Here is a 71410-nt window from a genome sequence, read left to right as displayed (position 1 = left end):
TTTACTTACAGCCAGGGGCTGCCCTGGCCTGGCCATCAGGGAACTTGGGAACAATCTTGCCTCAGGCTGTCTCAAGGAAAGTCATGTTACAGCTCTGTGTATCTGTGGGCCACAGTCACGGTGTGGGCACATGCTCGCTATGGGCTTTCCATTCCTAGTGGCTTCCAGATGGGGAATGCAGACAAGATAGCTCTGACAAATGGGCATCAAGAAATGGTTGGTTATAGGGGACAGGGCCTCAGGCTATGCACAGGGAGGTAGGGAGTGTGACTGGGCAGACTGGGGTTCTAAGAGGACACGGGACCAATGCTGTGAACTAGAGGAGGTGGTTCCAGGAAGGAAGACGGAACCTAGATAAATGCCCAGCACCACAGCTGTGAGCAAAGACCACACCTTGGAACAATTGGAAAAAGGCACCAGAGCACAGCCCCGAGCTGGAGTGCAAGGCTTAGTGGGCAACGGCTGGACCGGATTTCAGCGTTCTGTGTGCCCCTCCTGCTGGGCCCTTCTGCAATGAATGTGTTACCTGCCCAACATTTGTGCTATGGTCCAGAGCCCAGAAACAGAAGTGCTTGTGTGTGTGTGCGTGCTGGACCTTCCTGGATCAAGGACTGTGTCTCCTCTCCCCTTTATGTCCTTTTGCTGCCCCTTCTAGGGGAGTCTCCCCTTTGTGGGGCCACAGTGTGAGGGCTGTGAGGCTAACATAGAGGGATTGGCTGCTGTAGCCTGGGACCTTATTAATGGAGCACTGAGTGTAGCCAGGGTGCCCTCCTTCCCTCTGCTGAGGTGCCCTGGGGACAGCTGATTAAGCAGGTTGGCACAATGTCTGCAATGATTTATGGGCTACCCAGAAGCTTCTGCCTGGAGAGCTGGGCTGCTGCATTATTCATGGAGGAGAGCCATAAATCTGCCCCTGGAGCTGGCTCCAGCTCTGCCCTGGAAGATGAGGAGAGAGGGAAGGGTGAGGGAGGAGGGGCAAGGTGCTCAGAGTGTGGGGCAGTTCTGGACAGGCACCTGACCCACCCCTGCTTGTTGGTCTGGTGTGGAATGCCTCCTGGAAGTCATCTTGTCCATTTCCTTGCATTTATCTGTCTTCCTTTGGTGACTCTTGTCCAGCAATCCTCCTCTTGTCTATCCTGGACACCTGCTGAAGCCCAGGGTTCCTGCCTAAGGCAATTTTTAACAGGACTTTAAAATATCAGATCACATTTCTTGAGAACAAATGATTTGCCTAAAGCCCTGCTATTGGGCAGTGGAGTTCTCCATTAGCAAAATCCAGACTGAGCCTCTGCTAATCTTCTGGCTGTGGTTACTTTGATCTCATTCACTAATATCTCTGTATGAGAACATGCAGAGCAAGACACAGCCATAGACATGAGAGGAACTATAAGTGCATTTAGCTTCTAGAACTTCAGTTTGCCTCAGAATTACCTGTAGGGGTTGTCAAAACACTGATTTCTGGGCCCTGCCTCCAGTGTTTCTAAATCAGGAGATCCCAAGTGAGGCATTTCTAACAAGTGTTGCTGATGCTGCTGGCCCCGGGATCACACCTTGAGAACCTTAGTGTAATTTAATCCAGCTTTGCTATGCTAACATCTCCTAATGAGGGCAGGAGCCATCAGTAAAATATGCAGTCATTAAATTCATTCATTAATTCACTCAATAAACACTGACCTACTTAAAACCATAGATGTGAAAAGCCAGTTCATAGTTCAGCGGGGAGGAGAAGGACATGTGAGCAGACTTTGGGCGTTTGCTAAGTTGAATCAAGCAGTTTAATATATTCAGCCTCTGTTGTAGGCTTATAAATGCCATCACTGCCCACTGCTGTGACCTAAAAATGGAGAAGCCAAAGTAGCACGCTGCTTTCTTTTCCAAGGCTGACTAGAGATTGCGCGAGCTGAGAGTTAGTCAAGTCTGAAGGTACTGCTGTCTTAAAAAAGGAGATGTCCTTGCAGATTGAGAGATGAGAAAGTCTTCATGGAGGAGGTGAGACCTGAAGGATGAATTTGGGAAGGAGGATAAACTGGTGAGCATGGCTATCCATGCTAGAAGAACAATCTCTTCAACTTCACAAATATGACTGTCCACTTGCTTTCTGAGCTTTAGGCTGTAAAACCTTTCTTCCAAACTTATTGGTCCCAGGTCTTCAGTTTCTCATAGTTTTTCATCATCATCTGATCCTGGGACTTGCAGACAACAAATATGCTCTTCTCAAAGACTTACAAGTGCAAACAGAGTAAAGAGTAAAGATAGTCTGGGCAATGTCCGAACCTGGTTTAGGGAAGAGAATAAATCAGGAAGAGGTTTTGTGACAGAGCAGAAATGGGTTGCAAGGAACTATAATAGAAGGTGCCTGATTGGAAAAGGGAAGAGAGCATGGGGTAAGGAACAGGTTATTTAGATGCTATAGCAGGAAGTCCTGTTGAGACCTGTGGAGACTGTACCCCACTCCCATCCTACCGCTTAGAAAGAAGCATTTTAAAGTATTTTAGTGTTTATTTTGGTATTTATATCTATATTTCTACTAAATGAATGCATTGTTTTCTCCTTATCTATTAACTTCAGACATTATTGACTTTTTATTATGAAAATACAAACTCAGTTATACACACTCTTTTCCATCTCCTATTCTCCTAATATCATTATATCTAGATTCTTAAAATTATCTTCAGAATTTTTATCATTATGGCTATAAATTTTGCTCACTGTTGACAATGGTATAGTCTAATTGCATCTCATATCTTGTACAACTTTTAGCTTTTCTTAGAGTTAATAATTGCCTCTGATTTTCATTTGTTTTATTTTCTTTGAACATCTGGCTAAGTAATTTCACACTCTTTCATAGCTCTGTAAAATGCCTCTCAGTGCAATTTTCTGATTGGTCAAGTCTCCCAAATAATTCACCACTTTCATTTTTCTCTCCCCTGGAGTCATAACTTTTTGTACTCTGAGATCTGCAGCTCTATCTAGACTCCCTTCTCTCTCTGGCCACTGTACAGCCTCATCCTACTCCTTCCTCTCTCTAACATCGTGGCATTGCTTTGGCCCTTCTCTTACATTTATTCTTGGTTGCTTAGACTCCATGTCATGTCTGCCTGCTTCTTGATTTACTTTCTTGCTTTGGTGGTGCATATCCTCCAATGGCTTCCTGAGAAATAGTACAATGATAGGAGATTCTGAATGTCTGAAATGCCTTTATTCTACCCACAAACTGCATTGAATATAGGTGGAGAATTGTAGGGTTAAAATAATTTCCCCTCTAAACTTCTAGCTTCTAGTATTGCTGTTGAAGAGCCCACATCACTCTTATTCTCAGCCCTTTGTTTGGGTTATCTCATCTTTTTACAAGCTTGTAGAGGGATGCCTGGGTGGCTCAGTGGTTGGGCACCTGCCTTCAGCCCAGGGTGTGATCCTGGAGTCCTGGGATTGAGTCCCACACAGGGCTCTCTGCATGAAGCCTGCTTCTCTCCCTGCCTAGGTCTCTGCCTCTCTCTGTGTGGATGTGTCTCTCATGAATAAATAAATAAAGTCTTAAAAAAATCTTTTAGATATTTACCCTGGTATTCTAAAGTTTCATGACATTGGGTCTTGGTGTGGGTTTTTTAAAAAATTGAATTTCAGTCTGGAGACCCATGATCTTTAATTCTGGTATGGAAGAACTATCTAGCTGGGAACAGTCAACCTAGGGAATTATAAGCAATAAAATGCTCAGTGGTTTAAGCCACTAAATTTTGGAGTGGTTGTTATGTAGCAAAAGATAACCAGAATAATGCGAAGAGAGAGCTCAGGGCTACACTGCATGATTCAGTCTAAAGATTTTTTTTTTTTTAGATTTTTTTTTTTTTATTCAATGTCCTATATTAGCTGGCTCCTTACTTCTATTCTCTCTGCATTTACATTCAGGAGCTTCTTTTTTTTTTTTTTTTTTAAGATTTTATTCATTTATTCCTGAGAGACAGAGAGAGAGAGAGAGAGAGAGAGAGAGAGGCAGAGACACAGGCAGAGGGAGAAACAGGCTCCATGCAGGGAGCCTGATGTGGGACTCGATCCCGGGATTCCAGGATCACGCCCTGAGCTGAAGACAGGTGCCAAACCACTGAGGTGCCCAGGGATCCCACATTCAGGAGCTTCTATGGTTTGGACATTTATTGGGCCCAGTTTAACTACTGATACTGACTCTAACATTAAAATTATAGCATTCAAGATCTCTACTGTGCTCAAGCCTAAAATTTGGCATCATGATGATGCATAATTTTTTGATTCAATATCCTGACTGTAGCTAAAAAACCTTTTCCTCAAGCTTACTCCTCTCCTTAACCTAGAATTTCTTTCTAATCCTTTTCTTCATACTCCGACTACATTTTTTGAGGAAATGGAATTAAAATTCCTTCTGTACAATGTCTTCCTAGAATTACTTCCACCATGCAGTTCCTCCAGCAGATGTAATACAGACCTCTATCAGACACTAGTTCTTGGCTGTGCATAATTTTAATGGAGACAGGGTTCACAGTCTCTGATGTGCTGTATGATTTTCCCTCTAAAAGTCTTAGAAAAACTTAGAAAGACATGAAAATGTCTAACATAACTGAAAACCAAGGCTTATGAACAACATATTCTCAGATTATAAGAGGAATTCTTATTGAACACAATACTGATAAAGCTGTATCACAAAAGCAGAAACAAATGGCACACTTGTGTTCCATTTAACACAAAGCAGAACATTTCTTTTCACCTCCTCTGGTTGCCCTAAGGCATTCTGATACCAAATGAATTTTAAAACTATGAAACTGTCCCAGGACTATGTGAGTGCTGCTTATTTTGCCTTCCTACTAACATCTCTACGTTCATTTGGAGACTGAAACTGCTGCAAAAACGGAGGGCAATATAGGGTGACCTCATGATAATGCTCTGCATTCAAAGAGGTGTACTACCCTCATGTGTAGCCCCACACCTGTGGGTGGGACAGAATAGCAAAGCATTCTGGGAATCATAGTTTCAAAGTTCCAGCAAGCCATGAAGTAGGGGTACAAAGAGACTCTGCCATAGTATGGCAGTACCATATTCAAAGAAAGCCTGGGAACCAGATCTTGGGAGTTGGGCTGAGGTCTCTATAAAATACAGAACCCTCAAAAGCCCTGCAGGTATAGCTATGAGAAGGGGATTCAACTGATTCCAAATAAACAGTGAAGGCACCAAGAGAAATCTACACATTTTGTTTGATGCTAAATGGAATCCTGATATGTCTCTTTTATTTTGAAAAATGAATTAAAAGGGAAAACACTTAACTTGATCTATTTTAAAAGGATGAACTATGGAACATGAGAAAGGAAACTTTATCTTGATGACTCAGATGTGCAAAGAGTAACAAGAATTCAATTTTAGAAAATTGTTTGGAACTCTCACTAAGATGCAAAACAAAATGTGGCCTCTGAGCAGCTAAAGAAAATCATAAGGAGAGAGAAGACCAAGATGAAATAAGATTAAATGAAAAGATGCCAAAGTGAGGTGAAAAGGGAAAGGAGAACACATGATGAGATCAGCACTGGGTGTTATACTATGTGTTGGCAAGTTGAATTTAAATAAAGTATTTTATTTTATTTTTATTTTTTTTTACATTTTTAAAATTTTATTTATTTATTTATGATAGTCACACACACACACACACACACACACACACACACACACAGAGAGGCAGAGACACAGGCAGAGGGAGAAGCAGGCTCCATCCACCGGGAGCCTGATGTGGGACTCGATCCCGGGTCTCCAGGATCACGCCCTGGGCCAAAGGCAGGCACCAAACCGCTGCGCCACCCAGGGATCCCCTAGATAAAGTATTTTAAAAGAAAAGAAGAAAAGAAAAGAAAAGAAAAGGGAACTAGGTAAGATATCGGAGTGTGTCAAGTTACCTACCTTTGAAATCAACTATGCTAAAACCTAGTGACCTAAATCACACCATGTTGTTTTTCATAATTCTGTGGGAAGGAATTAGAGAAGAGTGAGCTGATCAATTCTTCTTTTCCATCTGGTGTGGGGTCTGTCCCATGGTGTGGTAGATTTAGTTAGGAAGTGACTGGAGCTGGAATGTTCAAGACAACTTCACTTCTCACATCTGGCAGCAGGTGGCTAGAGAACTGTGGCTCTCTCTCTCTCTCTCTCTCTCTCTCTCTTTCTTTCTGCCTGAGTTTCTTTATATGACAGCTAGAACCCCAAAGTGAGAAAGTGAAAGCTGCCACCAACCCTCTTAAGACTGAGGATTGGAAGTCTACAATATCCCTTCTGGTGCATTCTGTTGGTTCAACCAGGTCACAAGACCAGCCCAGATTAATGGAGAGGGAGAGAGTCTCCACCTCTTGATGGGAGGGGATGCATGTGCACACAAGTTTAGGGGGAATAATTGATATTTTTGCAGTCAATCTACCCAGAAATTGCAGTTTCAAAGGAAGGCTGGAGAAGAAACTTAAAAACACTTTAATATCCACACCAAAGGAGAAGAGGAGTAGAACCGACACTACAGAAAATTGGAATGTGGGGCACAAATTTGAGTAGTTGTCCCAGAAGGTCTGAGTGGCTATAGAGATGAAAATAATGAACGAGAGAGGACAAAGAAGCAAGGTTCTAATGGAAGTTCCTTTCTATGCTTGTGGAATTTCCCACGTTAGGTGTCTTAGTGGCAGGACTGTCTCACACATAGAATCTGGAAAGGCCAGAATTCCATTTTCTCAGGCTGTTTGCTAAGGTACCAGCAGGTGACCTGTGCCAGGCAGTCAGGCATATGCATCTAGGACTTTGGAAAGGAAGCTTGTAGCACAAAGATGAAGAATTAAGAATTTACTCGGAGGGTGTCAGCCCTGGGTTCAGGACAGCAGAAACCACAGCACAAGCTGTTGTGTCCGGGTCCAGGGCTAGAGTGGGAATGCTGTGAGGAGCCCCCAGGGTTTAGCGGTAGCATCTTGGGATCCTCACTGGATATATTCTGTTTTGCAGCTTGGTTGTCCTTCTGGTTGCTGCTGAGCCTCTCTATGCTGCCCCTTTTCTGAACCTGGGTCTTGTTTTGTTTTGTTTTGTTTTTTCTTGTGTGTGTGTGTTTTATATTTTTGTAAGGTTCCCAATATCTGTTTAATAAATTCTTTCACTACTAATGCACCCAGAGTTAGTTTGGGTTGCTTGGAATTATGATCCCTGACTTGTATAAGGATATGAGCAAAGACTAACAGGTGTTGCTGTGGGAGGAAAACAGGATACCTGGAAGAGGCAATGATCACGCATAACAAATAATCTTTATCTTCTTACAAGTTAAAAGAGAATCCAAGTATGTGTCCAGAAGTGTTTTACTATATTTTAGGCAAGATAATAAAAAGAGATCTCATCTGGGTGTATCATGGAAATAATTATGTTTAATAAGAAAAAAGTATTATATAGGAATCAAGAAGTGAAAAAAATAGATTATCTGCAAGTTAGGATGACTTCAAACTTTTCATCTGCAACACTAACTGCCAAAAGAAACGATAACAGTGTTTTCATTTTTTTAGTTTTGTGGGTAAGAGTTTGTGATCCACATTTTTTCTTTAAAAAGAATTATTTGAAGATGCTTAGCTTGAAACTGAGTGATTCTCACACTTCATTCTTCTTTCTTCTTTCTCAAGATTGATTTAGCTATTCTAAGGCCTTTGCCTTCCAGACAAACTGCAGAATAAGCTTGTCTATATATACAAAAAAAATCTTGCTGGCATTTTGATAGGAATGGTAATCTATAAATCAGTTTGACTAGGGCTAAAATCTTTATTATGTTGAGCCACCTAATCCATGAATATGATGTGTCTTTACCTTTAGTTCTGTTTTCCTTGATTTATCTCATCAGCATTTTGTAAATTTTAGCATATACATCCTTAGGTGTTTTGGTATATATATACCTAGGTATTTAATTTTCTTTGGAGTACTGTAAGTGGCATCATATTTTACATTTCTGTTTCCATATGTTCATTGTTGGTATATTGACATGCAGTTGATTTGTGTAGGTTGACCCCATATCCTAAAACCTTACTAAACTCACATGTTATAGTTTTTTTATAGATCCCATGTGATTTTCTATATAGAAAATCATGTCATCTGATAATAAAGACAGTTTATTTTTAAACTATATGCTTTTATTCATTTTTCTCACCTTATTGCAGGGGCTAGGACTTCTAGAACTATGCTGAATAAAAGCAATGAGGGCAGACATTCGTGCCTGTTCCTCAGCCTAAGAAAAAACATTCAGTCTTTTACCATTAAGTCTGATGTTAGCTGTAGGTTTTTAAATAGATGCTCTTTATCAAGTTGAGGGAATTCTCCTCTATTCCTAACTTGCTGAGAGTTTTATCATGAGTGGACATTGTATTTTGTTAAAAGTTGTATCATGGTCTTAAATATAAAACAAAAGTTTTAAAAATAAAACTTCTAGGAAAAAAAGAAGTTTTAAAAATAAAACTTCTAGGAAAAAAAGAAGATCTTGGGATCTGGATGTAAGCAAAGAGTTCTTAAATTTGATGCCAAACTATGATCCGTACCCAAGAATAAATAAAATAAAGATAAATTGGACCTTATCAAAACTGAAAGCTTCTTTCCTGTGAGGGTTTCCATGAAGGGGGTAAGACAAGCCACAATATTTGCAAGTCACATATTCAACAATGACTGGTATCTGGAATATGTAAAGAACTCGCAAAACTTAACAGTAAAAAAAAAAAAATCCAATTGGAAAATGGGGAAAAGACATGAACAGATATTTCACATAAAGAGAACACAGATGGAAAAAAAAAAAGCACCTAAAAAGATGTTCAACATTATTAGCTTATTCATCATAGCCCCAAATTGGAAATGACCCAGATGTTCTTCAACAGGTGACTGGTTAAACCAACTGTGGTATAGCCATATCATGGAATACAACTCAGCAATAAAAAGGACCCAGCTATTGACACATGCAACAATTTGTATGAACTCCCAGAGAATTATGGTGAAGGTGAAAAAAGCCAATCTCAAAGGGTTACATGCTATATGATTCCATTTCTATAACTTTTTTGAAGTGACAAAATTATAAGACTAGAGAGCAGAATATTGGTTGCCAGGAGTCACAGATGGGACCTGGAAGTGAGGGAGTAGAAGCAGGAGTGGCTGTAAAAGAGCAACACAAGGGATCCTTGTCATGGAGGAACTGTTCTTTATTTACTGTGAAAGTGGATGCAAGAACCTGCATGTATGATAAAATTCTATGGAATTAAAACACACACACACACACACACACACACACACACACACAAATACAAGTAGAACCAGGAAAATCTGAATAAGATTGGGTGAATTGACTAAATGTTAATATTCTGATTATAACTATAGTTTTGCAAAAACATAACTTTGCAGTAAACCTGGTAAAGGATACATGAGGTCTCTTTGTGACTTACAACTACATGTCAATTTATAATTATCTTAAAAAGTATAATTAAAAAGATGAAACAGGAATTTACATTAGTCAGAAACCAGGCAAAGATGCCCACCATAACAACAATTATTAGCCAAAATTGTTCTAGAAGTTTTAGCTAATACAATTATTTAGGAGACTGAAAGAAGAAACTAAGACATAGGAAATGAAATTATTGTAATTTGCATATAATAAATTTTTCTACCTTGAAAACTCTAGGGAACAACAGAAGAGAGTTCATAAGGGAACCAGTCACAAAATGAACTCAGTTAACAAAGTCTTATAAAGTAGCAATAGCTAGTTAAGAAAACAAAAAAAGATTTCCCTGGCATGAACTATTGAAAACTGTGCAGGACCCATAGGGATAAAACCATAAAACGTTACTGAAAGGCATAGAAGAGGTCTTGAACAAATGGAAGGACATGCCCCTTGTTGGGAAGATTCAATGTGTAAAAATGCCATTTCACCACAATTTAATTTATACCTTTAATAAAATTCTGATAAACATCTCCATGGAAGTTTTTCAGAACTTAGAGAATAAAAAGTTCATTTGGAAAAATAAATGGGGAAGAAGTGCTTCATTATTACACAAAAGCATTAAGCATTCAATGCAAGAAACTAAAAGAAAGAAAGAAAGAAAGAAAGAAAGAAAGAAAGAAAGAAAGAAAGAAAGAAAGAAAGAAAAGAAACCAAAGGAAATAAGGAAGGGAAGAGTAACAAAACAATGAATTACACAAAGAAAAATAGTAGAATTGATAATCAGCAGCTCTTTCTTTGAAAAAAGTAATAAACACAATCTCCCTGACACTGTTCATCATAATAAATCCTGGAAGAAATAAAGTCTAAGAAAAAGTAAATCTGTAATTCTATTCTTATATTGGGAATAATGTAGGTATACATATTTTTTAAAATTAAAGTTTTCAATTGGATTCTCTCTCACTGGCAGATTGTTGTCATTTCTCTAGCTTTGTAAATATTTAATTAGCATAGTAGGTACACTTTAAGCTCTGAAGTGATGATGAATCCAGGGTTCAAATACAGATCCTCATATTTAGTACTTCTGTAATAATGGCAAACTTTGTTAATGTCTCTCAAGTGCAGGTAATTGCACTTTGCTGAGTTTTTGGAAGGAGTGAATAGAATCCACAATGCATGTGAAACCCTTAGCTCAGTGCTAAGTACAGTATAGGCACTTAATAGATAGTAAATTTTTATTTATTTTTATTTTTTTAAATAAATTTATTTTTTATTGGTGTTCAATTTACCAACATACAGAATAACACCCAGTGCTCATCCCGTCAAGTGCCCCCCTCAGTGCCCGTCACCCATTCACCCCCACCCCCCGCCCTCCTCCCCTTCCACCACCCCTAGTTCGTTTCCCAGAGTTAGGAGTCTTTATGTTCTGTCTCCCTTTCTGATATTTCCCACACATTTTTTCTCCCTTCCCTTCTATTCCCTTTCACTATTATTTATACTCCCCAAATGAATGAGAGCATATAATGTTTGTCCTTCTCCGATTGACTTACTTCACTCAGCATAATACCCTCCAGTTCCATCCACGTCGAAGCAAATGGTGGGTATTTGTCGTTTCTAATGGCTGAGGAATATTCCATTGTATACATAAACCACAGCTTCTTTATCCATTCATCTTTCGATGGACACCGAGGCTCCTTCCACAGTTTGGCTATTGTGGACATTGCTGCTATGAACATCGGAGTGCAGGTGTCCCGGTGTTTCACTGCATCTGAATCTTTGGGGTAAATCCCCAACAGTGCAATTGCTGGGTCGTAGGGCAGGTCTATTTTTAACTCTTTGAGGAACCTCCACACAATTTTCCAGAGTGGCTGCACCAGTTCACATTCCCACCAACAGTGTAAGGGGATCCCTGGGTGGCTCAGTGGTTTGGCGCCTGCCTTCAGCCCAGGGCCTGATCCTGGAGACCTGGGATCGAGTCCCACGTCGGGCTCCCTGCATGGAGCCTGCTTCTCCCTCTACCTGTGTCTCTGCTTCTGTGTGTGTGTGTGTGTTTATCATAAATAAATAAATCTTTAAAAAAAAAAAGATAGTAAATTTTTAGCGCCTAGGGAGGCAACATTTGAAGTCTTTCCTGGCTTCCGTTAGGTCTTTCATCTCCATTTTAGATTTGTATTGTCAAATTTTAAAGACGGTCCCATTGAGATTGCATTGACTTTATAGATTTATTCAAGGCAGATGAAATCTTTACAATACGCATCTTTTTACCCAGAGTTTCTTTTTACCAGGAACAGTCCCTGTCTCTTCTACTCATGTCTCCTTCTATATCCTCCTGTGAAAATATTCTACATTTCCTCAATAGATGCACATCACGAGCATCAAACCTCTAGGTGCTTTATAGTCTTTTGTTGATATTGTAAAAGGAATTTGCACCCCCCATTGGCTTTTCAAGCTGGATATTGTTGATTTATGGGAAAGTTATTGATTTTAGAGTATTTATTCTCAATGGACAGATACAAAAAAAGTTTTGCTTTTTCCTTGCCAACATTTATCTTTTTTTAGTTGTGATTTATTGACTTCCATGAAAGAGCCCTATGTGCATAAGATTGACTTGGATTCCATTACTTGCAACCAAAAGAGTTCTGGCTAATATGTCTTGGAAAAGACTGAATTAAAAAAAAATCCGTTTGATGTCAGCTGCGATCTCCATGTATCTTTTATCTATTCATTTAAGTGAAGAGATTTCCTAATGTTGTTCCACCCCTGCATTCCTTCAGTTAAATCTGCTTGGTTATGCATTACTCTTGAAATGTATTGCTGAATTCAATTTATTTACTTAAGTGAAGTTTTGATTTCTTTAATCAGTTTTGATATCAGAGTTTTGCTAGATTTATAAAATGATTTGAAATATTATCTATATTTTTCTCTGGTCTTAGAACAGTTTATATAGTGCAGTAATGATCTATTCCCTGAGAATCTGAAGTACGTTTTGGGCCGATCACCTTTTGGTGGGTGAATCTCTAAGGGTTATTTCAAGCTTATTTCTCTATTTTTTTTCTCTCTTTTTGGAATCAGTTTGGTATTCTATATTGCCTTCTTCCCAGCCTCCTTGCTATTTTCCTTCCCTCCCTGCTTAAATACCAGGAGCCACTGGGTGGATCTGGACAAGGTAGGGGTTCACAAGGACAGGGTAGGCAGTGCTCATGGCCCTAACTTGGGGTGTCAGGGTTTGAGCAGGTTGAGGAGGAAGCCTACACGGGGTGGTGGTGGTAGGGAGAGGAAATTGGTTATGGGGGTGGTAGGTGATCCAGTAAGTAGGTATATTAAGAATAATGAGAATCAGGTCCTCACTGTCTGAGAAGGGTATTACAATTAGGGAAAAGAAGAAAATTAGAATGAATCCTGTGGTACTGAAGTATGAGTGAACTCATGGTTTTCAATATAGAGCATAGATATAGCAATAAATGCATGTATTGTGTGTGTGTGTTTGGTTTTCTATTGCTGTGTAATAAAGGATGCTCAAACTTAGTGCCTTAAAACAACAGGACAAATTTATTATTTCATAATTTCTTTGCATCTAGGAGGAATCTAGGAGTGACTTAGCTAAATGCCTTGGTCTCAAGGTCTCACAAGGCTGCCATCAAACTGTCACCTAAGGTTGTAGCTCACCTGAAGGCTCTATTAGAGAAAGACCCACCTGCTTCCAGTCTCACTCGTGGGGTTGTTGGCAGGGCTCACTTCCTCACTGGTTCTTGGCTAGAGGCACCCTCAGTCCCTTGCTATGTGGACTTCCCCATAGGGCAGCTCATAGCATGGCGGCTGGCTTCCTTCAAAGTGAGAAGGAGAGAATATTTAAGATAGGAGTCACAGTCTTCTTCTAACCTGAGCTCAAATGTGACATAAACCTAAACTTGAATTTGAACTTCCGTCAGATTCTGTTAGAAGCGAGTCACTAATGTCCACTTCACTTTTGAGAGGAGATGATTACATTAGTACTTGAATACCAGAAGGTGGGTTGGATGGCAGTCTTGGGGGGCTGCCTACCACATATAGATGATAATGATAGATAGACAGGTAGGTAGGTAGGTAGGTAGATCATTGATAGATGATTGGCAGATAGATCAGGATAGACATTTTTCACTTCTGTGCTCTGAGAAACCCTAATAGCAATGATCTCACCTACTGTCCAGATTTTTGTTTTTCAAGTATCTTTCTCCATTAAAAGGACTTGTGAAGAAATGGTGGATTCCAGGACTGGGGCAGAAAAAGTACAAGATGAACCTGGAACATCCTGTTTTTCCAGAAAGTAAAGAAGTGCTCAAGGAATAATGAGTACAGATCAAGAGGACATAGAGATCAGACTGAAGAGACACTGCTAGCCAATCTGGGATAATTTGACAAAATGCAAGAGAATAGTAACAGATTTTTACTATAGAATGAAATAGGAATCCAGGAGTCCAAGCGATAAAATAAATGAGTATAAGTGGAAAGGAGAGAAAAACCTTTCCTTAAAAGTAGAATGTCAATCTGCTTGGTTAATTAATGTAGAAAGTATGATAGAATTTGAAAATCATCCTTTGGCAACTATTTTAGTAATAAGTGATTCAGCCAAGAACCATCAGTGGATATCACAAGGGTAGATGAGAAACTAGTTACATAGTCTCATACTTTCCCATAAAGTAATTATTGATTACAAAAGGCTCTGGAAGAAGAGTCACTTAACATAGAAGACACTCCCTTAACTCAGTAATCAAGGTCAAAATGCAATCATGTGACCCATGCAATGAAGAGCCATAGCCTGTGACGCCTTTGTTCAAAATTTGTAACATGAGCAGCACCTGGGTGGCTCAGTCAGTTAAGCCCCTGCCTTCAGCCCAAGTCAGGATCCCAGGGTCTGGAATTGAGCCCTGCATTGGGCTTTCTGCTCAGAGGGGAGACTGCTTCTCCCTCTCCCTGCTCATGCTCTCTCTCCCTATCTCTCTCTCTCTCTCTCAAATAAAATCCTGAAAAAAAAAAAAAAAAGTAACATGAGGAAATACCAGATAAACCCAAACTGAGGGCCATTCAACAAAATAGGTGGCTTGTACCCTTAAATGTATCCAGGTCAAGAGAGTGTTAAAGAACAAAAATTTGATGAGTACATTTGAATATCTAATTGGCTTTATTAAGTGATTCCTGGATTGGGCAGCAACTTGTCTAGTAGGTAGAAAGACGATCTGAAGAGGTTTACAAAATGGAAGGTTTTTATAGTCAGGAGGGTGGGACAAGGAAGTTAGTGTCAAAAGAGAAGAAAGGGTTGTTCCAGACCAGGGTCTAATTTGTTTGTTTGTTTTCGGTGGTGGAGTGGGGTTGGTGGTAGGGGGATGATAAGGTCTTTTTACTGCAGATGGCCTCACTAGTGCTGACCAGGAGACTTCAGATCAACTTAAAAATGTCCCATTCCCCAGCGTAAGGTGAAACTGTAAGTCTCGGTTTGCTGTCATGCGGGGCAAATGATTCCATGTTGAGCTTGTTTCCTTTTAATAAGAGTAAAGACTGAGGTCTCGTTCCAGATGGAAGGGTAATGACGGCTAAATGTAACACGTGGTTCCGGATGGAAGCTGCTTGCTAACGGAGATCACGGAGACGGTTGGCAAAGCTTGAACGTGGTCTGTGGATGGGGTCGTGGAAGTCTACTGATGTCCTGCTTGCACGGGTTGTATTGGGATCTTGTGGGGGGATGTTCTTACTTGAAGGAAATGCACCTGCAAGTATGGGGGCAGGGGGAGTGTAGGAGCCTCCTGCGGACAAATTATTCTCAAATGATTTAGGGGGAAAAGTTCTTGGCATTGTTCTGACAATCTTTCTTGAAGCCTGAAATTAGTTCTGCATAAAAAGAGGAAAAGAAAGACTCAACTGGATGAAGTATATGATCCCAACTGTATCAAAGAAAAAACTTGTCAATTAAAAAGAAAAGAGAATAAATCTGTTATCTTAGTATCAGTTTGTGTGTAGTATTTTCTCCTAATTTTAAAACCTCCCTTGTGGTGGTTGTATGCCTTTCTCCCCCACTGTACTGGGTGACTGTGGCCACGGTGTCTTTTCTCCTTGATTTGCCCTGTCAGAGGAAATGTGCTATGACTAAGAGTGTGGGTCCTGGAAATGGACTGATCTAGGACCCAACACCTCAGTTTTCCCATCTACGAAATGGGGATGTCTGTACTTCCTATCACATGGGGCCATTCTGAGATGAATGTGTGAATGGTAAAGGGTTCAGCATGATCCACAGCCATTGGCTAGATGCCCAATCAATTAGAATATTATTATGCTAATTATGGTCTTCTCAGAGATCCAGCTCTTCCATTTCTCAGACTATAGTTTTTATTATTTTTATCACCTTCTTATTCATTATCTTCAAATTCTTCCTCTAGCTTTTCGTAGCTTCACTTCTTTGCTCTTTTCCTTGCTTTTGACTTGAATACTTGTTTCATTTAATTTCTTCTGTTTAATGAGAAAAACAAAAACTATATGTATTCTGTTCTTGAGAGCTTTGTGTTTTCTCTTTGGTATAGCTCCTCATTGTTTCATAAACAATCATTAATTATGGTTTCAATGTTCTCTTTGACTCTTGGGCTCTTAAGACGAGTTTCCCAGCTCTCCAGAGTGGCTTCATTTTGTTTCTTTGTTTCTTTTTTGTTATTAACTTGTCCTTTTTTTGCATTGTGGTTTGAATTTGTGCATAGTACTATTTCTGCTTTTGAGGTTTTAATGAGATTTTCTCTGTGGCCTAAGATACGATCGAATTTGCAACTCTGGCCATTTGAAATGAATATGTATTTTCTGTTTCTAGAGAATACATTCTGATATAGATCTGTTAAATCAAACTTTTCATAATAGCTTTGAACTCTTCTGTATTCTCATGAAATTTCTGTCTACTTGGTCTCTCAGAAATGGTAAGGCATATTAATCCTTCTGTTATAACTATGTTATAACTATGGTTTTGTTCAATTGCTCCTCAATTTCTAGTCTTTTTGGCCTTACACATTTAATGCAAAATTTAGTGCACAAAGATTCAAGGTTCTTATATTCTCATTAGTTTCTTTCCCCACCTTTTAGGTAGTTAAGTGCTTTTTTTTTTTTTTTTTTTGCTGTGAATTCTGCATTGTCTGATAGGAATATTGCTTTCTTTTTGTTTGTCCTTGGGTAATGGACAACCTAGTAGGTTGTCCATCCTTTTCCCAGAAGATGGTCCACATCATGGGGAGTTCTGAAGACCCTGTCCCCAGATGCATTTGTTTGCTCCAGAGACAGGCATCTGATGCAGGCTGGGCCAAGCAGAATCCTCCCTGTGTCGGGAACTGGGATAAAGATTTTCACTCAGCTTTGTCACTCTTTGGATCTAAGGGGACACACACTTGGTTGCTGCCTGCACCGTGGCCACCTTCCTATAGGTAAACTGGAAAACAGAGGAAATGGATTACTACAAATGGTGAAAAGAAAGTAGACCCAGCCATGAGAGAGGAGGGAGTCCCCGGTGTGGTGCGCCCAGTGTTATTTTAGCCCTGAGCCTCTGGAGTCAGGATATTTAATCCTTTGTCTCATAGGATAATAATATTTTCTCCTCCTTATGCTTCCCTGTTTCTTTTTTTCATTTTGCCCTTTGCTCAGGTTTGCTTTGCAGCTTTCTTTATGTTTAGAGATTAGAAAGTCACACTCCCCATTTCTAGCCTCCTGGTTCCTTCAGTCATACACACACACACACTCACGTCCCATGTACATACGTATGCTTTACCAACCTCAAAAAGAGCATGGTATGTATTTCTTTTCCCTATATATGATGATGTCATGCTTTTAAAATTTCCTCCCTACTTTTTATCTCCCATTTTTCTTGATATAAAAAATTAAGATCAGTACTACTGATTTATTTCTTATATGTATGTATACTTTCTCCTATAGTAATTATTTTGGATACTTATGTACTTTATTTTACATTAATTATTTTTGGACATTTTGGACATTGTATTTAGACATCAATAATGCTGATATTGATTTTTTTATAAATTAAGCTTGAGTTCTACTAATTTTCCTATTTATTCCTTGCTCAGCTGGGATATTACTTTAGCACATTTTTCTGCATATTTGAGTGTGTGGTATACATTTAAATGCTTAAATGTTTGAAAAAATATCTGTTAATTGACCTCGCAAATAAATCATAGCTTTCTCGTCTTGAATACAGTTTTTTCCTCTTGGAACTTTGTTGATATTATTATATTTATCATATTTCATTTGTAAAGAAGAATACTGATCCCAGTTCAAACCTCTTTGCCCTGATATGTAAGCTTTTCCCCTTCAAATACTTATAGGAGTTAAACTTTTCCCTGACATCCTAAAATTTCACCGGGCAATATTTAACATGGTTCCTTGTACATCAGTAGTGCTTGGTCCTCCATGGGACCTTCTACCTCTAGGATTAAAGATACTGTTCATCTCTCGCATTTCCCACCTGATTTGTCTTCCCCTCTTTCTCCTTCTGCAGTAGTGATGGGGAAGCTATTTTGAAACATTGGCTTTGTTATTATTCCAGTACAGGGAGGCCGCAGATCAGGAGATGACTGGCACTGAAAGGATAGTTTATGACTCACAGTTCCCAAGGGGAAGGGGCATGCCACACTGCACGGGACACATGGGGAAACACAAGGGGTCAGTCAGGAGGCAGGGGGCGTGAGAGGAAAGCATGGGCAAGAGCCTTCATTGCAGTTTCTGTAAAAAGAAATGGGCAGAGGAGCAGGCTTAGGATTAACTAGTTTGGATAATTTCAGCAGACTCTGGGGCAAAAGGGTTGCCTCTGATAGACTGTCTTATAGTTGGCCCTGGGGTGGTTAGGGCAGGTGGATAAAGGAGGTGGTTGGGCAAGGGCTCACGACTGGTTGATTTGCTCATGAAAGGTGCTAGCAGGTGAGTCCTTTACCCTGTCTAGGCACAGGCTAGGCCTGGGAGAGGTAGTCTCTCTGGGGACAGCAGGGCCCCAGCTATCAAAGCATCAGGAAATACAGAAAACAGAAAGGCATGATGAATACAGATGTAGCTCCCAGAAGCCCCCAAATAACTGTATCTATAGTTATGTTTGCTTGATTGTTTTGTAATAATATAATAATGTCAGTATAACATTTTTCTTTCCAGTCATATTAGAGGGTTTTTTTTCTCCCAAAAAATCACTTTTTATTTCATTGTTCCTTTCTATTTTTGTTATTTATTTTTATTTTATTATTCTTGGCTTTCATCTTTATTATTTCCTTTTTTCTGCTTCTTTTTGGTTTACTCCATTATTCTATTTTCAACCTCTTAAGGTGCATCTTTAATCTATTTATTTTATATCTTCCTCGGTTTCTAATAAATGTATTTAGATTTAGACATTTCTCTCTAGGGGTAACTTCAGAAATTTTGATATGCCATGCTTTCATTATTGTTCCATTCTAAAATGTTCATAATTTTTTTATGATTTCCTCTGTAAGGCATAAATTATTTGGCAGTAGGGTTGTTTTGCTTGTTTGTTTCCAAATATATGGGCTTTTTGGGGGTGTCCTCTTTTGAAACATAGGCTTTGTTTGATTTATTTTGGGTTTTATTGTGCGGCAGCCAGAACATATGGTCTGTTTCATACTGAGTCTTTGGAATTTGATGAGACTAGCTTTAACATGCAGTTCAGATCAAATATTACAAACGACCCATGCATGCTTGAATGATATGTGTTTTCTATTTATTGGATGCCAAGTACTATATGGTTCTATTACATCAAATCTATAATTTTATTGTTCAAATACTTGTATGCAAGTATTTTATAATCTGAGCAATTTTTGACTGCATGATCCATGCATTTCTGAGAGAGTGGCCCATTCTGATTATGGATTTGTCAGCTTCTTCTTTCAGTACTGCCAATTACATGTTTTGAGTTTGTATTGTTAGTTGTATACAAGGCATTATTGTTATACCATTTTAACGGATACTTTTTAAAATCAGGAAATGTTTGTCATTTACATAAAATTAAAGTTTTCTTCAACTAATTAATATTTCACCAGTCTCTTTTTGGCTTGCATTGTGTGTGTGTGTGTGTGTGTTACATAAACTTATTGCCAACCCTTGTCTTAATTTTAGATGTTTCTTTCACAAATAGCATGTATATGAATTGAAGGGAAAAACATTGCATTTGACTTTTTTTTTTTTAAAGATTCAGTCATTTATTTGACAGAGAGAGAGGGACAGAGGGAGAGGTAGAGAGAGTCTCAAGCAGACTCTGTGCTGAGTGTGGAACCTGACATGGGGCTTGACCTCATGACCCTGAGATCACAACCTGAGCTGAAACCAAGAGTCAGACACCCAACGGACTGTACCACCTGGGCGTCTCCATAAAATTTCATCTTTTAATAAAGGTTTCACCCACTCAAATTCATTTATTATGATTATCAATATATTTGAAATTACTTCTGCAGTATCATTTTTTTTTAAGATTTTACTTATTTATTCATGGGAGACACACACACACAGAGGCAGAGACACAAGAGGAGGGAGAAGCAGGCTTCCCACAGGGAGCCTGATGTGGGACTCGATCCCGAATCCGGGTCTCCAGGGTCACGCCCTGGACTGAAGGCTGCACTAAACCGCTGAGCCACCCGGGCTTCCCTGCAGTATCATTTTTGTTTCTATTTACCACGCTTTACTTTGCTTCCTCATTTCCCCTCCATTCCTACTTTCTATTAAGTCAATTATTTTGTTCATTTTTTTTTCTGCATGTTTGGCAATTACACATTCCACTTCTATCCTTCTGGGGGATACTCTTGTTTGAGAGTTCATCTCTCCTGGGGGTGCTCTGTCCAATGCCTGCAGGGCGGTGTTGGGGTTGCCTTAGCTCCAGCTCCATGGTATTCAGAGTTGTGGACAAGGTATTCGGGTGAACAGCTTTGTCTTCATGTCTTTTCCATATGGATGGAGTAGTTCTGAACTTTCTAACTACACAGGGAACAGGACCAGGACTTGGTTTCCTTCTTGGGCTGCATCTCGATTTCTGGTCTGGGATAAACAGTGCCCAATGTGGGCAGAGTCAATCCAGCCTTCCCTGGTGGGCTAGCTATAAGCTTATGGCTCCCTGCTTTCACACAGGAGCCCAGGCCTGGCACAGCAACCCTGCCGCCAGTGACCCCTCTCATTCCAGTTCTTAGCTTCAGTTTCTGCTTTTCACTTTGGTTTCCTTCCCCATTATTTGCCTGTGAACATCTTCCGTTCTTTATCCTCTTTAACGTGGTCATATACATATAGACTAAATAAGCAAACATATTTGACATTCCTATATGTTGAGATGGAGATGGGAGGCTGGCCTCTTGACCTGAGAGTCCCATGTTAATTATTCACACATAAATTAGACTGAAGCTGAATGACAGTTCATGTTGGAACATTTTGGGTACGATTTCTTTCCTTGAAGATTCAGGAAGGAGGGGCCCTATCCTCTTCAAGCAGCCCGAAGGCCACATCTTGGTTTCTCTTGTGCCTTCCCAGTTTGTTCTGGGCTCTCTGGTGGGACCTGACCATCCTTACTGCCCTTGCTCCCAACCTCTCTGGCCTGGAAAGGGAAGCCCAACAACTTCTCCTAAAATACCCACAAGCAGTTTGAAGGTCAAAAGAGGCAACCCAGCAATGCAATGGCAGAAACAAAAGAGTGATGACACTGAGGGATAGGCGTAAGTCTAAGGAAGAGCTTTTCCCAGGGGTGGTTTCTGAATCGTCTGGACATCGAACAAATGTGGTCAGACATTTGCCTGAGGTAGTGTGGTGCTGGCTCTAGAGCTACTGGCTGGGAGGACCTCCAGGCTCAGGAGCCTCCTCTCTGTCTGTGGACTCTGGCATCAGGGTGCTCAGTACTTGGTGCTGTGGCTGACCGGGGTTCTAGGATAGAGCCTGGGCCCTGTGCATGGTTCCCTAACCCTCCTCTTGCCTTCTAGAGTGAAGCAAACTCACAGCCTGCTTATTGAGACTCGTAGGAACTTCTTTGCTTCTTGCCCACTCAGGAGAGCACACTAATCCTAAATATCATTTATTAAACACTTATATGGGCTTCATGACAGACAGATCCTGTGCTAAGGGTGATGTCCTCCTTTACCCCATTGTGCCTTGTATGAGTGCTATCATGGTGTGGGGACCAATGTTATCACCATTTTACAGATGGGGATGCTGAGACTTACAGAATTTAAGGCCCTGGCCCAAGTTCACACCCCTGGTGTGTAGCAGAGCTGGGGATGAGACCCAGGTTTGTCTCATCTCAAAGGCTGAGCTATTTCCTCTACACATGTCTGCTGAGGCTACAAGAAGAGGCGGTTGTAATATCAATGTTTGCTTCCAAGACAGCTTCCAAACTGCTAATCTTAGCTGAGGGAGGGGGGCTCCACTATTCACCAGTTCTCCAGAGAGTAGCACAGCATTTCCAAGGTCTTTTGGAAGGAACTCAGTGCATTGTGAAAGAAGGCTGATGAGATCTTTCGGGCAGCTTTCGGACATGGGAGGTGGTTCTGGGGAGCTGGGAGGCAGGAGACGTCAGGTGTAGAGTGACTAAAGGCTAGCCCTGACCACAGGGAAAGGGGGAAGTGGTAGAGGTTTGGGGGTCACTTATGCTCTGAAGCAGCCCTCTACTCACAGTAGTTAGGCAGCTGGCACTTTTAGTGAAGTCTCTCTACACCTTCCCCTCCTCCTTCTACAGGTGGGGGTCCAAGCCCCAGGTTCCAGCATCTCTCCCAGTTAATTCATTTATTTTAAAAGATTTTATTTATTTATTCATGAGAGAGAACGAGAGAGAGAGAGAGAGAGAGAGAGAGGCAGAGACACAGGCAGAGGGAGAAGCAGGCTCCATGCAGGGATCCCGACGTGGGACTCGATCCCGGGACTCCAGGATCACACCCTGGGCCAAAGGCAGGTGCTACACCGCTGAGCCACCCAGGGATCCCCTCTCTCCCAGTTTAAGTCCAGCTTCAGAACCACCTTATCTGGAGGGGTTCATCTAATTTATAGTTTAACTGCTTTCCCTCTAGCTGTCTCTCAGAAATGTGAGATAGGGGGAACTATATGGAGAATGGAGAAGACACCCCAAGGGAAGAGTAGTTAGTGCCCACACTCTCTACAGGGCTCAGAGTTACTTCCAGGAGACTCCTTCCCACGTCCTGCAGCCCGGTCCCTGCTGCCGCAGTTCCATGGTTCATGCCCAGGGAGGGCCCTGTCTACTGTCCACAGGCTTTGCCTGGAGAAGGGAGTCTGCACTCAGGTAACTGGGGCACCAGTGCCCTGGGCCCATCTGCCAAGATGCCCAACGCATCTATGCCCACCCTGCTGATGCTTGGCCCAGGGGTGATTGAGCTCCTTCTCTTGCAGGAAGCCTGGACGGCTCCAGGCTCCAGCCGCCAGGATCTGGGGTGTGTGAAATGAGACTTCCCTGACCCTGCCGTCCTGACCTCAGGGGGGTGATGATTCTGCAGCTGAAAGCTCTCTGGCTCAGGGCTCTTGGAATCCTTGTCTCCCCAAAGGCTCATTTCTCCTTACCCCACTTGGCCTCTCTAAAACAGGATGGTGTGGCTGATGGCAATGGGCTCCCTGTCCTTTCCCTCTGCTGAGCACTGTTGTGTACATCTAGAAGAATTTACCTGCCTCACCCTCCCAGAAAGAGAAGACTATCAGTTATACTGTAGTAACAAACCTCAAATTCCAGTGGTTTGGAGCAGTGAAGATTTATTTCTCACTCGTGCTCCATTGTCCACTAGTGGGTTGGTTGGGGTCCTGTCCATGACATCCTATGTGACACCCAGGCTGATGGAGCAGCTCTCTGGAATAGTGCCTGCTGCTGTGACAAAGGCTGAACTCTGGAGGGCTTGACACCGATGGTGAAGTGCTCCAGCCTGGAAGTGACACACATCACATGGTCCATCAACCACAAGGGGACAGAGAAATGTGTTCAGAAGGCAGAATGGTGGAAATATAAACCACAAGATTTGCAGTGTGGGTAAGCAAGGACTCATTTCTGGGAGAATGAGGAACTGGGGTTTCAGGTGGGTGGTAAGACGTCACCAGGGACCTGCAGACATCTATTCTCCCAATTGTCCCTTCATTCAACACTACTGACTTTGAAGCTAGACTGTCCTGGTTTAAGTTTGAATGCTGCCATGAGCTACATGTGGGACTTTAGGCAAATTGCTTAGCTGCTCTAAGCTTCAGTTTTCTCATCTGTAAAATGGGAGCGCTACCATCCAAGATGCCACAGCCAGTAAGTGCTGGACCGAGATTCCCAGCCACCTGGGTCTGGGTTGCAGCCAGTTTGTCTTTCAAAACCTTAAGTTGTCACTGGTTAAAAAGTCAATAAGCAAAAATACCCCCCGCCCCCCCCCCCCCCGGAGGGGGGTACCTGGGTGGCTCAGTCGGTTAAGCATTGGACTCTTGGTTTCAACTCAGGTTGTATTCTCATGGTTGTGGGACTGAGCCCTGTGTCAGGCTTCACACTGAGTGGGGAGCTTACCTAAGAGTCTCTCCCTCCCCCTCTGCTTACCCCCCACCTCACGTTCATGCACATGCATTCCCTCTCTCTCAGAAAAACAAAATACCACCCCCAGCTGCTTAATAATACCCACGTGGCACAAGATGGCAATGGAACCTCTCCCTACTTGCCCATTCTTCTCTGCCTTCTATCCCAGGCCCCAGATAGTCCTGGGCACTCTGGATCATCCCTCCAACCCCAGCTCCAGACAGTTGGAGGCTAGAACTTGTTCTCAGCTGCTCTCCAGTCATTTGCTGAGGCCTGAGCGCTGGTCTGCTTCAGACTTGTTCAGCCCACGTTCTCACCTGCCCCTGCCTCTCACTGCACAAGGAGTGACCTCAGCACAGCTGGCAGCCCTGACCCCCACGCTTCCTCAGCCAGTGGAGTGCACTTGGGAAGCTTCTGGGGAGTCCCCTCTGCAGAAAGGAGGGAAAGATTACAGAATCACTCTAAACAAGGCAAAGCAAAGCCATTTATCTTGGGACATTAGTCACTGAGCTGCTGACACAGGAAAACATGCTGTACTCTTGGCAATTGCCATTTACATTAATACAGGATGATTTGTGGAGTTGGAGGCTCGAGACCCCTGCAGACTACCCCACCCACCACAGTTTGTCCCAGGAAGTGCCAGAGGCTGGGGGAGAAGGGCTAGCCTTGGTCTGGGCAAAACAGGGGCCCAAAGTCACAGCCTCATTCCCTTCCAGGTGCATAGTAGCTGTGGGGCCACAGGAGGTGCCTCAGCCTCCCAGAGCCACACTCACTGACTCAAGGTCAGCGTCATAGTCTATGTGTTCTTTTTTTCCTTGGCTATGATTGCTTAGTATCTGGAAGGAAGGGCTTCCAATCCCCACACTTCCCCGTATTTCAAAGGAAGATGACACCAGCAGTGAATATTTGGAGACCATATACATAGAGTCCCTCCCTCTCCCTCTCCTTCCCCTTCCTCTCTCCTTCTCTCTCTCCCTCCCTCCTCCACCACGATTGTTCGATATAGGGATGAAAATTGCACTGCTGAGAGCTAATGCTCTCTTACCAGCTTAAGTACTATGGAATAGATAAATCAGGAGAAAGGAAACGTGGGAGGAGATGGGGGCCCAGCATTTTCTCCCAGTCTTCCTGTTCAAGACTTAGGATTTGGTCTGAAGCAATTCCCAGGTAACCCTCTCATCTATAGTCATGCGTAGAACAGGTACCTTCTCCAGCCCCAGGTCCTTCGGTCCTTGTTCAGTCCTCCTGGCTACCTTGTTCTTCACACACACACTCCACATGTAGAGTCAAGGGTGGAGCGCCCGACTTGGCCTAAACCAGTGAGAGAATCCTATCCTCCAAGGCCCAGTGATTGATTCAGTCACAGAGGTCTGACCCCATCACAGCCAATGGGCTTCAAGGAAACATTTGTTGTCTTTCCGAGAGAGTAAAGCAGCTGCCAGAAAGGGACGGGGAGTGAAGGCGTGCTTGTTTCTGGCATAGAATGTCTTCTCCTGGGCAGTATGGTATCAGGGAGTCTGGCACTGCTGCATGAAAGGGAGAGCTAGAAGGTGCTGGAGGGTCACCTCGTGAAGGTGAGGTTAGAGCAGAGACCCAGAAACTGAATCTCTGAATGTCCTTTAAAACTCTAGGTGGAGCTTCTCTGGTTCAACCTGTTGAGTTTGGGTTGAAAGTCAACACATTCCCTTTGCTGTTTCAGCCAGTCTGAAGTGGCCTTTGTGTCATATCCACTGACCAGTACAATAAGTGAGTGTGATCCGGGTGCAGAAGACCTTGACATCAGCCTCTGAGCCTTTGCACAGACTGTTCCGCCACTGAGAACATCATTGTGTTATAGGAGAGCTCTAATTCTCTTCCAGTACCTCGTAATGTAGTCTCCCCCCTTAGAAGTGTTCCATGACTCCAGAGCCCAGGCTGCACTCAGGACATGCTCTGTGCTGCGGGATAACTCCACTGCGCTGACTGGTTCTCTTCCCTCCCCCGCACCAGAAGACAGACCTGTCTTCCAGTTCCTGTGGCCCCGGGCACATAGGTGGTGGGCTATTCTGCTGGTGAGACGGATGGGTGGGGGATGGGGGAAGGCTGCAGGCCTCAGGGGGAAAGGAGTGTAAGAGTCCAGATCAGAAGTTGTGATGGGATGCCTGGGTGACTCAGAGGCTGACTGTCTGCCTTTGGCTCTGGGTGTGATTGATCTCAGGGTTCCTGGATCGGGTCCCACACCCGGCTCCCTGCAGGGAGCCTGCTTCTCCCTCTGCCTATGTCTCTGCCTCTCTCTCTCTGTGTCTCTCATGAATAAATGAATACAAATCTTAAAAAAAAAAATTGTGAAGGCCTGAACTGAGCAGTGGACATGAGATTTGGGGCAAGGAGAGAAATTGCTTTTTAAAACAAGAGGGAACCTGTAAGCTAGAGCCGAGAACTGTCCGCTTCCACGTGGGAGGTGGTGATGAGTGGAGTGGAAGTCCTAGGGCAGAATGACAGGAGAAGCTTCAAGGCAGGGTGGGGTGGGGTGGGGGCAGGGCAGTCTCCTGGCCACAGCAAGGGGTCCTGCTCCTCTGTGCTCCCCTGGCAGGACAGCCAGGCCAGCAGATATTCGACAGCCTCTGCTGACCTAAGTCATCCAAAATGGTGGGTGGAAAAAGTAAGTGACCCTGACTGACTTGGGAGGATGCTTTAATACTTTAAATGACAGAGGAATGCCTGAGGTCCTAGGTGTAACTCCAAACTGATGATGAACATTGGCCTAGGAGTGGGGAATCAGTAATGCCCTCCCTGCCTCTAATCACCCCCAACTGAGTAAAGCCATTTTGAGGATGCATGGAACTAGCCCCATTGGCACTGTCTTTTCTCTTTGGGCTATGGATGGCCTGGCCTTCCACCCTGGCTGCTGTCCAGGGGCTGATAAAGTGCAACCAGGGTGGAGTCCTGGGGTAGGGGTGGGGGGCAATTGACTTGAGGCCTCCATCCCAGCAGGGAGCAGACATAAAAAAGTAGGGAACCAGGGGCATGGGCAACAGGAGGAGGTGAGGAGGAGCTACTTCTAGAGGCGCCCGAGGGCACTTTGTGCCTGCCCACTCCCAGCTACCAGAGCAGGACCTACTGGACTTCCCTTGCCAGCAGGGGAAGGGGCTTCCAGTGTTCTCCTAAGCCAGTCTTCTGGCTCAGAGCCAGCGCAGGGGCAGACGTTGGAGTGGTCAGATGTAGCCTAGCGAGGAAGGGAGTCAGACTCTGGCCTGTCCCCACCCAGCAACAACTCCCTGAAACTTCCAGCCTAGAAGTTGGTGCCACCCATCCAAGGGGCAAATCCAGCCAGACTCGGTCTTTTGCCCACCTGGAGCCCTTAATAAGCAACTCCTCTGAGGTGTGTGGGTGATCCCTGGGCTCCCACAGAGCTGCCATACTGCAGCCCTCTGGCTGACATGCACTTTGTGGGCTCCTAAGCTCTGCTCTCAGTGGGCCTCACTTCCACTGTCTGCCTGTCTTGGCTTTGCTACTCTTCACTTAGGTCTGGGCCACTCACCTTCGCTCCCTATGCCCCATGCCAGCTTGGCCCTTCCCACTTGCAGGGACCCTGCTTCACTCCTGATAGAAAGGCCTGAGCTGGGGCACAGTTTCACCAGCCAGCCCTCTGAGCACTTTCCAGACCCCTGGTGGCTTCCCCCTGCCCCCCAATTAGCCCAGACAATGTTGGCCTAGAGCCCCCCAGTAGCTTCTGACTTGGATTGAGGAGGAACAGGGTGAAGTAAGGCAGCTGGGGAGTGGGTCTATCTCTCCCACCCCTTCCTGCCCCTGCTTGCCCCCTCCCTGACCTTCTGCCCAGCCACACTCATGCACGAGCCTTTAGAGAGACGTATTTCATTTCTCTTGGGTATATATCTAGGAGTGGAAAGGCTGAATCATAGAGACAGTGTGAGTTTAATTTTGGAACAAACTCACCAACAGTTTTCTAAAGTACTTGTGCCACTTACCATGCCCTCCAGCAGTGTGTGAGAGCACCAGCTGCTCCAATGATTTGCCCACACCTGGTATTGTTCATCTTCTTCATGAGGGCTGAGGCCAATCAGGTGGGTTGTAGCAGTGAGAGTAAAGGGACAGAGCTGGAGCTGAGAGTGAACCAAGAAGCAAGAGCTTGGGTTTGCAAAGGCCCCATGCTGTTTGCATTTCTTGCCATGGCTCATCAGCCCTATGAGCTTGGGAAAGTGCTTGAACCTTGCCATGCTCAGTTTTTCACTGGTAAAACAGAGATAGCACATCTACCTTTGTTGAGATTAAATGAGGTAACATATGGAAACATATTTTCACAGCGCCTAGCACTGGGATTGGTGTTCATCTATACAGTGTCTGTGTGAATCAGGTATAGGCGCCCCTTCATCTGGGTTGATTCAGTCCTGGGCCAGGGTGCTGGGAACTGCATTTTGATGTGACTGTTCCCTAGACAGGGAGGCTTTGGCAGTACACAAACTGCACAGTTATTTGCTATGAATCTGTTTGTTCCATAAATTCTCAACAAGAGCATGCTAAGCAAACGAAGTTGAAAGTGAAGCGGTGAATGTATTTGTCATTGGGGCCTGTGTACTCACCTCTCCCCTCAGCCCTTTCACTTATTCTGGTGACTTCCCTACCTTCCACCACCTGCACTTTGAGTCTCTGAGACTTTGAGCACCAATCTCCAGGTCAAAACCCACTCAGGGAAACGTCTTTGGAATTTGGTATCTGTATGGAGTCATGGAGGATCCTGCTTACATTCATAGTCTGCTTCTTGGAAATAGTTCAGTGTCACAGAAATGTGCTTGAGACAATAGCATTTATGGTAACTGGATTTGGTCTTTGTTTAGGGAGGGACAGATAGAGGCACAAAATATTTGGGTGCTTCAGGAAACATGGCCAGAGAAGAGAGGTCCTGAGGAGCTAGAGACAAAGTCGTAGGACTCCAGCACAGTCTGAAATGTAACTGGGTGTCTGAGGTGAGCGCAGCTTTTGGTCAGGAAGCACCTCTGCTTGCTTGGGCCCAAAAAGACAGTAGGCCAGGACACATTTACCTAAAATGAACTCAAGGGAGACAGGCTTAGCAAAAAACATGCAGCTCAGGAGACGAACAACTCAGTGGAACCAGGTCTTTTGATATATGTGTTTAGGTCCTCAAAAGGAGCATCTCTTTGCCTGAGGGACTTTTGGCCCCGTTCCTTTAATTATGAGAACAGGACACATGGAGAGGCTGGGGTGGGCCAGGAGGCAGAGGCCCTCAGACCCCTTTCCAGACCCCTGGTGGCTTCCCCCTGCCCCCCAGTTGGCCCAGACAACGTTGGCCTAGAGCCCCTCAGTAGCTTCTGACTTGGATTGAGGAGGAACAGGGTGAAGCAAGGCAGCTGGGGAGTGGGTCTCTCTCTCCCACCGCGTCCTGTCCTGCCCCTGCTCGCCCCCTCCCTGACTTGCCCCTTCCCAGACTCTCAGGGGGGCTGGACAGCCGTGAGAATGAGATGAGGAGAAGTTTGCCTCTGAGCCTCGTCTTCCGGCCTCAGCCCCAACACACAGTAGGAGTCCCTGGCTGAGCGACGCATCAGTCATTCCTGAGACTCTCGTGCGTCCCTGGAAAAGCAGCGTTCTCTTTCCAAAACTCAGTTTGCCATGACCTCAGGAGTTGAACTGTGTGTGTAGGGAGGGGTGCCTGCAGCCCAGGTGCTCCCCCCCCCCCGGGGCATTCGCCTGCGGGACAGGGGCACTGGGAGGGCGACCACAGCAGGCACCTTTCAGCCCGCTGCAGTGCAGGGAGAGCCTCCGAAATCAGCCCCGGAGGCTCTGCTCCTGCTCCCTCCAGCCTAAGAGGGCGAGGTCGGACGTCAGGGGGCTCCGCGGAGCCTCGGCCCGCCCCAAGCCGGCGCCCGCGGTCCCGGGCCGCACCGCCCGCCGCGCAGGGGGCCCCCGGGAAGCGCCAGTCCCGCGCGGGGAGGGAGGCGCACGCCAGGGAGCGCGGCGCATGGCCGGGGGCAGGGACCGGGACCCCCCCCACCCCCGGCCCCCCGCTCTCCCGCCTGCGCCTCTCCGCCAGCCCGGCCGCCTGTGAAGGTGACAGTCACCTTCGAGGCGCTCCCGCCGCTGCGGGGGGAGGCGGGCGACATAAATCCTGCGGCTGCGGCGCGGCGCTCGCGGCGGCGGGGGAGCCTCCCGCGGCCCGTAAATCACCCCCCGCGCCCCCCACCCCCCCCCCCCGGGCCCGGCCCCCGCCCGCCTCCATCCCCGTGCTTGACGGCGCTGACACCGCCAGGATTTAGGGGGCCGGCTGGGGCCGCCTCATTGAAATGCCCGTGCGCGCGTCCCGCCGCCTCCCCTGGGGACTCAGGCCACCCATAAATCCCCGAGATGCCCACCTGCTTATCCATCTGCATACATTTGCCCCTCGAATCGCCTGCGTTGGAACTCGCGGAATCGTGGGGCTTGCCGGGACCGGGAGTTCCTGTCGCCCCGACTCTTGCTGGAGAAGGGGAAACTGAGGCAGGGGAGAGACAGGGACCGACCGGCCTCCGACTCGGTAGGAGGCGGGGGCTGAGTGCGGGTCAGTGAGCAGAGGCAAGCTTCGGGCTCTGGCCGGGCTGGGGGGCCAGGAGCTGCAGGGGTGAGGACCTTGGAAGACGGTGCGGAGGGTCCAGCCCAGCCGCCGAGGCCAGGGGATGCCTCTCAGGAACATCCTGAGACCATCCTGCCCCACCCTGGGGCATCCCATCCCCTGGGATGGGAGCAGCAAAGGGAGCAAAGGCTGGCCCTTGAGGGAAGGACCATCCGGTGTGGTGTGGGCTCACCAGGAGGCCCCTCTACAGAAGACCGGGTGGTTGGGGGAGCAGGTGCTGCCCATGGTGGTGGCCCTTCCAGGATAGACTGAGGGCAGGGACAAGGAGTGTGCACACCAGACAGCACCTTGGACCACCCCCCCCCCCCCCCGCCCCCGCCCCCGGCCTGGCTCTTTCTTCCTCAAGGTGGTGCTAGCTATGACCAGGCCCCTGTGTGAACATGAATCATCTGTTGGGAAGGAACAAGGCCTGGCGGAAGCCTCTGGAACAGCCAAATCCTTTGAGTCTGCTCCCCTGCCCCACAGCCCCATCATCAATGCACCCCTGCGGCACCTGAGCATCACTCCTTGGTTCAGGGATGGCTTCTCTGGGCAACCTTTGGCAGGCGTCTCTGAGGGTGAGTGCCCACTGAGCCCCTCCCTCATGCTCTTTTTCACTCAGGGTAAGACCCTAGAGCTAAGGCTCAGATCTTTGTAGGCTCTCGGGGTGAGGTAGGGCCATGGTGGGCCCAGCAAGCCTGGCCCTCCTTGACCCTAGGCCCCATTCTGTCTTCCAAGGAGAAGCCCCATGGTGGAGGGACACCGTGACCCCAGCTGGGTCCAAGGCTAGCTGAAGACCAAGTCAGGGAGGTGCTCTGCCCAGGTAGGATGCCTCTGGTTCTGCACGTCTGCCCTGTCTCTCATCCCGCCCTTCTGTCCCTCACCTCTGTGGTGTGTGCTGCACAGGTTTCTGATTGACTCAAAAAATGCCTTCTCATCACGGGCTTCTGTTGCAACAGTGTGGGGAACAGCAGGCTTTGGGGGAAACCTGCTGCTCTTTCTGAAATCCAGAGTTCTGGATTGGGCTTTCCCATCTCATTGCCATAGCCAGGCCTGGGGGCTCCCTTCTTCCCTCTCCCAGGGTAGGACCTGGAGGCCCAGGTGTGGAGCCCTCCTCTCAAAGTCTCCTTTCACTGGCTCAGTCTCCATCTCCACTATCTCCCACTCCCCTCCCCAGTGCCACCACCAGAAAGCTGGAGAACAAATCCCAAACAGCACAGAGAGGGTTAGGGACTCTGTGGGGCTGAGCCCTGATACCAGTGTCTCTGCCTTGAGCCTTCTCTGATCTCTCCAGGGCTCTGTACTGAGCAGCCCAGATGAGGCCAGCTGCCCCGAGATGGGGCTGCATGTTCCTAACACCCCAGCTCAGGGAGCGGGTGGTGGTGGGGATGGGCCAGGAGTGGGGATTGAGACCAGGATGGTCAGAGGGGGGAGAGGGAAGAAACGTGGATGTCCCTGAGCACAGGAATAACTTTAGGGAGGAACAGGAGAAGAGCGGGAGCCCATCCCACATCAAGCCCTGGCTGGGCACAGGGGAGCCACTGCCAGGGGTGGGGGTGGGGGTAGCAGTTGGCAGCTGCCCCTGAGGGCATAATCCCGGTTCCTTTCTGCTCCCTCTCACCCAGCCCCAGCCCCTGACTTGCCTCTCCACAGCTATCTTGGGGCTGTTCTGTTTTCTTTTCTCTCTTGAACTACCAGTGGCCTCCCTGGGCTTGGGGAGATGCCTCTCTTCTCCAGCCCCCTGCCTTCAGAGCAAAAGACCCTCCTGAAGTGGATGGAGGGGCTGCCAGGAACCCAGGCCACTGAGAGAGCAAGCATCTTGGGGTGGGCGTGGAAGAGAGCAATGAAGTTGAGACATAACTCTGTCTCTGCAGCCTTTTAATAAGAAAGAGTAACAGTGAAGGATGGGACGTGGCCCTCTACTAGCTCTGGGATGGTGGGAATCACAGAGGTAGCCAAATGGCTCAGAAGGCCGCCGCAGAGCCACCCCGGCTAACATTTGCTGAGATTCTTAGAAAGCGCTGCACAGACTTAGTGGCGGCACAGCAGCAGGCCTGGGCAGAAGAGCCCCCCATCTGGAAGCCTTTAAGGTCTCCCTCCCCCTCTTCTCCAAATAGCTTGTTCCCAGAAAACAGGAGGAGAAGTTACCCAACAACAAGCTGGGGCTTCCTGTGGGGCTGGCGGCCCCCTCCCCTGCCTCTCCTAGCACATCAGGCCCTCACCTGCTCCCCAGGCTCTGCTGAGCCAGGCTAGTTCCATACTGTGGAGGTGGTTTCTGGCCCCTTGAACAAGATATGGGTGCACAGCTCACCTCCCCCAGGAAGCCCTCCAGAGCCACCTCTCTTCATTCCAGGAACACTTCCACCTCACTTGTGAACACACATACCTAGTCTTTGTGTGATCTCTCAATTCCATTCCAGGTCTGTTGGTCTCTTTGCAGTTGTTCTTTCTTTTCACCTGGTGTGGGTTGGAAGAGTAGGGCTTGGTGAGTTCTCCTTTTATTTTACATAATGGAAGATTGAGGCCCAGAGAAGCCAAGTGACTTGCATTTATACAGACAGATCCGGAAGCAGACTCTAGCTTCCCTCCTTTCCAATCCAGGGACCTGTTGCCCTCCCACCATGTCCACACAGTTGTGCCTCTCTCCCCCCCAACTGACAGCACAGGCCAGAGAGAGTTCCCAGGTTCTGGTTTGCCGGCTTGATGTAGGCTTTGGCACAGACAATATGTTGCTGAGGTGCAGAGGCTAGCAGAAACTGAAAGGCAGGAATGTTGGGGAGATGTGCAGGACTGGCTGCTGGTCCAGGGGAGGTATAGTCTTCAGAGGAAGGAATTGGGGTCTCTGAGTGGCCTCTGACCACTCCTCAGCAGGCCCTGGCTGCCTACCTTGTGCACTGACTGGTTGATCTAGCTCCTGACCTGCTCACTTGGCATCTGAGGGCTTCTGATCTGGGGCAACTAGGAATGACAAATCTCCAACAGCAAAGGTTGTTTAATTTTTAGACAACCAGAGTTCAGTTTAAGATGACATCCTAGTTCCTGTAAGATCTTACCATAAAGTCAGTGGCCTCTGGATCTCAGTTTCCTCATCTTTAAAATGGAGATAAGGGCACATAGGCTTCCTGAGGAAGCTGGAATTGGGCTTTGAAGGATAGGAAGGAGGAGCAAGGAGAACCTTCTAGAGCAAAGCATGGGCAGAGATTCAGGGAGCTGACAGGGCAGTGAGTGCTCTTGAGTACAGAGGAGGCCAGGCTCCGCCATTCTTGGCAGCTGTATGACCCAAGATGAGTTCCTTAACTTAGGATGATAATAGCATCTATAGGTAAGGCCATGTTTGTAAAGTGTGGTAATATTTGTAAAGTCCTTAACAGTCATGCTTGCCACATTGTAAGTGCCCCAGGAGAGGCTCATGTATTTATTCATAAATTTAACAATATGGTTTTCTTTGTACTATCTATTTTAATTCCTATAAGTGACACAAAATGGCATTTACTCAAGCTTGTGACTCCTGGATACTGGGCCTGAGGGCCAGGGCCTTTCAGGGAGAGAGCTCCTGGGTCGTGTTTACTCCCACCCTCCTCACTCAGGATGCTGCTGGTGTCTGGAAGGTCCTCTTGGACTCCCTGGATTCTTCCTAGTGTTGTGGGGGAGTACCTCTGGGCTCTGGGGAGGAGAGGAGCAGGGGTGAGGTGGGGGTGGGGGCTTTCTAGGGGTGGGGGCTAGTCTCCAGACTCCAGAGCTTTCTAGTTCCACTGTGTCCACGACCCTGGGATGGTGAACAGGGGTCTGAATAGGAGGCCAGTCTCTCAGGCCACACTAGCCTGCACCAGGGACCAGAGACCCGAGACCCCACGGTCCCTGACACTTGGGGCAGGTTGAAAAGTGGTGGGTTTGTGGGGAGGGGGCACGTGTGATGGAGGATTGCAGCTCCAAGTGAGAAATAAGCAGGAGCAGATGGAACCCAGAATTCCTGTTTTCATGCAAATGTCTGGGACAATAAAAGGGGGGGGCGGCTGGGCTGGGGGATAGGGTTGGGGGTAGGGGTAGAGGAGAACTAGACACAAACAGGGTGGGGGGGGTATAAAAGGAAGATGCCATGTCAACAGAATTAACTCTTATTCCAAGAGTTGCCATTGAATTATTTGGGGGAATGAAGGAGGCTTTCTGGGTCCCCTGCTCGAGGCTCTTGGCCAGCAAGCGAGGGCCCAGGCTGGTCTGAGACAAACAGGAGCAGTCCGGGCCTGTGCCTGCTGCGGACCACACAGTAAGTACCCCTCCTTGGATTTCTTGGTCTGTGATGCCCGAGATCAAAGCAGGGCCAGCCCTCCTGGCTGCTGGGCTCCCGGCAGCTCCTGCCTGCGCTCAGGGTCCAGGCTGTGCTGGCGGTGCTGGCTGGACAGGTCAGGCCAGCCTGGCATCCACGGGAGGCCCCCTGCCCCATGTGGCAGGGATGTGCTCCTTTTCCCACTCAGGGGCTGCCAAGATCTGCAACCCTGGGTGTGGCTCACATCTGCTGTTTGTGTGTGCCTCTGCTTATCAGGCTGGCTCAGTGATGACGCCCAAGGGTGGACACAGAGGTCACTAACACCAGGCCATGGGGAGCTGGGTGCTGGGGCCCACATGGCTCAGATAGATGGCAAGAGCCAAGGCTCGGAGCCTGCAGCCAGCCTATGGGGAGGACAGAAGGTCCGTCTTGCTGGAACAAGCTGTAACATTGGCCACATTGGCAGACTGGTCTTTCACGGGCTCTCAGCTGGGAGGGATTCAGAGCTGGTTAGGGGAGAGTCCTCGCACAGACCTTCCTCAGAGGGACCCCTTTCTGGGACGCCTTCCGTTCTTTTGCTCTTGTTCCCACCACGCGTGAGTTCCCTCAGGGAACTAGCCCCAGGGGTCATTCACTGCTGAGAGGAGGGCCACCTGGGATTGTGCTCCGAGGGTGCAGGGATGCAGGCGAGCCCCTGGCGATGGGCTACATAGATGTAGAAGGGTCCCATACTATCCAGGGATGCTCTTCTGGGCACCTTTGCTGTGATTCTCCTGGGAGGGCTTCGGGTTCAGGGAGCCTCAGCTCAGGGCAAATCACTTCTTGCCTGGCTTCTTCCACCCAGGTGTCTGTTAGCCAGAGCTGCCTCAGTTTCCCTTTGGCAGAAGTATGCAAGGGGATGCCAGGCGCAGGGCAGGCCAAGAGTAGGACGTGGGCAATGTGGAGGCTCTGAAAGAAAGGCAGGGCAGACAGAAGCTTCTGCAAGCACAGACCCGCAGGTCGGGGGGGGGGGGGGTGGAGGGGGGGGAGTGTCCTTGGGTTAGAGTGACAGTAGTGCTCCTGCCTGCGTGCCTACAGGGGGGCCCTGGCTCTCCCTGGTGCCCGCCCATGTGGAGAGGATTAGGGCCCGGAAAGACATGTTTTCCCCCCTTCTTTCTTGGAAGGAGGATCAAGGGGACCTGGTGACAGCCCAGAGATTCTAAGCGTGTGGACAGCCCCGCTTCCCTTCCCGTCCATGTCCCAGGCAGCCTGGGAGATGCACGCCAGCTGCTGGCAGCCCAGACCTCAAGTTCCCAGACAGCCCAGGAAAGGAGCCACTGGCAGGATCTGCCTTTCCATTCCTGGAGCCCTGAGAGGGGACCAGGGGGAGGTTCTTAGAAATAAGGCAGCAGGTATTATGCAAAATGGTTATTGGGTTTAATGGACCTAAGAATAGTTGGCCAGGAGCTGCAAAGTTGTAGGGACCCCTCCCCATCCTGACTTCCCCGTGAAGCCAGGGGCCAGTGCTGGTTCCGGGGAAGGAGTTCCGGGACCTGCTGGCCCTGGAAGGTGGGGCTGGGATTGGGGATGAGACAGAGGGTGGCCCTGGGATCCGGCTTTTGTCTGTGTGTGGTGGATATGTGTTTGTGCTGGGGGAGGGCGTAATTCCTAAACCTGGATCCATGCGCGCGCGCGCACACACACGGTGTCCAGTATACTGCTGGCATATAGTAGGTACTCAATAAGTATTTGATAAATTGATGGATGACTTAGTGAGTGAACATCTGTGATAACTCTAGCCCAGGGGGCTCTTCTTCCTCTGTACTCAGAGCCTTATTTTTTGAGGCTCTTCCATTCTTTATTCCTGCCTGGTGATATATACTAATTATCGGGGGTGCTTACTCCCCTCTTTAATTCTTAGCATGGAAGAAAATTGTGGTTCCTGGGATAAGAGGCCTGATCTCACTCCCACAAATTTCCTGTATCCTGGTCTTGGGATTCAGTCAGTCCCTGCCAGTGGTTTACTGGGACATGTGTGAGACCTTGCAGAGTTCAGGGTTGGATGGAGAGTGGCAGTTACTGTTCCAGTCTGAGCTGTGCCCTGTGAGCCATCAGGTGGGTGGGAAGCATGCTTCAGTTGGCTAGGCTGGGTCCAGGGCTCGGGGAGCAAGTGGAATTAGGGCCGAGGCAGGGATTGCTACCCTGGAAATATGTGTGAGGCCAGGCACCCCACACCTCCTAAGACCCCACTCTCCCCTGCTTCATGCGATGTGTATGCACATGTGCTCAACGAAGTCAAGAGTGGCATTTAAAATATTTAACTCTGGTCTGCATAGGGATGGGGCAGTCAGAGCGGACTCCAGGCAGAAGCAGCTGTGTTGCCCTTGTGCTTCTCCCCTCCTCTCCCCTGCCTGGACCTCTACCCCTCTTTCTCCCTCTTTCTTCTTCTTTTTCTTGGGCACTGCAGATTGAATGGTACCAGTGCCTTATTGAAATGGCCCTCCTACTGCCATGCCTAACGCTAAGGGGCTAGAAATTTCCAGGCTGGTCCAGGTCCCGACTGAGGGACTGCTATATCTCCCCACCCCCTCTGAGGCCTCAGCAACCTCCCCATAGGTTGACGTGCAGGACCTGGGCACGTGAGGGTGGAGGGGATGGCATCCTAGTCATGGGCTAGCTGTGGGGTCTGGAGGACTCTGAACTTGGTGTTCATGCTTTGATTTCAACAGGAACCTTCTCTGGAAGTGACTCAGTATGACCAGAGCTACTCTGTCACATGCCCAACGGGATGACCAAGGATCCCTATTCCTGAGCCATGTGCCCTAGGGTTGCTGAGTAGCAGAATGGGCAGGGAAGTGGCTGGGACCCGATCTGTGACAGGGCCTGGCACCTTTGGCTGAACTTCACTCTGTGTGTCTGGGTGTGCACACATGTGCGTGTGTTCCTATATGGACACGAGTCAGCCCAAATGGGCAAGAGTATGTCTATGTGTGCACGTGTACCCAGGAGCGAGTGTGGGGGTAATGTGCTGCACGTGGGCTTGTGCACGTACGTGTACGCGTGTGGGGATTATGTGCCTGTGTGTGCACGCTCATGAACGGAAGGCTTGGCTGGGAAACCCAAGTCTCCCCCTCCCAGGCCTCAACCCCTGATTCCCTGGGGCCCTGATAGAGGAGAACAGAGAGTCCCCAAACCCTGCGATCTGGGGCGGTGGCTTCTGTTGGATTCCCTCCCCCCCTTTCTTGACACAAATAGCCTGTGGAACAAAGGGAGCTGGGGATTTGGATTATTTATACAGTCAACATTAAGCAACTTGTGGTCTATTTAAATTCTTCTTTATTAGGCCGGGAAATTCCACGGCAAACACTCAGGCTGTAAAGGAACCCTCCAACACGGCAGCTCCCAGCTCCAGCCATTGCGTTGGGTTCCTCCTCTCCTCTCCTGCTCCCACACCTCTGACCCCTGGTTCTTCAGCTTCTGGAGGTCGTGCCCCAGCCCCCTTCCCCACCACATGGCCCCTGGGTCCCCCTCATTTCCTCCCATCCCTTCTACTTCCACTTCTCAAACTCCACTGAAGACCCCCTGGCTCACTCCTCCCAAGCTTTCTTTAACTTGTACAAGACTGACACCGCAGAGTCAATTCCATAGGTAACAGGAAAACAGGGCTTGTGGAGGGTTGGGGAGGGGCAAGTTGTGGCCAGTCTGGTGATTCCATCAGGGTGTTCTGGAGGCTCAGAAGACTTCTGCCTCCCCAGGGTGCCTCTTTAGACAGTCTGAGTAGCTAAAGAAAGGGTCTTAACCACAAGAGGAGCTGCCAGCAAATCAAGCCAGTGACAGCCTGAGACAGGCAGCAGAGGATTTGTCTAGGCCAGAGTGAGGGAGCTGTGAGGTGTGAGGGTCTGCAAGGCCTGGCTTCTTGCCTGACGCAGAGGGCTCTCCATCTTCCCAGGCATGGCCTGCCATCTGTGTGTGGCAGAGGGCTCACCCGGAGCGGATATAGCTGAGGGCAGAAGGAAAGTTTGGGGAAAGGATGGGGGTGGGGTGGGGGTGTGAGATCCAGTAGAGCACCTGAGGTCCTAGAGAATCCCAGTGGGCAGCCCGTGTGTCCTGTTCCTGGGCAGTGCCCCTCCCTAGCCCTCTGCTCTCAGAGACTGTCCTGTCCCTGCCGTGACCTCCACATCTCCTCTTCCCTTGTTTCTCTCCAATGAGACTGTGAGCCCCCTGAGGGCAGAGAGTGCAAACATTACCTCATAACCCCATGCCTGGGACACAGGTAACAGCAGGAGCTTGGTAAGAGCAGCTCAAGGAAATGGCACTCTCAGGGGTTCTGGCCCAGCCCAGTCCTTCACCTCTCTGCCCATAACCTCACCCCAGGAACCCCCCCTTTTCATGCCTTTCCCAGGGGACAGAACCTGTGCCCAGTTTGAGAAGGAGCCCACTGAGGGCCAAAAGGCTCGTCTCAGAACTTCTCCTGAGGCTACGCTGTGCTGGGAGAAGGGACTCGGGCCCCAGGGGCTTGGGAAGAGCTGTCACCTGGGAAGAGGACTCCAGAGGTAAAGGTGACCACCCCAGGCTTCAGCCTCTGGAGACTAGGCCAAGGTTTCAGCTATTGTTTTAGGGGATGTGAGGGCTATGAGTGAGCCGTGCGTCCACCTCCAGGCAGACAGGGCTGGGGAGAAGCTGCCCTCTCAGACTGCAGTCTCCAAAGTCTCCAAACGGCAGCCAGCCGGAGAGGGTGGGGAGACGGACCTAGAGTTTGCTGCCAATTATCACCTCGCTGTCCGCCCTGCCCTCTGGGCCTGTCCCTGCTGCCACCTCTGGGCCTGTGTTTCTGATTAGTGGCCCCAGCTGTGCAGCATTAGTTGCATTTTTCCAGGATGAATCTTGGTTGGGACTTCCTGCCACGGGTCTGAACCAGCTGCCTGCCTTTGCTGCCTGCTTCTCATCCCAGTCCCCTGGGCTGCCCCAAATGCCCGCACTTCTAGGGGGCTCTTCCTCAAACTCTCAGGGGTTTGTCCCCTGGGCCTGGAGGAGACATCTCTCACCCTGCCTGGGGCAGCTCAGGGCACAGCCATGGCTCCACAAGCAGAATCCATTCAGCTTTTCTGATGGGTGGCTTCAGAGTGATTGCAGGGGTCTCAGACCTGAGCACCCGTGCAGATGCTACTGGGCAAGGGGATAGCAGGTCGAGGCTAGGGAAGTGTTTGGGCAGTTCTGAGGAAATTGTTCAGGGAAGTCTCCAAAGGCAGCATTACCATCTGGCTTTCTGGGGTTTGTCCTTTGTCTAGTCATAGTCCTGATTTTAATGGAGACGCAGTCTCCAAGTGAAAACCCGAACGGTATCGGTTCTTCTTTCTCTGGTTTCCCCATGCACTTTAGGCGAGCCGCTCAGGGAAGACACCACCTGAGAGGTGGTGAGCTCCCTGTCCTGCAGGTGTGTAAGTGTGAGCTGGAGAATAAAATCTTTTCGATTTCTTGTAATCCTCACTATATTCCTGGAGGAGGACAGGGGCAGGGGGCATCCTTTTCAGTGGAGGAAGCTAAGGCCTGGGAGTGAGTATGTGAGTGACTGAGTGAGTGAGTGAGTGAGTGAGTGCTAGATTGTGGGCTAGAACCCACATGTGAGGCCTGCTTAGTTCAGTGTGAGTTTGATCAATGTGCTTCCTCTCTGAACCCAACCAGACTTTGAGAGCCAGCCCAGAGCCTAGCCTTTTCCTTCTCACCCACTTTGCAGCTTCCTGGTCCATACTCCAAACAATCTGACAGCCCTATTCCAGGCAAACTTAATTCTTACTGTCCCTCCTTGCCCCAACAGCCTGACCTCAGCCGTAGTCTTTGGGCTCTACTAGGCTTTGTGTTCTAGGACAGGTCTCTGGTAAGCAAAGCCTCAAGAGGATTCCTGAGGCTGTCATCAGCTTGAATAGGAAGTTGATGGAGGGTAGCCTGCTTCTGGGTTCCCCATGCCCAGGACAGGCTTGGCACACGGTTAACCCAGGCTGAAAAGTGGTCCAAGAAGCTGGAAGGCATCAAGCTGAGAGTAGCATGGAGAAGTGACCACGGTTGGCATTGGGGACCCCAGGGAGTTGGGGAGACCTGCTAGTTCTGGGAAGGAAGCAGAGGCTGGAGGCAAGTGGCATGCGCTCTCCTTAGGGAGAGGAGGCTTGTGTCCTGGAAGCATCTGGCTCTTGGAAATGCTGACCAGAGAAGAGCTGGTAGCAGCGCTGGGTGCCAGACATTCTGGGTGGGATAACGTTCTGTTGTGGCCTCAGGGTCAGGGCTGTCCAGAGAGGACCAGATGCTGCTGAGAGCTGGGGGCTGCCTTGGGCTGTCTTTCACCGGGGCTACTGCAGGGGTGCAGGGCTCACAGCCGTGGCCCACTCCAGGAGCCCCAGCCAGCAGGTCTCTCTAATGGTCCCAGAGCATCTCCTGGCCCAGTGTGGTAGGTGGGGTCCAGCAGGGGCCAGAGACTCTGCCCTGGGGAAGCCTTCCTCCCAAAGGGGGACATGCTGCCCTTGCCCTTAGGCCCTTATTCAGCTAATGACAAGTTGACACATCATAACCTGCAGGTCTCCTTTGCCCTGGAACTAATGGTTTTATTCCTTCAATTCTTTAGTTATTTTAGGCAAAATATGATCTGTCTCTTTAATTATCTGCAAGGAATTGCCAACAACTACATTTGGCCAGATTGAGACTATGAATGAAACTTGTGTTTGTCTCTCAGGATCTTGGTTGGTTTTAGCCTTCGCCAATCTCTGGATGGTTGGTGACAGAGTGCTGTGTGTACAGATCAGCTAATGGGAACACAGTGTTGGTCTGCCCGGGCCATGTCAACAAGATCTTGGAGCCGGGTGGACCTGTGTCAAACTTTTGCATGAGAAAGAAATTCCCCTGTTGGAAGACAACTCCTTCAGCCTCCATCACATACCTGTGCAGGCAGGTTGCTCACCATCTGCTGGTTGGTTTTAGGTTCTGTCATATGTTCTAGGGCTGAGTGCCAGGCCAGGGGATCACTGAAGGCTCTCTTCCGGAAGCAGCTCCCACGGGGTCTCCTGGAGCCCCCTGGTGGTCACTTTGAGGGCGTGCTGCTCTCCCCAGGGTTCTCTGGCAGCCCTCAAGTGGACAAAGGGAGCTTCTTCCCTTTGCAAGGGCTTCCTTGTGCTCACCATCTGGCTGACAGAGGCCCCTGAGTTAGTTTTCTTGCAGCCCACCGGGCATAAGATCAGCACAAGGCACAAGGTCTAGGACAAGGCCCATCCTCTCTCCCTGCTGTGACCCGCTTTGGGCACCTTTTTGTGAACATCCTCACCCCACCCTGTGGTGAAAGGCTGCCACCTTTTAACAGAGGGCTAGGAAGGAGAAGGAACTGCAGACAGGAAAAGCCAAGAAGCAAGGCCATGTCATCCTTACCTGCCATCAGGCCAGGGCCCCTGGCACCATCTAACCAGACAGCTCAGTCTAGGAACCAGCCTGCTCTGGGCTGAAATGTCCTGGTCATTGTTGGTCCAAAGAAGAGGAAGTCTTTATCGCACCTGAGAGACCAGGAGAAGGGGTATAAGTCCCATAGTGTCCTGGCTTGGAACTTGGCTGCCTGCCTGCAGCGCAGTGATGGATGGGGTCTCTGAAGGAGGATCCTTCATCTTCGCCCCCACCAGCCACACCACTGTAGCCGCATCCATCTTCTCTCCAACTTAAGCCTTTCAAAGCCATGCCTTGGTAGGAGAGCAGGAGGATCCTCTACCATCTAGTAAAGGCTAGACTGAGACTTTAAATCAGAATCACTTCAGAGCTGGGGAGAATGGAAGGGAAGCAAGGGGCCAGTGGGGCTCCAGCCAGCCATTGGGCCAATCCCTTGTGACTAGGGCCATCTAGCCCAGCATCTGGAGCTGTCCTAGCACCCTCGCGCCCAGGAGCACAGGCATGCCTCAAGACTGCCCAACGCTCTGTGCCACCATAGACTACAGGCAGTGAAGGCTTGTCTCCTGGCGCTTGCAGGGACTAACTCCATGTTCCCTCAGTTTGGGCTTTTCTTCATGTAATAGCACCACAGTAGGGAGTCTGTAGACCTGTCAGGTTGCTTTAGACAGCCTCCCCCGGCCAGAGCTGAAACCCAGGCCTGGAAGGCTTTTGTGCAGCCCATGGGGTTTCCTCTCCAGCCCTCGGGCAAAAAACCATTCCAACAAAAACCTCCATAGCTTCCCAAGAACTTGCCATAATTTATAGCCACCAGGCAGCTCAAATCTATGCAGAGAAAAGTAACATTCTTCCTCGAGAGGAAACGCAGCCAGCTAAGTTGGAGGTGGTGGTGGTGGTGGGGGGGCAGATTCTGAGAAAAGATACACCCATTTACAAAATCCACAGCAGCGTAGAGACCTCAGAAAAGCCAGAAGTGAGCCCATGTCATCCTCCCAGGCCTTGGGGCTAAGGGTGACGTTATCTCCAAGGACTGGGAGTGAGGTGGGGGCTTAGGACAAAGAGGGCTTCTAGCTTTTAGGTACTCAAAAGGTGGTTTTCCCCAGAACAAAGGGACACTTTTTCCTCAAAGGCAAATTCAAGCCGCTTCCTTTAGAGAAGCCCAGAAAGATTTGCAAGTTTTTAATGAGTCTCTCCAGCATTTATGCCATTATCCAGCTTAACTTTTACAGTAAGCGGGGGAGATGAAGGGTTAGCACCCCCATGTTATGAAGGAAGAAACTAAGGTTCTGGGAGCCTAAGTTCCTTCTCCTGGGGTGAGGTGACACGGGAGGCCCGAGGCAGAGCTAGGTGCAGAGCTGGGTCCAGAGCCTGGTGCAACCCTGGGGGCCCACACAGGGGGTGTGTGTGGGGGGGAGGGGGGGAGAGGGGAGCCCGAACCTGAGGAAGGCTGGCCAGGAGAGGGGACCTGAAGGGGCTGCATGGGGGGTGGGGCGGTGCGTGCCAGACTGTTCCTTCCCCCTCCCTCTCTTCCTCCTTCCACAGAGCTGACCTTTAAATTATGGCATCAGCTGCAGTGCCAGACACGCTGCGATTTCCCTGTACTCCATCTGCCTAGCCTTCTCCTGGCGCAGTTTCTCCTCTTGCTGCTCTCCCCTCCCTCCTTCCACTCCCTCCTTCTCTCTCCCCCCAACCCACAGCTGCCGCCTCAGGTGTCCCCATTCGCAGGCCAGGCGGCCCTGCTGCAGGTGGGCCTCGCCAGCATTGCCAGGCCCCCTCCGCCCCCTCCCCCGCGGCGCTGGGACTCCGCCGACCCAAAAATCCCCTCTGCCTTCCCTCCTGGGGCTCGGCAGCCTTTCCCACCAGCCCCTCGGTGCTGGTGCTGGCGGCGCAGGGGGGCTCTTTCTGCTCCCTCCGCAGCTACCCCCAGCCGCCCCCCTCCCGGAAGCCTCGGGCTGGGATGTGCCCTCCGTTTAATGTTCATTTACATTTGGCCCCGGGCCTGGGCCTACACAGTATTTTTGGCCTACCACTGTAGGATATAGCAGACATTAAGTCTTATCAGTTTAATTTTCTTCCAGATAATAGGACAGCCTTTGATTTTTTTTTTTCAAACTATGGAAAAAGTGTCAAAGAAAAGTGGAACATTAATCAAGGGACTTTGATGAAAGGAAAGAAAGTGTTTTCCTAAGAGCCCAACATGTGGTGCAGCTGCTGGTGGATATTTAAATGACGTTTTTCATATGTTGCTGTAAAAAAAAAATCTCTTTGAGTCGATTCTGGAAATATATTCCAATTTGCTACAATGCCAGGGGTTTTAAAATTATTTAGAAATAAAATGTGTTTATGATTTCTGCTCTACTTTGTATATTTGTCTGCTGCAGGCCCCTTTCCTTTGAGGAGTGCCTCTCCTGTCTCTCCCAGAAGCTGCCGGGCTCTTTAGGACAGAAACACTCCGGTTGGGGGCCCTCAAAGATGGGAACCAGGTTTTCTTCCTCTGTGGCCTTTGGCCCAGTTCATCACTCTGTCCCAGAGGTTTAACTACAACAGGAGGGATTTAGGCGAGGAAGAAAAAGAAGGTGGTGGGGGATATCATTATGACTAGGCATATCTGGGGAGACCTTTATAAAAGCATGATTTCTCCTGCCAATGAGAAAGAAATTAACTCATTCAACTCCTAGGGTCCCTTACAAGCCTGAACATCTGAGTGAAGGAAATCCAGAAGCTGTGTGTTCTCTCCCGAAGGGAGCCCCAGTGCCACTTGGGCTGGGGGATACCTGAGTGTTAGTCTCATTTTTGGAGCCCACTGGGCTGGAAAGCCCCCTCCCACCCTGCTGGAATCCCTTCCTCAGAAGATCCTTCAGAGCTTTCCTAACACCCGCCCTCTGGAAGACCAGCTTCTTCACCCTGCCGGCCTCAGAAATTTGCCAATCCTAAACTCCGGGGAGGGAGAGTGCTTTCTGAGATGCCCCTTTCAAGCATGTATGCTGAGGCCTCAGCCATGGGCTCTCTGACCACGAGGGCAAGGCTGGGCAACAACAGTGAGAGATTAGTTTCCAGATAGGGAGAGGGCCCACCGACCCTCCCCAGGGCCAGAGAAGCAAATAGCCTGCAGGCTCATGGTCCTTCCCGGTGGCCAGGCTGCCCCTGGGGGAGATGGCCCTGGGTCCTGTCCTCACTGACCAGTGGGGGGCACACTCTCCCTAGTTTTCCTCTCTCCACTGGAGTTTGGACTTGAGAGAATGTGAGCTTCCTGGTGGGTATATGGGAGAAATGGGTGGAGGCCTGCTCCTTCCCAATCTGCCAGGGCCATCTCTAGCCTCCCAACCACTCCCTTCTCCTGCACTGGCCTTTGGCTTCCCCCAGGTCCTCATAGGTAAAATCATTTATGGGTACGTGTGGTTTGGGTGAGGGGAGACACCTGCTCCTGCACAGGACTGAGATGAGCATGGCTGAATTTCTCTGGCTGTGAGGTCAAGTCCAAACTGCAGCCTCCCCTCCTTTCAGAACTGCCTCCCCCCTCCCTCTTAATCTTTTGCCCCCCCCCCCCCCCCACTTCTTACCTCTCCCTACTTGGTTCCACACTGTGCCATGAGTGTCCATCCCAGTTCTACCTCTGCTCTGGGCCCCAGGGAAAAGCCTTCTTGTAGGCCCAGCCAAGTCTGCAGCTTGTCCAAGGGTCGTCGTCGTCCTGCTCCAGAGACCATGCAGCCAGAAGCTGGGAAGGAGCAAGCCCAGGTGTTGCCCAGGCAGTTACCAGTCTATGTTGTTCTTGCTTTGCCTCCTTGCACGGTGAGCCCCTGGGCAGGGTGGTGGGGGCCCTTCCTTTGTTTCTCCATGACCCTGCTTGGTACAGGCTGAGGCTCAGGGCAGATGCTCCTGGGGGGTTTTGCAGCAGCCCCTTAGAGAAAGCCTGTAGTGCTCATGGAGTTGCTCTAATGGAGCTGTCTCAACAATCCCATTCTCTTGCCCGTCACTGATGCAAGAATGCTGACAGAAGACTGCGGGGACTCACAGGGAATGATTCCTCCCCTCCTTAGACAGAGAAACAGGAAGACAGGTCCTTTGCCTTCCTCTGAGTGTATTCATACCTAGATAGGAGACCAAGAATTCCTGCAGCATCCAGTGGCAAAGCCGAGACACAGGAGGTCAAGTACATTGCAGAAACATGGAGCAAGAGCCCCGATGAACCTTCTTAGAATAAGAAATCATCAATTTCTCTCAGTGTTTCATCTGGTTGGAGATGGATGTTATGTTATTCACAGCTATAGAGCAGCCACCTGGCAGGGTGAGAATTGGGGTGGTGCCCAGAGAAACCCCATGGCTGCTGCTGAACTGGGACTGCCTGATACCAGAGCCTTTTCTTCTCTCCCTTTTTCCTTTCCAGATAGAAGTTTGAGTTTTGTCTCAGACCACCCGAGGCTCAATGGGGGATGGCCAGACCTGTCTCATTGGGCCATTCTGAGTACTATCTCAAATAATGCACATCCAAAAGGCTCATCAGATGGTCCTTCCCTTCCCCATCCCCCTGCTGTCTTGCTTGCAAAGACAGTCTTTGTATGTCTTCCCTGCTGCATGCTGAAGGAAAAGGGACCTGAGGCCTCAAGTAGAAGAATCCTTGAGCCTGCCTTCAACCCCAAGCCAATCAGATCCAAAGGACTTTCAACCGGAAGGGGCAACCCGGAGCCCCACCGTGATCAGAGCACCGTCTTTTATGATTTAATATCATTGGGATATGGACTATATCTCACCGTGGACCTGAGAAAACAAAACTTGCCCATCCAGAGGTGCTGCATGATGTTAGGGAAGCCCCAGAGGCCCGTGCTGTGCTAGGGATGGGTCTCAGCAGCCCAGGTCATACCCTAGTAGTAGTCCCTGAGGGTACTAGCAACGGAGGGCCTGGGCCTGGTAACAACACGTCAAGCAGGGTATGAGGGGCAGAGCCTTGCCTCACCTGTCCAGTGCTCTTGATCTTCAAGTGTGAAGTAAAACTCAGTGTTACCTGGATCTCCAAGGACTTGGCTAAACCTTGTGCCCTGAAAGCAAGAATCAACAAATGAAACATGGTGGCAAGGCTCCAAGTTTCACCATGAACTGGCAGGTAGAAACAAGCTTGAACTGCAGCCAGAAGGGTTTGGGTGAGTACAAGGTAGACGTCCTGAAAAAATGGATAGACCACTGTAGAAACGGGCAACCAGTAACATTTTCTCTGATTCTCTTTTAGGCATGAGTGTCTTTAACGGTAGGAGGGCTATTCAGGAGACAGGTTTGGAATTGATGCTTTCCTAGCCCAGATGCTAGAGTTAAGTGACCTCCAGCCCCTCCTGCCCCTCTCCAACCCTGGAGAGGGGTGCATGCCCTCAGTCTCAGTTCTGAAACACCAAGGATGAAGGGTGTATGGCCTGTCTCTTGTTTCCTGAGACTTTCAGGAAACCCAAATGCAAAGCAATTAGAGTGGGGTGCTTTATATTTCTCCAAACGAAAATATTTTCCAATACTTTCCTTTTTGGGGTTACTTGCTAGCATTTTGCTATCTCCCAGTCATGTTGGAAGTTTGGTCATCAAATTTCATCAACACACACAGAAGGACAAAGGGAGCTACAATTCTGTGTATGTGCCTCAACCTCTGGCAAGGAAGGTGGAGGGGAAGACAGTGGTGAGCTCTCTACTCAGAGCTGGACTCTGGGAGTAGGAGAGCACAGCTCAGGGAAGAACTCTTGTAGACGTCTAGACATTCAGGTGGAAGAGGAGCAGACAGTGCTCACCTCAGCCCCATGGCCAGGGCTGTGTTCTCATGGCCCACCTAAATCATCTCCAGCTGAATTTTATGGGAAGCAACGTGTTTCCTGCCCTTGGGAAACCCTGGCCTGATGAGGGAGTCATCAAAGAACTTCCAGGTGATCCTTGGACTCAGGAAATTTCATGTGCACTGGCTCAGATATAAAGCGGAGATATGAGTGTAAGATAATAGTTCTAATACTTGCACAACTAGGAATCTTTGGTGTCTGAGATTCAGTGTCTGAGCATTGTGGCAGAGCAAAGAAAAAAAAAAAAAAGAAGTCCTTTACCCAGAGAGCTGGAGCAACAGGGAATTCCTGGACCTGCATCTTTAAGCCCTGGCATCCTAGAAATGAGTTACTGAGGTTTTATTGATGGGCTGGGGTGGGCAGGAATGTCCCATCACCTCTGCTCTCAGTAACACCACAAATAAATCTCTGTCTATTCTAGAGCCTTCTTTTGCTAAAAGGCATAGCCCTCTGATGTCCTTGTCTTCCTTCTAAGACATCCCTGGCAGTAAACTCCTTTAAGGTGACATCTTTGTTTGGATTCCCTAGAAAATAGAGGCTGAGGCAAGCCTTAAGATGCTAATGCTTTATTTCAGAGATTCAAATCCAGGGCAGCAAGGATAAAGCAAAGTAAAAGGCAAGCAGTAAAGAAGAAATGATGTAAAATGATACGTTATTGCACTGGCCATTGCTTCTTAACAAGTTGCAAAAAGACACAGCTTATCAAGATGTAGATGCTTCCCATTAGCCAGGCAAGACATCTCTGGACAGGCTATACAGAAAAAGCGTACCTTAGAACAGTGCGTCAGAAGGGGAAGGGGGAGATAATTTTATCTGAGGTTCTCTTCCATATTCTCTCTTTCAAAATCCATCTCATGGGGAGATGACTAACCTGAACTTCCTGACTGTATCACTTGGCTCCTTCAGCAGCTACTTACAAAGTCAGATCCTGCATTGTGCATATTGATGCTTCTTCCAAGTCTGAAAGTACAGTAGGTGCAAATCAGCTGGTCAACCTCAGATGGCAGGCCCAAGCAGGCATGTAAAGAGTCAGCTGACTGTGGTGGCAGCTGAGGAGGAGTGAGTGGCTGAGGGTCTGAGAGCATTTGAGATGATTCACAATGTATGTCCAGTGGAAATGGAGAGGGTCCTTAGAAGAGGAGGATGGGAAGGGGTCCTGCAGAGAGTCAGGGGCCTCAGAGATCAGGGAAAGTCAGAGAAGAAGGAAATCTGGGATAGAAAAGACAAAGATGGCATACTGAAGATTTCATGGAATCTGAAATAGGCCAAGTAGAAGGACTCAGTGACTCTGGGTATGAAGTTACTCCAATTCTGGAAGCCACTCCAAGGGCATTCCTCTGGATTTAAAAGCACATTAAATTAGACTTCTCTTGGCCGGTGTTTGCTGTCAGTTTTAAAGAAAAGTCTCTTTTTTTATTCTCACCCATGTGGCAAATAGTAAAAAGGCCATGAATTCTTCTCCTCCCCAAATCCATGCCCTTGCAATATGACATTGTAGATCTTCCCATCAAGAGGTAAAGTCTGTTTCTCCAACTCTTGGGTCTGTGCTGACTCAGTGACTTACTTTAGACCTCAAGACATTAGCAAACTTGATACAAGTAGAGGCTTGGCAAGCACCATTGTGTGTGGGGGCTTGGCATCTTGCTAAGCTTAGGGCCCTGCGACCACCGTATGAATGAGCCTGAGTTAGCTGGCTGGAGGATGAGGGGCCATAAGAAGAACTGAGGTGCCTCATCAGATATGAATGGGTCCATCCCTGTTCATCTAGTTGCTATCTGACCTATCAGCTGACTATAGACCCACAAGGAAGCCTAGTGAAGATCAGCTGAGGCTGCCTACAGTAAAATAATTTCCCACCTGATCCAAGAATCATGTGCTAAATAATCAAGTGGTTATTGTTTCAAGCCACTAATTTGGGAGGTTGATCATCATGCAGTGAAAGCCAACTAATTCAACCTCAACAACTCATTCTGTGTGAACTCATAGATAATGTTCAGTCAAGATTTTCCAAACGGAGCTGAAGTTTGTAGAATCTACTAGAGAAAATCACCTGAATGACACTGGGTGGTGGTAGTGGATGTTGATGCTAGTAATGGTATTGATGGTTGTGAGAATGTCGGTGATAGCAGTAGTAGAGGCGTTGCTGGCAGTGTGTAAAGATATTTGTGATGGTGAACGTGTAATGGTTGTGGTGTGGATGATAAAATTAGCAGTGAGGGCAGTGATATAGAAGTTGATGATGTTTGTGAAAGTGATTATGGTGGCAGTGGTTGTGATAGATATTAATAGTCACAGTAATGACAACTGGGGATGATTGTGGTGGTGGTCGTCATGACTGTTGGTGATGGTGATGATAATCATGGTGAAAACAATGGAGAAAGTGACAAAGGTGGGGATGATGATGGCAGTTGATATTTACTGGATGGTGGCAATGGTGATAATTGTCGTGACTGTAGTAATGGTGATAATTGTCATGACTGTAGTAATGGTGATGATGATTGTGGTGCTGAAGATGATAATTTTAATGGCAATAAACTAAAGATTTGTCTAGATTTTTATGGTTTGCAAGACCCATGGCCTGGATTTCTCCTGCCCATTTTAATTCAACACCAAAACCTAGCTCCCAAATGAAGAGGGATTTTCTGAGAAAATAATCCTACAAGCTGAGAAGATTAGAACTCCTGGCTTCAGTTCCTTTTTTGACAGGAACTGATGAACTAGAGCCTAGATTGAAGTGGGAAAAGAGTGAGACACCTCAGCTATCAGCACTGGCTGCCTCTTTGAAGGCAGAATGAGAGAAAAGCCATGCAGGACACACAAAAGGCTGGTGAGCTGGTGAGGGAAGGAAAGACAGGTTTCAAATCACCACAAGCCAGAAGCCACATATCTGGGTCTCCTGGAGCTCCAAGAGCATGCTCTTTTGTCCTGGAAAGAGCCCAACAGCTTTAGAGAGAGGCATGGACAATGAGAATATGGCCAGAAAGGGTCACTGTGGCTGTTTTTGAGGAAGGCCTCAAGGGACCAAAGGCTCAGTCTTGATGGCTTGGAATGCTTATCATCTGCCACCTGAGTTGGGAGGAGCCCACTGTGACTTTACTCTGCCCCAGCCACACTGGAGTATGAGCTGTGGAGTACACTGTGAGGCCAGAGGATGGAGAGAGAGTGAAAGAAGATGCTGAGGACAGACTGCTGGCTTGGTGGGCAGTGTGATCCACAGGGCCATGCAGAGGTCAAATGTGGGGAGGACAGGGTGGGCCAGATCTGTCCCAGCTGCAGTGCAGCTGGTCCCTGACCGGTCATCCAGACCTTAGTGAGGACTGGGAATGCTGTGGTGGTTTTATCACTGAACACGGGCCCTCCTGCTGGCCTGTTGAATGCAGCCAGAGCTTCTCTGCTGGTTCCCAGAATCCTGCTCTGCGAATGCACACCCATGTTTCCCTCTAGCCAAATGTGACCTCCCACCCATCTACCTGCTGTCACTAAATACAGGCATAGATGGGAGCCCAGTGGAGTATGCTGAGCTAGGGATACCCTGTCCATATGGCAGGGCCCCCTCCTCGAATGTGATCCTGAACAGGCTCAAGACAGGGGTCAGTGAAGTGGGAAGAGAGTAGGGAAGGGTAAATAATTGATTTGGAAGTCCCAGAGCTCGTGGAAGACCCAGAGATGTCTGCAAAACTAGATTAGGATATAAAACTCTGAGAGATGTTTCAAAGGCCATGTAGAGGGAAGAAAGACACAACTTCTTGAGCCCCAGCTGGGTCTGTAGAGCTTTGGAACATGGGTGTCTTTAGCTAGCTTGAAAAGTAGCTCATTTCTGTATCTGGGTCTTAATGAAGGCATATCCTATTAAAAGGTGCTTGCTCAGGATGCCTGGGTGGCTCAGTTGGCTAAGGGTCTGCCTTTGGCTCAAGTCATGATCCCAGGGACCTGGTATTGAGCCCTACTTGGCGGGGAGCCTACTTCTCCCTCTCCCTCTGCTCTGCCTCCCTAATCCCCTGCTCGTGCTCTCTCTTACTCACTCTCTCTCAAGTAAATATATCTTAAAAAAAAAAAAAAGATGCTTGCCCAAGGGGTGAGTGGGAACTGAAATGTAGACAGGCCAGATTCTACTCATCAAGGCCCGTGCCCTATTGGACTGCACTCTCTCAGAAGAGGGAACATCTTTTCCTAATCCCACAGAGGCATCGTGCAGGCTAGCAGGAGCTCTGGTTTAAATGTGCTTAGAGTATCAACTCCAGCTGAGGTTGGTTCCATCCCTGTTGCTCCAATAGGATGCACGGCCTTCAGCCAGTTAGTTAGTAGAAGGAATGGGACAGTGTCCTTTGAGCTCTTTCCTACAAAGGCCTAGAGTGAGCTGAATAAGCCTAGTATCTGCAGCCAGCACAGACAGGGGCCTGCTTTCTTTTTTTTTTTTTTTTTTTTTATTTATTTTTTTATGATAGTCACAGAGAGAGAGAGAGAGGCAGAGACACAGGCAGAGGGAGAAGCAGGCTCCATGCACCGGGAGCCTGACGTGGGATTCGATCCCGGGTCTCCAGGATCGCGCCCTGGGCCAAAGGCAGGCGCTAAACCACTGCGCCACCCAGGGATCCCAGGGGCCTGCTTTCAAGGTACTTAATATAGTCAAGGGAAAGAGACCATGATTACATAAATGATTATTAGGAGGTTCAGGGTAATGAGAAGAGCATATAATAGGGAATTTACTTTACCTGAAGGCTGGGTGAGATATCCCTTTCTTAGGAAGAGACAGTTCTGTTGAAATGTGAATAATGTGTAAAAGTTGGCAAAAAGAGGAGTGTGGGAATGGGGGGGTGGGGACAAGTGTGGTGGGCAGGGGAAGAGCATGTGTAGAGGTGTGAGGAGGATACATGGAAGTTGGCATGTGGCAGGGACCGTGCGGCTGTTGTGAGAGGACACCCACTCTCTGAGATCAGAGGGTAGTCAGGCACCAGTGTGCAGAAATATGTATATTAAGAAGCCTGTTGATGTGACCTGTGTTCTGAAAAATCTCCCCAGCTGCTAAGTGAAAGTGGCCTGGGGGCAGGGAGGTGGATAGGCTGGTTGGTGGTGGCTTTGTTAGTAAGGCTGCAACAGTGGAGAGGCAGGTGCCCACTGGAATTCTTATTCAAAGCGGTTCTGGATCTAGTCTCCAGTCTTCCATGCCCCATACCTGGAAGGGACCAGCTTCATCCTTGCTCAGACTTCATCTTAGGCTGGGATCCCTGAATCTACTTTATAACCATATTTTTAAAATAGATAAAGAAGACAGAAACAGGAAGAGCCAGCCTGGCACTTTGTACATTGCAGGGTCTTGCTCAGTATTTGGCAAATGAAGGAACAGTAGAGAAACACAACGCAATGTCAGTGAAAAATAGCAGTGCAGATGCTCCATCTTTGTGCAGTTTAGTGAAGTTCTGTACAGGATGGGGTCGGGGGTGGGTAGAGATATAAAATCAATATGGAGAAGGGAAAGAAGAGCCTAGACTTCGCAGAGAAGCTTGCATTAAAAAAAATAATTATTGGGGAACCTGGGTGGCTCAGTCAGTTAAGTGGTCATGAGATTTTGGCTTAGGTCATGAGATTGAGCCCTGCATCAGCCTCCATGCTCAGCGTGGAGCCTGCTTGGGATTCTCTTCCCCCCACCCTTGCTAGCTTTCTCTCTCTTTTTCTCTCACTCTCTTTCTCAAAAAAAATATTATTGAAGCAAATCCATAATAGGTACATTTTGGAGCAGTTGGCGGAAAGGAGTGGGAAAAAGCAGGGGCAAAGAAGTGAGGTGGGTGGGACTCTGGCCACTTCTGGGATGACCCTCCCCAGTGTTCCTGCCACAAAAGCCTCAGATTCCCCCACTTTGCCCTCCATGCTCCCTGGGGAACTCCAGGGCTTTCTCTCTTGAGTCCATAGTCTTCACATGCAGGGGAGGTGGGGAGGGGAGGGCACCCAGGACATCCTGGGACTCCTCTTTCTACCCATTGAGGCCACTCTTTGGACATGTCCCACCAGAAACCCAGATTCATCCAGACAGACAGGCCATGACTTAGTACGTGGAGTTTCAGGAGCCATATGGGCCCCAGAGATGAGATAAGTATAAAATAAATGCCATCCACACTTAGAGTGCCGGTGGGGACCCAGGTGAGAGGGTCTGGAGAGAGACCCATAGACTTTTTTGTTTTCCTCAGGTGTGGGCAAAGTTCACTTGAATTGCAAGCCTTCATTTACAGCATATTCTACAATGAATGGACAGGAGAGCTGTGACTTTTGAACGTATGAATATATGAAAGTCCCTTGAGATTCAGGTAATCAAGGAAAGCACTCCTCATTTTACTGACGACTGTTGTACATTTGAAAAGATGACTATGCATTCTCAGAATTTCAAAGTAGTAGGGTGGACCTTGCAGCCCAGAGAAGAAAACCTTTTTTCATATTATTAGGCCAATCCATATCAGCAATTCTACTTGATGAAGAGAGATGGATGCCCTCCTTGAATCAGGCTAGGGCAGACCACTAATTGAAAGATGCCCCGGGTGCAGGTGGGAAACCAGCAGAAAGGGAGCACCAGACCAGACACTGGATCCCAGGCTCCAGGCCCTGCCAGGGAGGAAGAGGGTGAGGAGGCCTTACAGGAGGTTGAGGGAGCGGTTGTGGATGTCTGGGCCAAGATTCCTGCAGGCATCTTAGATCCAGAAAGCTTGAGAGGTGACCGGAGGGCAGAGTGGGGTGGGTGGAGAAGGAGCCAGGCTGTTCCTGGGATCCAGGCCACCTTGGGGCCTCCCTGTCACTCCCTCTGGAATGCAGTAGAAGAATATAAGGTCCTTCCTTTTCCTGGGGTCTGGAGTCTGGAGATAGGAGATAGGAGTCTCCTTGTGCTCTGGGCACTGCCAGCAGAAAGTGGCCTTGGGTCTGACCCCTGGGGAAGGGGGTGCTCAAAACAGGGAGAAAGAGGCAGGGCCATGGAGCTGGAGAAGCATGTGTGAGGGAGGCTAGGGTAACTTAATTCCTCTACAATAATCATTAGGTTTTAAGAGCTGGGTCCAGCTGAGACTCCTCACCCCTGAGGGCCTCCAGCACAGGGCTAAGCTCTGAGCATCCACACTCCAGTGTGGGAGGATGGAGCCACCTGATTGGAGCCTGGTGAATTCCATATGGCTTTGGAGCCTGTGGCCTGAGGGATGGCGGGGGTGGGGGGGGGGGTGGGGGGAGCATCTCCAGGGCTGTGGTGACACTGGGCACACAGGAGGAGAGGAAGGGCTGAGGAGCCAACCAGCCAATGGAGACCTGCAGGACTTGGGCCAGCTGAGGAAGGTGATGGTCTGAGTCATTTTAGAGAGGAGGCAAACTCCAGCGAGGGACAAGGGAGGTGAGCCTGCAGGTGTCCTTTGCACAGTGCCTCTCCTTGTGTGTTCTCCATCAAGTCATTGTCTCTACCTTCTCACTGATCCTTCTATAGTGGGTTCTGGGCCCTGTACAAATATTGAGTGTCCCCCTTGTGCCAGCACTGCTTGAGGGACTTAGGACACATCAGTGAATAAAAGACACCAAGATCCCCCCTACATGGGGTTCACATTCTGGTGGGAGCCCCGGCAGTCTGGAGGAGCAGTAGGTGGGAGGTGTTGGGAGTTTGGGAGCAGAGTTGGGGCTCTGGCCTCCAGAAGGAGACATAAAAGCAAAACCCAGGCCTGGACTTCAAAATAGTGCTAAGAGGATTTCAAGGTAGAGATTCAGACTTGTGGGATGGGTTTGGGTAGATCCTGAGTCTCACTCAGGTACAAGGGATTAGACTGTAGGTGGGGGGTGGGTTTGGGGTGGGTTTGGGTAGATCCTGAGTCTCACTCAGGTACAAGGGATTAGACTGTAGGTATAAGACCCAGGCTGCTAGTGGATGGGCCCACTCTCCTCATGCTTCTCTTTCCTCTGGCTTCCCCGAGGGTGAGTGCTGAGCCCCTGGCTGTCCCTGCAGTGCAGACTGTCCTTTCTTCTATGTAATCCTCAGTCTTCTTACACACACATGGAGGTGTTGGTCCAGGTAGCTCTGACAGCCTGAGATCAGGCTGTGACAGATTCAGCATTTTTAATGGAAGATCCCCCAAAGAGAGACCTTTCTCCTGGAATGTCCCAGATGCTTTGGTTTTCTTTCCTGGATGCTCTGGCAACTAGGGTTTCCTGTCAACCCCCAACTGCCAGTGAGGTGAGGGGTCAGGATCTGTCTCTAGTTTGTAAATGGGCATATTGAGTCCCTGACCATTTGTGGTGAGCTTCTGGGAGAACTGGCCCGGCTGCTTTCCTCACACAGCTGGGGCCCAGAGTAGGAGCCCAGAATGGAACATACCTTAGACTCCCCCAGATGTAGAGGGAAAAGGAGGTTAAGTGGGGCCCAGGCCCTGCTGGTACCTATGATATGAGGGGCCCTAAATGCACACTTTGGAGGAGGAAGGAGAAGTATAAGGAAACCCATGTCTCGCTCTTCCTTTCCTTAGTTCCTAGGAGCTGGGGTGAGCTGAGAATGGAGACTGGGGACCAAGGCTCCCTGGTGTCCTGCCCCATGGTAGAGGTAAAAGTAGGACATGCCATGGAACTCTTGGTCAAGTTTCTTGAAAAAGTAGCAGTGTGGCACATGTGTCCAGCTTTGGCCCATCAAAGGCCTTCTGGTGTGCCAGAGCTCTTAGGCAAGCTCAACATGACCTTGATCCTCCACCGCTTGTCTCTGCTCTGCTTCTCAGCCTGACGCTGGTCCCCCTCCCTAGTGCTTTGTCTCCTCCCTGGAACCATCTTTGCTCCCTGGATTTGCTTCTGACCCTCATGTTCTTCCTAATTACGATCTCCCTGGCCAATCAGTGGTCAATCTGTGTAATTATTGCTGCATCTATGCCACAAAACCAGTGTTAGAGTACAGTGGCTGGATTCCTCTAGAAGACTATCAGTGGCTCTGCTGAGATGGGCCATCTTTCTGTGTCATGGAGCCCTCCCAGCCTGGGGGTACAGCTCTCTCTGGTGGGTCTTTGACCTTCTCTGGGGATGCTGTGGCATTGGACCCCCCAAGCTCTGGCCCCCTCTCCCTATTTTTGCCTCTGATCCTCAGCCCAGGCTGCGTGCATCCCTCCCTCTGCAGGCAGCCTCCTGGCTGACTTCTCTCCCTGTCACATTCCTGGCTGTGAAGGGGACCTCTTCCAGGGCCCTGGGGAGATGACATGAGTTTGTTTGTTTTTCTCCTGTCTCCACTTCAAGGGCTCCACTGGCAAAAACAACACCCTGATGAGTTCCAGCTCTTCCCCTCCTTTGCCCTGAACATGGGAAAGACAGCCTCTACTCTCAGATGTGTCAGCTGAGGAAAGAGGAGCACAGGGGCTGGCTTTAGGAATGTCACTTGCTCCCACTGCCTTTTTGAGGAGAAGTCATAGAGTCACAGGTCATCCACAAAGCTCTCCCTATGGGTCCAGCCCCAGAAGCCCCTCAGGGGAGACGGGAATACCATTGTTTAAGAATAAAGGCAAGCCTTAACCCAAAGGAATGAATCTAATGGGAAAATGCAGATTTGAAGATCAGAACATTTTCCCAATACCTCACACAAAACTGTGCACAAAGAAGCCTCCTCATAGCAATGGTGCATGTTCCTGGACTATGCTAAACCTCTCAAATCATGACTATAAGAGCTTTCCTTCTAATGAGATGGCTGTCACACAGAACCAGTGAGAAGGGATTGTGCATGGGGCACAGTGTGTGTATACCCTTTAGGTGCCAAAGATAAGCCTGCTGAGGACCAGACTCCCTTTTATAGGACAGAGGGCAGAGTTGTGGTTTTCCTTAAGGGATAGTGTTTGGGGCAAAGAGGCTAATATTGACAGCCAAGTGGAAGGACAAGGTGAATGAATACTGACATTCTAAATAGTACATCAACCACCACAAACTTGGGGTTGATGGGGCTGCCATCTTGGGCCTCAGGCCTGTTGTTGAGAATGGCCTAGGTTCTAGGGTGAGGAAGAAGTTGAACTATCTACAAGGATAGAGTAGAGCTTTACTTTCCTTATGCACAAACTCCAGGCAAGCTCAGGGGCCACAGAAAAATGGGCCCAGGACCAGAGAGCCCTTTCTGATGGCAAGTGTGTTTCTGTGAAGCAGTGAATACAGGGATAGCTCTAAGGTCAATTAGGAGCCCATAAAGAGCCAAGCCAGAGCTACAGGACTGTCTGATTCATCTCCCATGGATTCTTAGACAACAAAAGAAGACTATGAGGCTCAAGATGCTAAAATAAGAGCTGATAGAGGAAAACAGAGCAGTGGAGGAAGAGAGATTCAGCTTCTTCAAATCCTCAAAGTTCAAGCCTTTGCCCAGCCACTTGGCCCTCGAAGAGATGGTTGTATAAAGTTCACTTGAAGTTGTACAAGAGAAACAGTGTCATCTTGAGCTCCCTTAAGTACCTGCTTTGCATCTTCTCTGGTGGACAAGACTCTGGATTAATTGTTCCCACAAGACCAGATCTCCCGATCCTTTCCTTTAAGTCCTTTGCCTAAAGAGAAACAAACACTAAGCTTTAGGGAGTCTCTATCTTTCCTGATCATTAAAATATAGACCTTGTCCCTGGAAAGCCCACGTCTTATAGCCTAAGTCTGATACACTGGGGGTCTGTTGGTCAGCCTGAAAAAGAGAGCAGTCATGGATATGAAGTATATGCACTGGAACACAAAATGGACAGTGACCACAGCTGTCAAGTGGAGCTCCTTGAAACTGTGCTGGGGGTGCTTGGCACACTGTGGAGAGTGGGACAAGTGGAAGCTGGTCAGGAGAGCCTTCTGGGGGCTTTGTAAGGCTCATGGATTTGTAGAGAGGTGAAAAGAGGTGTTGCAGAGGAAAGGCTGGTAGGAACAAGCAGTCCTGTGCAGCTATGCTGCTGCTAAAGGGCACTGGCAACAGCATTCTAGTGTCTCAGGATGTGGAAAGGCCCCCCCTCCTCACACTGAGTTGTCCTCTCTGTATTTCCCCTACATATTTTCTCCTGGTCCCTGTTTTTGAAACATACCCCATACAGGCCATCTATATTCCTCTTGACATTTGGTGTCCAGAAATTATTCTCTCATCTACTCATTTAATCTGTATGTATTTAGCCTCTTCTATGTCCTAGATACTGTGCAGGGGTACAAAGATGAGTAAGACCCAGTTTAGTTCTCAGGAAGCCCTTAGCACTGCTCAATAGAATGCAGCATTGTTCAATAGAACTTTCTGTGATGATGGAAATGCTTTCTGTGATGTCTCATGGGAGTCACTGGTCACTTATGGGTATTGAGCACCTAAAATGTGGCTAGGGTAACTGAGGAACTGAATTCATATTCTATTTAATTGTAATTAATTTAAATTGAATAGCCACGTGTGACCAATATGAACCATAGTAGATAGCACATATGTAACTGAAAAGAGAGACAAGTAATCAGACTGTTAAACTATTAGGACAGTGCAATCGAGCCTGTCATTGTGGTCTGGTCAAGGAAGAAGGGGAGAAAGAGTGACTGGATCTGCCTGGGAATTAGGGAGTCTTCCCAGAGGAGATGACCTTTGAGTAAAGTCGGGGATGATGAACAGGACATACCTGATGATGGGGAGGGGGCACATGTGGGCAAGAGGCTCAAACTAGTGATTCCTGCATTTTTGGTAGACTTTCCAGCTGGGCTCTTCCATAGATTAACCAACAGAGCTGGACTTTAACAAGGAGATACAGATGTGCTCTGCCTGCTGGCCTGGCTCTCTGCCCTCCTCAGTTCCCAGGGAGGTGGGTGATGACAGATGGACTCATGACTCTCTCTAGATTGAGGGATCCAAGGGGCTGAACTGACCCTAGGAATGATGATTGCACCCAGGGGAGAGGGTGCGGGGTATCTGGAGACCATATGGGAAGCTGGGATGCATTTAGGGGAAGAGGATTGACGCAGGGGGAGGAGGTTGCTGGCAGCCAGTTTCCCAGTAGAGGCTTAGAGTCACTCCCAGGGTCAACTCTATCCTCCTGTCCAGATGGAGAAATGGGGGAAGGGTACTGGGACCCTATGAGACTCCTGGAGAACCATCATTGTGGGGCTGGGACAACGAGTGGGTGATGAGATCTTCCAGGGGTTTCCTGTGTTCAAGTCCTTGGTGGCCGGCTAGTAGTGGCCCACACCACTCCTATCAGACTAGGTCTGCCAGGGGAGTGCACAGTATGTGGTCCAAGAGAAAAGAGAGTTTAATATGTAGTTATTTAACTTATGCCTGCTTAAATTAGGGCTCCTAATTTACCTTTTCAAGACTTACCCTTTCCCCAGGCTTTCCTATCTTAAGATGGCATCACCATCCAATAAGGTGATACATCTAGAAACCTGGGAGTATTTATGGATTCTCCATGCTTCTTTATTTCCTGCATTGTCTTCATCATCAAGTTCTCTTGATTCTCCCTCCAACATACATCTTTAGTCCACTTACTTCTCTCCATTTCCACTGGCACCGTTCTGGCCCAAGTTTCTATAATTTCTCATCTGGAAACTTCCTTTTAATTAGTTTCTGTATTTCTTTTGCTGCTCTCTTCTATCCATTTTATTTACACAGAGATTAGGGCAATTTAAACAGAAAGGAAATCGGATTACTTTACTTACCTGCCTAAAGCATTCACATCTTACTGAGTATAAAACCCATCCTCCTTAACATGGTCAAAAAGGATCTGAATGATTTGGCACTGATACTTGTTCATTGTCATCTCGCATGAGTCTATCCCAGCACAAGTGCTTCTACTGCTCTTGTCTTCCAGGTCCTTGAACAAGTCAAGCCCTTTCCTACTGCCCCATGTTGTGGCCTCCCTTCCTTTTCATTAAGGTGGCTTCTTCTCACCCTTGACCTCCATGTGTGTACCCACTCTACTCCTCTTCCATGATGCATTCTTCTTTTACCTCATAGTATAATTTGAAATTTATTTTCTTGCTATCTCTTTCATTAGACTCTAAACTCTGTCAAAGCAAGGCCATGTCTGCTGTATTCACTAGCAGCTAATGGGCTGTCTTGCACACAGAAAGAACTAGGTAGGCATTTATCAGAAACATGAACGAATGGTATTTATCCTTATGTTGGCCTATGAAATTACCACTCTTCTCTGTTAGAAAGAGCTAGCTAGCCCCAACATCGTCTTCAGCTATTACTCAGGTTTGGCCTACATTTTTCCACTCTCCCTTCCCCAGATCTAAGAAGTCAGTTTTCAAGAATTACCAAAGCTCTGTGAGTTTCCAAGGATTCTATTCATTTTGATGTCCAGTCTAGTGTTTCTAAACATAAGCACTGTTAGTTGCAAGAACATTGTGATGGGGTCAAACTTTTCTCAGCCTGAGTTTGGCTGGGATTTCCATAAATTTTTCCTTTTCTCAAAAACTCTCCCTGTCTAGAAGAATGTAGATGGTGTGAGAATAGGAGGATTTGATCTTTGAGAACCATTTGGGCAGCAGTATTAGAGGGGACCAGGGGACCGATCCTTGTGAAAAGGCCTCTGTTACCCAGAAGAAGCCTCAGATGCAGCCAGGAACAAGGGGACTTGTGCCTTCCTACCCTGAATTTTCAATTCTGACATATTTGTAGCCCTGTTATGAACAGTGCAGACAGCCTCCGGGGAAGTATAGTGGTGACGCTAAGAGCTCAGATTTGGGAAGTAGACTGCCTGAGCTCAAAATCTGTGTAACTATACATAAGTCACTGACTCTCTGTACCAGTGTCATCATCTGTCTTCTGAGTACCTCTTCCTGTCCATCAGATCTTAATCCTGTTCTTTACCCCATTACCATTCCTATATAGCCCATGTTGAAGGAGCAGTTGGTGGATGGCCTATCCTGAGTATCTGCCTCTTACATGGTTACTTACATGTCAGTACCTTGGGTCCAGGAAGGGCAAAAGTCTAAAACCTGGGCCTGAAAACAGAGCAGGCTACCATATTCTTTTTTCTATATCCTTGAATCTTGGCTTCTATACACTTTCCACATGGACTCAGTACATTTTTCTCCCTTAACCAGGAGCTCCCCCTGAAATAGAAAAATATCACAACTCACTTCCTGCTTTTTATAAGAAAGTCTGTTCATCCCCTCCACATTATAAAGTCATTCATAGAAACACAGAAACAATCTAAGGTTAACAAATTTATTCATATAATTCATTACACAAATAAAAGAGAAAAAAATGCATAATCATAGCTGCAGATATTTAATAAAATCCAACATACACTTTTAATTAAAGATTTTCAATTAGTTGGGCCTAGAATGGTATTTTTCTTACTTGGTAAAGATTGTGAAATGTTATCCAAATCACTTTTTCAGAATGTTATAATACTAGAGGCATTCCTGTTAAAGTCAGGGAATACTATTGATACAATTTTTCAAAATAGTTCTGGACAACCAGATGATACAATAAGAAAAGAAGAATCAAGTAGCATAAATATTGGAAATGAGGAGAAAGTCATTATTTTCAGATAATCAGATTGCCTCCATATTGAACATCTATTGCTTCTCCAGCATCTGTTGCCTCTTCATCCTGAAAAAGCTTACAAACTTCAGTTGAGGATCTACTCCTTTACACACTTTTAATCTGTGTGATCTCGGAACGAGTTCCTTCCTTAGCAATAGTAGTCAAGCATGTGACCCTAGGCCAGCCAATCAAAATACTCCACTCTACTGGGTGGAGATGGGCATGTACCAACCATAAAAAAGCTTAGAGTGAATTTTATACATCCAAAGATCAGGGATAAAAATGGAGAAAAACCATGTCCTAATGATGTTAGTCTTTGTCCTGGACTTTCCACTGTCAGAGACAATAAATTTCAAATTCACTTAAGGCAGATTAAAAAAAAACCCAACAGCTTTATTGAGATATAGTTCACATATCATGTAATTTACCCATTTAAAGTGTACAATTTAATGCCTTTTAGTTTATTCCCAGAGTTGTACAGCCATCATAACACCTTCCCTCTTCTTTAGAGGAGAAATATTTAAAGTGCATGTAACAAGGGTCAATGTTAATAATATAAAAAGAAATTCTACAAATCAATAAGAAAAAAAGCAACTGAAAACCAAACAGGGCAAATGGTAAGAATGAGCATTTCACAGAAGTGCTAATTAACATATATAATGGTGCCAAACTATTCTGCAGATCAGGGACTGCAAATTATGTAAACAAGGAGTTATATTTTTTCACCAATAGTTTGTCAAAAAATTTTAAGATCACTGTTATCCAGCATTAATAGTGGGTTGCAGGAAATAAGAATCTCAAACACCCAGTTGGTGTGTACATCATTTACAACCTTCTTGGAGGTCCTGGCAGGATCTATCCCACTTGTCTGTTTTAGTTATGTGAGATGAATAATTTCTAGAGATCTCCTGTATAACATCATTCTTATAGTTAATACTATAGTGCATACTTAAAATTATTTAGATCTCATGTTGTATAGTCTTCCACAATTATATATATATGTATATATATATATGAAAAATAACAAAAAAAACAGAGATTATTGCTTCTCAGAGATGCTCAAATAGAAAAGGATGAGAACTTACACAAAACATTGGTAAAAATTAGTGTTCCCGATTCCTACCAAGATGCAGATATTCATGAGCATGATGGCTCCCTCCCCAAGAATCAGCCCCAGATAATCTGTAGAAACAAATAAGACCCTAGTGAATAAAAGCACAACCATAATCAACACCACACGCATACACACACATACCCAAAAAATAATTCCCAAAGCAAGAGTCACCTAGGGAAATTAAGGCTGCTTTTGAACTGGTGTACTGGGTGTGGCAAAGGCCAAGATGGAGACCGGATGATGATGACAATGAGAGATTAAATTAGAGAAAAATAGTTTAAAGTCTGTTCTTGTTTTCCCCTATATCACATTTGGACAAACACTGTGTGCCTCTTATTGCAGATTTTGGAGGCAATGGCTCAGGAATGTGGGCAAATGTCCATGGGGATAGTAGCCAGAACGTGCACAGACCCTTCTAGAGGAGGTCGTTGGGAAAGACATATTGGAACTGACTCAGCCCTGAAGCATTCTAGTCTCCCCTTTCTTACCCCAGTTTGGTGGATGGCCCCCAGAGAGACTCTGATCTGAGGAGTTGCTTTGCAGTATGATGACAAACAGGTGCCTGGGGTCCTCTGCATAGGACTAGGGGGTGACCTTCACCTGTCACCCTTCCTCAGCTATTCTCAAAGAGTAGCTGAGGCCCCTGGAAAATATGTGCCAAAATGACTCAATTCCTGGGGGAGTGCTACCACCTCAACAGGAAAACCACAATTGGATGACACATTCCCTCTGAAGCAGAAATTTAAAAAAAATAGATAAAAAACTTGAAATGAACTAAGTGAATTTAGGGAAACAGGGCATAAAATATGTAATATGAAACAAGAATAATAAATCTTAGAGAGTGGCAACTGGAAATATTAGGTAAGAAAAACATAATAGTTAAGATGAAGAACAGGGTAGATTAAATAGCGGGATGAATACAGCTGAAGAACAAATTAGTGAATTGGAAGATCAGATTGAGGAAGTCTCCCGGAAGGTAGTAGGACAGGATACAAAATAGAAAATCTACAAGAAAATTAGGAAATACAGAGGATGGTAGTACAGGTGCTAACATCGAGATGATAGGAGTCCCAGGAAAAGGTAAAGATATATAGGAAGAATATATTTGATAAATAATAGAGTATATTTCTGTGAATTAAAAACAATCTCAGAGAAAAAGGATTGATAAAGTGCAAATAGGAGAGAGAAGGAAAACCTCACCCCTAGATACACTATAATAAATTTTAAGACTATCAAAGATAAAAAGAACACTTTAAAAGCTTCCATAGAGAAAGAAGTGAACAATTACAAAGGATGGAGAGTCACACCAACATCAGACTTCTGAACAGAAACACCAGGTACAAAGAGACAATAGAATAATAGGTTATAAATCTTGAAGGAACAACTTGGAACAAGGACTTTTATCCTAATCAAGTTGCCATGTAAATGACAATGCATGATAAAAATATTTTTCATGATACAAGGCCTTGAGTCACCAGCCACAAAAGACGCACATTGAAGACTTTTGATGTATCCTTTAAGAAAAGTAATTCAAGCAATGCAGCAAGATATATTAGAAGCGAATGTAATGAAACATCTTGGTAGATTTATTTGTTTGTTTTTACTGACAGGATCAAAGGAAAAAAAAGAATCTATACAATATGGATGAATCTCAGTAGTGTAATTTTGACTGAAAAAAAAAGTATCTCAGAAAGTGCTGTAAATAAATAAATATATATATATTTAAACATACATATATATCTAATAAAACTATCTTTTTTAAAGTAAGAGAATGGTAACACGATACTCAGCATATTCTAAGAAAATGGGGTTAGGGGACAGGATGGGAGAGTAGTTGTAAGTTGTAAGTTAATTGTAAGTTATCTGTAATGTTGGGTGGTAGTCTGTGGATGTTCAGTTTCTTACAAATGAACAAAGATATAAATACAAAATAAAGGCGGGCCATGTATGAACCATGATGCTAATGTGCCATGAACTAGGATTGGGTATTACTGTAACTTTTGCACCTAAAGTCCATAAGAAAATGCAGTTAAGGAAATGCATGATGGTCCCATTCTTCATTTGTCTCCTTGTAGTTGCAAAATGTTTCACAGCCAAGGTGAGCCAGTGCACAAAGCCTCTGCACAAAGTCGACCTGACCAGAAACAGGCCACAAGGTTCCCATGTGCCACCTGGCTGGGCTCCCTCACCTTAGACACCGTGTGTTACAAGGAAGGGATATGACCACAAGGTCAAAGAGAGGCGAGGTAGAGAGTGATCAACGCACAAGTTTAGAGGCCAGTCAGCCTGGGTTCGGCTCCCATCTTGCCCCACAGGAACAACTGCTGTCTAATTACTGAACTCTGGATGTGAGGGCGATCTGGCTGCGACATCTGTCACGCCATTGATCGCCAGGGTTGATTCGGCTGATCTGGCTGGCTAGGCGGGTGTCCCCTTCCTCCCTCACCGCTCCATGTGCGTCCCTCCCGAAGCTGCACGGTCGGTTGAAGAGGACGACCATCCCCGATAGAGGAGGACCGTTCTTAGGTCAAGGGTATACGAGTAGCTGCGCTCCCCTGCTAGAACCTCCAAACAAGCTCCCAATTACTGACCCCCTCTAAGCCTGCTGAAATGATACATGATCACATCTCAAAGCGCTTGGCGCATGGCATGTGCTGAAACATATCAGCAAAATATACAGTGAGAATGAGGATTAGAATAATAAGAAGCAGAAATAAGAAGCACTTCTTCAGAAAAAAAAAAAATCTGGGGGGATTCGGGTTGGGTTCTTTGACCTAAGATTGTTGATGAATTCTGGAATTTGTGATCGTTCCTCAACCTCCGTCATTTGCCTTCAGTTTTGCTTTGTTTGTTTCTTAGTTTCCTAGTAAACATTTTGAAAAAATCCAACCTTATTTTGGCTGAGTGAAAGGGGAAAGGGACTTGGAAGAGCAAGGAGGAAGCTTGCATTCCTGCTGAAGGCTGCCACCCAGACTTCCTGAGCTGGTGCAAGGTTGGGATGGGGACAGTACGTGGGCCTCAAGTTCCTTGAGCCCCTACTGGGAGCCGGCACTGTGGTCATTGTTCTCACCCAGGTCAGAGCAAGGCTGGGTAGTGCTGCGTCCAGTCCTGAGGTGCCGGCACCCTACAGTCACGTGAGGTTTCCTAGGTCTGAGCGAGCGAAGGTTAACGCAGAGAAGCAGTTGGCAAGTCCGTTCGTCATCACCTCGCTCAAGGGGCGGGGGTGAATGGTAGGGCCCTTGCAGGCCATCGGGGCAGGAGCCCATCCACGGCAGGTGCCCCCGCCCCCGCAGGCCCCCAGGGCTCCCACCTGAGCACCTGCCCTCACCCCAGGCGGCCGCTTCCGTCGCAGGTCAGGGCACAGAGGTGCAGAGACGCATGCGGCCACCTTCCCCCGCCTTTGGAAGCCAGTGGTCTCTGGGCCTTCCTGAGGTCACGGAGGCCGCTGCGGATCCCCCGGGCTCTCCCCGCAGTTCGTGCTGGGCTTTCTGGGAGTTTCCCGGATTGTCTCCAGTTTGCCTGAAATGCAGCCTCTTCTCTCCATCCCGCTGCCCCTCCAGCTCCCTTCCGGCAAACCCTTGGGCAGGGGCCAGCGCTCCTTCTCCCAGCGTGCGAAAGCTCGGGTCGCCGAGGGCCTGGGTCCGGACGGGCAGCTGGCGCTGTGGGCGTGGGCAGCCCGGGCGGGCCTGGTCCTGGGCCCCGAGCAGGCCCGAGAGGTGCTGCTGCTGGGTGCGGTCCTGGCCCCGCGTTGACTCCTCCGTGACATCTGAGTCTTCGTTGCGTTCGACGCTTCATCTTTTGTCTTCCTGCTTTCCTGAAATAAGGAATGACAAATAATCCCAGAACCGGAGCCACATGTCCCCAAATGCGTGTGGCTCAGCATCGGTCATGTTTTTCCAATTATCCCTTGTTCCGAATGCCACAGTTAATATGCGCGTGCACACTCACACACATACCCAGGACAATTTTTAGCTAGACATCCAGGCTCCTGGTTTCCCAGAACCCCATGGCCCTTGAAGGCGGGGCCCCACCCAGCCCCTCCATCTCTGCTCCAGGCCTCCCGTGGCCCCCTGGCCTCTGGGCTCAGCCCTGCTCTGGGAAGGCCACTGTTTCAAGACAGGATGTACTTATTTTTGTGTTGCCTGGAACACCCTCCCACCCGCTTCGGGATTTCTAAATCCTGCCCATCCTTGGGACCCAGGGCAAGGCAGTGTGCCATTACCGCTTCCCGAGGCCTGGCACCCAAGAACCTGCCCAAAATTCCAGTTCCTCTCGCACACCGTCATCCAGAAGAGTGCCTCCCAGCCTTTGTGATTCTAGGAGTACTTACCATAAAGTTTTTAAAGATAGTATTTGGGACTGATAACAAAAGAATAGGTTCACCAGAAATACAAATAAAAAATAAATAAAAATCACTCCATTACTCTTACCTGGAAGTAATCACCAATCACATCTTCATGAGGATCTGAAAGGAAGGCTTTTCTTTTTAGACTGACACATACACACACTCACATTCATGCTTTTTAAAGAAAAAGAATTGAAGTTATACTTACATATGGCCTTTTAGTTCCTTTTTCCACCTTAACAATGTAACAGAAGAACTCCTTTCTTTTTTTAAAAGATTTTATTTTATTTATTTATTCTTGAGAGACAGAGAGAGAGAGAGAGAGGCAGAGACACAAGCAGAGGTAGAAGCAGGCTCCATGCAGAGAGCCTGATGTGGGACTTGATCCCGGGACTCCAGGATGACGCCCTGGGGCGAAGGCAGGCGCTAGACCGCTGAGCCACCAGAGCTGCCTGAAGAACCCCTTTCTTAATGTCAAAAGATTCCATGAATGAACGCATAAGAGCATTTATACTTTTAGAAAAAAAATGATTCTGGAAAAGTTCAAACATACAAAAGTAGAGACAATGGTATAATAGCCCCCTATGTACTCATCATCCAGCTTCAGTAATTACTAACCTTCTCTCCTGGTTTCATACTCCTCCTGCCTTTTTTCCCTTGAGCATCTTAAAGGAGAGCCGAGATATCATTTTATTTCTCTGTAAATAGCAGTTCTCTTTATAAGGTCTGCTGTTTGAGATGTGGCTTAGGAACCTATAGGCAGGCGGTCTGTAGGCAGGGCCACTTTCTAGTGAATCTGTTTCATTCATGATAGCAGCATCGATGATTTGAAAAACAGTCACACATACACATGCACATTTTGTTATTTATCAGCCTTCGATTGGTGCTTGTAGGGCACATGGGTGTGCAGGTCCTTTGCAAGAATTCCAGCCCGCAAGCCAGGCACTGCGGTCTGATCCACTCACCCAGGCCTTCCAGCAAACTGCCTAGCATTTGTCTCTAGTTGTGATTCCCACATGTGAGTTTTCTCTCTCAACCTCCGCATGCCTCCATTAAGTTCCTTCGGTGTCTATGCGGCACACAAGGCTGTAGGTCTCAAAACGATGCTTGGGGGTCTTCTAGATCTATCTTCTCATTCTGCATGTGATGAAACCAAAGCCATGCAGGAGGAAGGATCCCTTCGGGAGCAGAGCCAGGATGAAATCTCAAGTCTCCTCTCTCCCGGCTTGTTTCCTTCACCTTATGGCTCTGCTGTGGGCAGAACGTGGCAGAGTGGCCAGGACATGGGCCAAGTGTGACCTTGAGAGTGGCATCTTTAGCATCTTGGCTGAGTTACTGTTGTGAAGGGTTCCAGGGAGGTTTGGAGCCTAGGTTCTAGAACTACCTCCCTTCCTTCTAGGTTTTCTGCCAAGGGAGTCTTGCACATAAGGATAAAATCCCAAAGGGAAACAAAGTAGCAGCTTCCTAATCTCTGTGCGAGTGCCCAGCATCTCCGCAGGGCAGGGCTGCTCTGATATGCTAGGCTGGAAAGGAGCCTCAGCTTGGAAGCCCAACGGGAACTTCCTGTTCCCAAGTCCCTGTGTCTTTGTGTGTCAGCCCTGAGGGGCAGCCTTTGCGTCCGCTCCCCCGACCCTCTGTAGGCTGGGAATGCCTTGTGCCAGCTCTGAAGGATATGGCCTTTGCCTCTGGGGGCCAGGGTAGAGCATAGCAAGTGAGAGGAGGCTGGCCGGGCCTACCTAGGAGAGCAGAGTCGCAGGAAGGAGGGAAGAAGGTGGCATCTGAGTAAGCCCGCGCACCCCCTGTGAAACCTGGCCAGGGAAGTGTCTAGCTCTAATGAGGTCTTCAGCTCTTCAAGCAAGGGACAGACAAGAAAGAGATGAGAACAAGGAGAACAAGCTCTCAGATTGCCACTGCCCGCCCCACCCCCCCGCCCCTGGACATTCCCTAGACTGGAGAGAAGCTGGGGTAGCATCCTTGCTCTGTGAGCCAGGCTGAACTGTGGGGTTCTGAATCTTGTGCTTTCCCCTACCTAGCCAAAGGTTTAATATTTCTTGTTTTGACTCTAATCTATAGTCACTTTTTAAAAACTGCTGTCCGTGGATGTGTTTGTGAGCCACAGTGCTGGTTGTATACCGCAGTTAAGCCAAATTGTGCTCCAGAAAGTTGACCTGTTTTATTCCTTATTTTTTGATTTACTAATCTTTTTTTTTAAAAAGATTTTATTTATTTATTCAGGAGAGACACAGAGAGAGAGGCAGAAGGAGAAGCAGTTTTCCTGCGGGGAGTGTGATGAGGAACTTGATCCCAGAACCCCGGGATCACACCCTGAGCTGAAGGCAGATGCTCAACCACTGAGCCACCCAGGTGCCTTGATTTACTATCCTTCGGCCAGAAGTTTTAGATATGAGAACTAATTTTCTTCTCCTATCCTCCCTCCTGGTCTCCCTTCCTGCCTTCTATCCACCTGCATCTTTGGGGTGCTTACCGAGGGTCAGATTTTCTGCTAAGCTCAGGGCTTGTCACTTAAGGACTTCCAGATGAAGAGGAGGCAGTTGGAGAGAGGCAGTGGGAAGGAGAGGCGCCTTGAGAAAAGCAGTTGCAAAAAATTGGCCAGCCATTAGGCACACTCTCGACTCCATGTATCCTCACCCCCGGCACCGAAGAACAGAAATCAGAGTCCCCGTAGCAGCAACCAAACCAAAGCCTCCACTCTGGAGTCCTGCCAGCAGAACTCCTGGTTCTCCAGCCAACGTGAGGAGGCTCAGAGCAAGACCTAGCCTGTGTAGCACAAAACACAGGGGCACTGGCTCTTCAGAGTGTTCAGTGCTCTTTTGAGAACCCTGGGAATTACTCAATAACCTCAGACATTCTAGCTCTTTCCCTTAGTATAGAGTCTCTCATGCATATTATACCCAAGAGCAAGTGCAGCTCATGCAGGTATGCGTGCTCACACATGGCGTGTGTGTGATAAAGCTTCTGTCCCTCCCCTATTCTACATACCCTCCTAGTTTCTTCCCTACCCTCTCATTCCTATCACTAAGAAGCTGAGCGTATTGCAATGGACAAACGCTTTCTATGTATTCAACTGATTACAAACATTTATTAAGCACCTTCTATGTGCTTAATTTTAGACTGAATGCCTTTGGAGCTGGAAGGGAAAAAATATAGAAGTCCTCCTATCCTTGCCCCCATTAGGAAAATTTTATTATGGCTATAAGGGGTCAGTCTAAGCTTCATAAAATGAGGGAAACACAGGCCATCCAATGGTCAATTGTGTGATTCAGGTTCTTGGTCTGGGAGCTCAGAAGTGGGAAGTGGCGTTGGAGGCTCCCTGGAGAAGGTTCGAAGGGATCTGTGAGATGAGTCCTGGACGAGGCTGGGGGTGAGCTCTCTTCCGAGGGTGAGAGGAAGGGAGTGGTGCCCCAGGTGGAGGGGAGAACATAAGCAGAGACGTGAGGCAGGGATGATCCCAGCCTACACC

The 71410-nt window shown here is 47.6% G+C and overlaps 1 long non-coding RNA gene across 3 annotated transcripts; it reads right to left on the bottom strand.

The window, feature by feature from the left end:
* Positions 1–32416: 32416 nt before the first annotated feature.
* LOC112664194 (uncharacterized) lies at positions 32417–59188 on the bottom strand. 3 transcript variants are annotated; one of them, XR_003139561.3, is made up of 7 exons: positions 59031–59188; positions 58432–58520; positions 47163–47244; positions 45772–46299; positions 42206–42327; positions 41724–41968; positions 32417–33012 (listed from the first exon to the last, which is right to left on the bottom strand). It is a non-coding gene; the product is annotated as an uncharacterized LOC112664194 (long non-coding RNA). The 3 variants fall into 3 exon arrangements; XR_007402874.1 differs by lacking the exon at positions 32417–33012 and having other exon boundaries at positions 38333–41968; XR_003139562.3 differs by lacking the exon at positions 32417–33012 and having other exon boundaries at positions 38333–41964.
* Positions 59189–71410: the final 12222 nt, after the last annotated feature.

This window comes from Canis lupus, chromosome 17 (genome assembly GCF_003254725.2).
Source record: "Canis lupus dingo isolate Sandy chromosome 17, ASM325472v2, whole genome shotgun sequence".
NCBI lineage: Eukaryota > Metazoa > Chordata > Mammalia > Carnivora > Canidae > Canis > Canis lupus.
This window is presented reverse-complemented; position numbering and strand designations above follow the sequence as displayed.